General features: G+C 55.6%; 5 protein-coding genes and 1 long non-coding RNA gene across 12 annotated transcripts in view; 3 read left to right on the top strand and 3 right to left on the bottom strand.

The window, feature by feature from the left end:
* The window catches only part of NEURL2 (neuralized E3 ubiquitin protein ligase 2), a 3,816-nt gene extending 3,730 nt beyond the window's left edge, over positions 1-86 (bottom strand). For both annotated transcript variants that reach the window (XR_012374674.1, XM_025875450.2), the window contains exon 1: positions 1-86. This exon is cut by the window's left edge and continues 778 nt beyond it. The gene's annotated coding sequence lies outside the window, so the exon portion shown is untranslated.
* Positions 87-229: 143 nt separating this feature from the next.
* On the top strand, positions 230-6,473 carry CTSA (cathepsin A). Its single transcript, XM_025875374.2, has 15 exons — positions 230-388; positions 586-776; positions 920-1,031; positions 1,308-1,358; positions 1,449-1,535; positions 2,000-2,155; positions 2,468-2,559; positions 2,870-2,954; positions 3,545-3,636; positions 3,724-3,802; positions 3,877-4,016; positions 4,661-4,736; positions 5,409-5,498; positions 5,673-5,777; positions 6,049-6,473. Exons 1-15 carry the CDS (start codon positions 335-337, stop codon positions 6,130-6,132), a joined length of 1,494 nt encoding a protein of 497 aa, XP_025731159.1. The 5' UTR covers positions 230-334; the 3' UTR covers positions 6,133-6,473.
* PLTP (phospholipid transfer protein) lies at positions 6,314-15,492 on the bottom strand. Of its 3 annotated transcripts, none has more exons than XM_073880342.1 (16): positions 15,327-15,490; positions 14,606-14,830; positions 14,419-14,518; positions 13,486-13,614; positions 13,071-13,226; positions 11,800-11,863; positions 11,666-11,729; positions 10,892-10,983; positions 9,977-10,153; positions 9,828-9,887; positions 8,446-8,610; positions 8,284-8,351; positions 7,486-7,528; positions 7,317-7,380; positions 7,155-7,231; positions 6,314-6,715 (listed from the first exon to the last, which is right to left on the bottom strand). In XM_073880342.1, the coding sequence occupies exons 2-16, from the start codon at positions 14,703-14,705 to the stop codon at positions 6,584-6,586; spliced, it is 1,491 nt and encodes a 496-aa protein (XP_073736443.1). In that variant the 5' UTR covers positions 14,706-14,830; positions 15,327-15,490; the 3' UTR covers positions 6,314-6,583. The 3 variants fall into 3 exon arrangements, with proteins under 3 accessions (XP_073736443.1, XP_025731160.1, XP_073736444.1); XM_025875375.2 differs by having other exon boundaries at positions 14,606-14,716; positions 15,327-15,489; XM_073880343.1 differs by lacking the exon at positions 8,446-8,610 and having other exon boundaries at positions 14,606-14,716; positions 15,327-15,492.
* Positions 15,493-16,022: 530 nt separating this feature from the next.
* LOC112827059 (uncharacterized) lies at positions 16,023-21,217 on the top strand. Its single transcript, XR_003209141.2, has 3 exons — positions 16,023-16,181; positions 19,401-19,442; positions 20,520-21,217. It is a non-coding gene; the product is annotated as an uncharacterized lncRNA (long non-coding RNA).
* A 7,020-nt stretch (positions 21,218-28,237) lies between these two features.
* Positions 28,238-39,876, top strand: PCIF1 (phosphorylated CTD interacting factor 1). Its single transcript, XM_025875371.2, has 17 exons — positions 28,238-28,654; positions 30,686-30,857; positions 32,202-32,344; positions 32,435-32,559; positions 33,693-33,830; positions 34,025-34,155; positions 34,283-34,437; positions 35,024-35,171; positions 35,272-35,355; positions 35,600-35,699; positions 36,763-36,925; positions 37,600-37,772; positions 37,883-37,969; positions 38,066-38,250; positions 38,888-38,981; positions 39,081-39,256; positions 39,339-39,876. Exons 3-17 carry the CDS (start codon positions 32,221-32,223, stop codon positions 39,565-39,567), a joined length of 2,112 nt encoding a protein of 703 aa, XP_025731156.1. The 5' UTR covers positions 28,238-28,654; positions 30,686-30,857; positions 32,202-32,220; the 3' UTR covers positions 39,568-39,876.
* Positions 39,877-40,573: 697 nt separating this feature from the next.
* Positions 40,574-61,002, bottom strand: ZNF335 (zinc finger protein 335). 4 transcript variants are annotated; one of them, XM_073880339.1, is made up of 28 exons: positions 60,784-61,001; positions 59,856-60,106; positions 58,306-58,546; positions 57,394-57,471; positions 56,855-57,154; positions 56,630-56,761; positions 55,688-55,834; positions 53,747-53,999; positions 53,491-53,668; positions 52,359-52,471; positions 51,445-51,463; positions 51,208-51,324; positions 51,050-51,126; positions 50,808-50,968; positions 49,915-50,147; positions 48,910-49,003; positions 48,693-48,787; positions 44,723-44,982; positions 43,651-43,762; positions 43,192-43,566; positions 42,302-42,444; positions 42,055-42,209; positions 41,859-41,962; positions 41,700-41,777; positions 41,408-41,491; positions 41,259-41,324; positions 41,100-41,181; positions 40,574-41,013 (listed from the first exon to the last, which is right to left on the bottom strand). In XM_073880339.1, the coding sequence occupies exons 2-28, from the start codon at positions 60,054-60,056 to the stop codon at positions 40,886-40,888; spliced, it is 4,026 nt and encodes a 1,341-aa protein (XP_073736440.1). In that variant the 5' UTR covers positions 60,057-60,106; positions 60,784-61,001; the 3' UTR covers positions 40,574-40,885. The 4 variants fall into 4 exon arrangements, with proteins under 4 accessions (XP_073736440.1, XP_073736441.1, XP_073736438.1 ...); XM_073880340.1 differs by having other exon boundaries at positions 56,630-56,758; XM_073880337.1 differs by having other exon boundaries at positions 56,630-57,154; positions 60,784-61,002.
* Between the last annotated feature and the right edge of the window lie 4,440 nt (positions 61,003-65,442).

Raw genomic sequence — 65,442 nt, 5'->3', positions numbered from 1 at the left:
CTATTTTGGGAGGCGTGCTCAGAGGGTGACCGCGGGGGCACCAAGTAAGGTAACCCTCCCATCCCCCCGACTGCCTTCCTCGAGGCTCTGCCCTGGGGTCCTAGCGCCGCTTGCTCAGCCATTCCGCCTGGACCCGGGCCCCCGGGAGGCCGAGGCATCCTGGCCGCCCACGTCTAGGTCATCTGATGGCTGGCGCGCGCGAGACGACCTGGGAGGACCGCGGACTCTGACCCCGCGCAGGCCGCCGCCTGCGAGCCACCGGTCCAGGGGACCCGGCGAGGCGCCGGAGGATGGTGGTCACGTGACGCCGGCACCCACGTGACTCCGACTCCACATGACCTCCCGCGGCCGGGCCCCTCCTGGAGAGCGAGGACGCGGGGGAGCAGAGGTGAGGGCGCCCGGGGAGGCTGGAGGGGACCCGCAGCCCAGGGCCGGGCGGCGGGGCGGGGGTGAGGGGCGCTGGGGCCCGGCCGGGGACTCCTCTGGCAGCCACGCCGCCGCCGCCAGCTCCTCGGCGGGGCGGCCACACGGAAGCGCCGAGGAGCGAGGGAGCGCGGAAACAGGCTGCCCCGCTTGCTTCCGCAGATGGTCGGGGCCGCGCTGTCGCCGCCTTGGCTGCTGCTGCTGCTGCTGCTGTTGCTGCCCTGGGCGCCCCCGGGCCAGGCAGCGCCGGACCTGGATGAGATCCAGTGCCTGCCCGGGTTGGCCAAGCAGCCAGCTTTCCGCCAGTACTCCGGCTACCTCCGTGGCTCCGGCTCCAAGCACCTGCACTACTGGTCTGCGGCCCTCCCTCCGGGGCGGGGAGGGGACGGCGCGCGAGCTGGGGGAGGGTCTGAAGACCCCCGGGGGAGCCTGGGAGCAGGGAGCGCTGGAAGGGGTCCCTCCGCCTGCACCCACCCTGCTCTGCCTCCCCTCCCAGGTTTGTGGAGTCCCAGAAGGATCCCAAGAGCAGCCCTCTGGTGCTTTGGCTCAACGGAGGGCCCGGCTGCAGCTCCCTAGATGGCTTCCTCACGGAGCACGGCCCCTTCCTGGTGAGTGGGAAGCCACTGTCTCCCCCCTACCCCCAGCCAGGAAGGGGAGAGGAAGGGTACTGTCCCTAAAGGAAAAGACTGGGGAGGAGGGAGAATGGGACTTGGGGGTGTTCCCAAGTGTGCCCTTTCCCTGAGCTTGGGTTCCGTCGTCTGTACCATTGGCTTGACTCTCTGTACCTCTCAGGGGTTTTGCCCGAAGGGGGAGTGCCCAGCAAGGTGGCCCTTTTCCTTCCACCCAGCTGGCGCTTGGCACTTAGCCATCTCTCTCCTCCTCAGGTGCAGCCAGATGGTGCCACCCTGGAGTACAACCCCTATTCTTGGAACCTGGTATAGCTGGAGCTGTGGGTCCTGTGGGGGTGTCTGGGCACTTGGATGGGGTGGGGAGCCTTCTTCAGTTGCTTTCCTCCTGCCATGTAGATTGCCAACGTGTTGTACCTTGAGTCCCCAGCTGGGGTGGGCTTCTCCTACTCTGATGACAAGACTTACGCAACCAACGACACCGAGGTGAGTCCAGTGCCCGCCCCGTGCCCCGTGCCCCAGCCTCCCTGGTTCTCTAAGGGTGGCACGACCCGGGGGGAGAAGAACATGGCCTTGGAGCCTGTTTTTGGCTCTGTCACATACTGTGTGTGGTCTTGGCAAAGCCACTTCCTCTTGCTCAGAGTGGGTGGGTGTCATTATCTCTGAGGTTCTTTTTTTTTTTTTTTTTTAAGATTTTACTTATTTATTTGAGAGAGTGAGAAAGAGAGAGAGAGAGAGAGAGCACATGAGAGGGGGGAGGGTCAGAGGGAGAAGCAGACTCCCCGCTGAGCAGGGAGCCCGATGTGGGACTCGATCCCGGGACTCCAGGACCATGACCTGAGCCGAAGGCAGTCGCTTAACCAACTGAGCCACCCAGGCGCCCTATCTCTGAGGTTCTTTCCAGCTCAAATAGCAGAACCCTTTGATTCCCTCCATCCTGCTTTCCCTAGGTCGCCCAGAGCAATTTTGAGGCCCTGAAGGATTTCTTCCGCCTCTTCCCTGAGTACAAGGACAATGAGCTTTTCCTAACAGGAGAGAGCTATGCCGGCATCTACATCCCCACCCTGGCGGTGTTGGTCATGCAGGATCCCAGCATGAACCTTCAGGTACAGGGCCGCTGGCAGGAGGGAAGTGAGGCAGCTTATGGTCATGGCCTTTCGGTGAGCGAGGTCAAACAGGCCATCTTCCCCGTCCAACCTGGTCTCCTTTGTAACGTGCTTGCCACTGCCTGGCCTGCCTCTGCTCGTGTGCCTCCCACGACAGGAAGCTCACCTGTCAGCCAGCCAGCTCTGTTCTTTGAGTGGCCTCGCCACAAACCACCTTGGATTTCAGCTTCCAGATTGCTGGAGGTCTGGGTGTAGTCAGGGGAGGCTCCTCCTCTCCCTCCAGATGACCTGAATGCCCTGGGTGTTTCACAGGGGCTGGCCGTGGGCAACGGACTCTCCTCCTATGAGCAGAATGACAACTCCCTGGTCTATTTTGCCTACTACCACGGCCTTCTGGGGAACAGGTATGGGAGGGGGCGGTTGGGCAATCTCCAGGGTGGGGCAGGTCATGAGATCTCAGGTCTGCTCTCCAGGCACAGGCGTGACACCCCACGGGGCCCTACCATGGTTTATGAACAGGAGGTGGGGGCTGAGGTTGCTGGAAGGGACTGAGGAGGGCTGGCAGGGTGGCCCCAGAGTAGCTAGGTTTGGAACCTACATACCATTCCCTGTGATCCGTTTCCTCGTCCCCTGGGGGCAGGTGGTGGTGGGAGGTTGGAGGGAGAGGGTGGGAGGCCCGCTTGGGGCCTGAACACTTTCATGCATCTCCTACAGGCTCTGGTCTTCTCTCCAGACCCACTGCTGCTCTCAAAACAAGTGTAATTTCTACGACAACACTGACCCAGAATGCGTGACCAATGTGAGGTTCTGCCCCCAACCTCTTGTCACCCCGACACCCCCAGCCCAGAGAACGGGACCACATCCCCTCCTTGGGGACTCCCTAACCCCGTGTCCCCTATGGCTTTGCTGTCCTGCCTCCTTCAGCAAGTTGGTGTTTTCTGGGACACGTCGAGGGATGTGTTCCTATCCCCACTTCCTGTGACCTCCTGGGCAAATCCTGTAACCCCTGGGAGGGAAAGGATCTCTCACTTATCGAGCACCTACGGTGTGCCAGGCACCGGGCTGACGTAGGTCAGTGCAGATTATTTAATCTTCAAGATTCTCCTTTAGGGAAAATTGTATTGTCCACATTTTCCGTTAGAGGAAACTGAGGCCAAGAATGTTAAAGTCACTCGCCTGAAGTCGCAGTGCTAGGGAGTAGAGGCACCAGGGTTTGGACCCTGGGCTGGCAGATTCCTTCCACTGAGCCTCAGTTTCCCTACCTGTAAAATAAAGCGGGGGAAGGGTAATGACAAGAGGTGAAGTAGGAGAGCGATCTTGGGACGCATTGGTGGGATCCTGGGGAGGCCGGGGTTCTGTGACACGGGGTGGCTCGGCGTGTCATTGCAGCTGCAGGAAGTGTCCCGCATCGTCGGCAACTCCGGCCTCAACATTTACAACCTCTATGCCCCCTGTGCTGGGGGTGTGCCTGGCCATTTAAGGTAGGCCCTGCGGTGTGTCCGGGGGGGGGGGGGTTGGGTCCAGCCTCACCTGAAGGCCGAGGCACCCATCCCTCACTGCACTTGCAGGTACGAGAAGGACACTGTCGTGCTCCATGACTTGGGCAACATCTTCACTCGCCTGCCGCTGAAGCGGATATGGCATCAGGTGTGCAAGCGCCCGGCTTCTGGTGGGGGTGGGGCAGGGAGGCGAAGACCCTGACCTTCAGGCGGTGCCGCCAGGCGCTGCTGCGTTCCGGGAATAGGTTGCGCATGGACCCGCCCTGCACCAACACCACGGCCGCCTCCACGTACCTCAACAACCCTTACGTGCGGAAGGCCCTTCACGTCCCCGAGCAGCTGCCCCGCTGGGACATGTGCAAGTGAGGCTCTGGGGGTGGCAGGCTCAGGGCTCATGGGTATCAGGTTCCCAGGGATCCCTTGGCCAGGGTCTCTCTGGGGTGGCACTCAGGGTGCCGCGGTGAGTTGTGCAGGATGTTTGACCCTTCAATCGATTGCTGTTTTGCCAATTCATTCTTAAACGGCCGCATCGGTTGGTAAAATGGCGGTTTGCATCCCTGGTATTTAGTATACCAGACCGTCTCCCCCACCCCCCCACTCTACTGCAGTCCCCAGTTGCACGGACCTCCTATGACCCGTGTGAGTAACAGGGTGACGCCTGGCCCCGTGGGGCCACTCAGGTCCTCTCACTGGCCGGTGCCCCTGCCCTCCTGTTGTTCCCTGCTGCGGTTCTCAGACCTGTGGGCCCCTCGGCACGAAATGCCGGCTGTGGACCCATGACTAAACGTTCCTATATACGTTTCTAAATGGGGGCGAGTTGAGGACCTCTGAATTCCAGTCCCTCATCCAAGTAAGTCCTAGAGAAGTGACACGAGGAGGGGACTGAATCCCAGCTCTGCCTCCTGGGCTGGAGCTTAGAGCTAGGAGGGGCTAGGAGAGATCTGCTCTGTGACTTTTTGTCTGTCTTTACCCCGTCTTCCTGGGGCCTGCCCACGTCCTCCCGCAGCTTCCTGGTGAACATACAGTACCGCCGTCTCTACCAAAGCATGCAGTCCCAGTACCTGAAGCTGCTCACCGCGCAGGTGAGTGGGGGCAGCACCGCTGGGTCCACCAGCAGCCTCGGGACCCTGGAGCAGCATGATAAGGTGGGGCCCCCTTTAAGTGCCACTCCGGACACAGGAAGCTGAAACTCCAAGAAATGAAGCCCAGTGACTGGCAGGGTCATGATTTGAACATGGCTTTGTCCCCATCCCATGCTGTTCTCTTCGTAGGAGGCTAGGGGGTCTGCGTCAGCCAAGGAGACGTTAGGTTGAGAAGAGCTAGGAGAACGTGCGATAGACAAGCAAATGGAGGTTCAGGGTGGGAGAGGGTCTTGTCCAAGATCATCTAGGAGACCCTGACAGCCAGACAGGACCAGGTTCTGTACAGCACAGTGGTTAGAGCGTGAGCTCTAGGGCCAGATCGCCTGTGTGCAAGTTTCTTTACTAGCTGTGTGACCCTGGGCAGGTTTCTTATATCTTGAGACTTGCTTTCCCCACTTGTCAGATGGGGTTAATAATAGTATTTGCCTGCGTAGGTGAAGCATTTCGTAGAGCACTGGACATGTAGAGAACAATCAGAAAACGCAGCGTTTCCTGCTTTGTGCTATTTCACTGGGCCCCTTGAATTCCCGGCAGGGGTAGGGCTTGAACCAGGGAAGGGCTGGGACCTGGGCTCATTCCAGACCCCCCATTCCCTCCCCTGCCCTGCTGCAGAAATACCGAATCCTGCTCTACAACGGAGATGTGGATATGGCCTGCAATTTCATGGGGGATGAGTGGTTTGTGGATTCCCTCAACCAGAAGGTACGGCGCAAGGATCCTGGCTCTGGGGAGGGATAGGGCAGCTGTGCCCGGCAGCTAGGCTGTGGGCAGACAGGGCAAACCTGGGGGAGTTCCGGGCCCCTGAGGTCTCCTGGCAGCCATGAGCAGCGATGATGGTGCGGCAGCAGGCTGCTAAGTCTTTTCCTGGTGGGGCAGATGGAGGTCCAGCGCCGGCCCTGGTTAGTGGACTATGGGGACAGTGGGGAGCAGATTGCTGGCTTCGTGAAGGAGTTCTCCCACATTGCCTTTCTCACCATCAAGGTAGGGCCTGGGCCTGGCAGGGGCTGGCTTGGCTGGAGGGGATGGGGCAACACCTACCTGCCCTCCTTCCAGCTCCCTTTACACTGGGTTACCGGGATCCCATCTTGGCCCCCTAGGAGCAGGTTTTCGGGCGGGGGCGGGAAAAATGCAGTGCTTGGGGCAGGGCTGGGAGAAGAGGAAGGTCACCGGTTGGAGGGATCCAGTAGGTTGGAGGACACACCCACGGGCAGGGGTTACACAAGAAGGGGATCTCACAGAGCTTTGCTCCTAGGGCGCTGGGCACATGGTCCCCACCGACAAGCCCCAGGCTGCCCTCACCATGTTCTCCCGCTTCCTGAATAAGCAGCCATACTGATGGAGACAGTCCCCCTTCTGCCTGATCCAGCCCCTCTTTCCTGCCCCTCCTGCTAGAAGGGAGGTCCCCCTTTATGCAAAATGCCCCTGTGGGGCGGATCCCTGCCTCCAGAACAGCTTCCCCTTTGCCCCCTCCACAGCCCTCTGCCTCCCAGACCAGGCCCCAGTGCCTCACATAGACAGCCTGGGGGAGTTAGCACTTTATTCCTGACTGGGGTGGGGCCTGGCCCCCTCCCTTCATGCACTAGAACACAGCAGAGCTCAGGACAGCCCACGGGGAGGGTGGACGGACTGTAATTGATGGATTGACTGATGATGGAATTAAATTGGGTACAGCTTCAAGCCCTGTCTTCTCTGTGGCACTATGGGCTGGGGAGGGGGGGGCGGGGGCTGGGGGAGGGGACGAGGGGTGTCAGAGTCCTGAATGCCCCTGCCAGGGTGGGCTTGAGGGCTCAGGCAGCTGTCGTGGAGGGCGGTGGGGCACTGGGCGCCCAGGAGTCCCTGGTGTCGGCAGGCCGGTTCTTCTCAATCACCTCTCGTAGCCCTTTGGCAAAGTGGAGGTCGGCCCCAATAGTGAGGAAGCCCTGTGCGGTGGGGGCAGAGAGGGGAGTCTGTTCATTCCATCACAGGCCAAAAATTTCAAGATAGAGCCACAGTCCTTAGCCTCGAGGGGTTTTCAATTTAGTGGGACAGGAGGAACAGCAAAGAAGTTCTAGCTCCCTGTGAAGGGTGGAAAAGAGAGGCTGCAGGAGCACAGTCTGTGGAGGTCAAGGAGGACTTCCTAGAGGAGGTGACCTCTTAGCTCAGACGTTCAAGAGGAGTAGATATTGGGGGTGGAATCCGGGAAGAGGTTTACAAGGTGACAGCCCAGCTGTGCAGAGGGCTGGAGAAGTCTGATGATGGAAGATTAAAATGGGAGGGGCCGTTGATAAGGGAGGGGCTGGGGTCGGGTAGCAGAGTTAGGTCGGTGGTGAAGCAGGGGCAGGGAGCCTCTGCCCTCCTCCCTCACCGCCCCCTACTCACCGCATGGTTCGTCACCACCTCGCGCACAAAGTTGATACCCTCGGGCAGCGGGATCTGCACCCCCCGCCACATCCGCTCTGTGGGTGGGAGCAGGTGGCTCAGCTTGGGCCCACCCAGCTCCCCTCGCCTTTCTCTCTCCTGCCTCCCGACCCCCAGCCCTACCATTGAGCATGGGCATCACCCCAATCTGCAGCATGGTCTTCAGAGGGGCCTGCAGCGGGATCAGCTGGGAGGGAGGAGGCAGGACATTAGGGCAGCCAGCAGGAAGCGGCCTGGCCTTCGCTGCCCAGCCCCGACCCGGCCTCGGCACCCCCGCCACCCCCCAACTCACGGCCAGTGACTCCAGGGCGGACTGGTTCGAGTAGATTCGGAACCTACAGGAGAGAAAGAAGTGTCCAGTGGGCACAAGGCCCGAACGCTCCCCCTCCTCGGGCCACCAGAAGCCCCCGAGTCTCAGCCGCAGATGCCCCCACCTCCACATCTGTCCGGGGGTTCTGCCACTCGCCAGGTGTGCATCCCTGGGGGAGTCCTTTCTCCCTCTTGGGATTCCTTTTGTCCAGGTTTGCTACTTTTACTTTGTCGACCACTTCCTGTATACCAGCCTTGTGCTGGTAGCTTTGCACGTATGGTTTGTGTTTATTTAACCAACCTTACAGAGCTCGCTCCCTCCCAGATAATAAGCATGTTACAAAAGTTAAATATTAAGATATTTTAAAATGCCAACTTGACTTCATCCTGATAACCCTAAGGAGGCGGCACTATGAAATTGATTTGCACTTTTTAGAGGAAGCAGATCAAGCCTAGAGAGAGGAAGTAATTTGCCTGCGGTCTCACAGGTGGTAAAGGGCAGAAACTGCCTCTAGAATCTAGGCTCTTAACCATGACCCTGCAGTATCTCATTTAACCCCTGGGACAGTGCTGTCCAGTAGAACTTTTGCAAAATGTCGCATGTTTGCATTTGCCATGTAAGAGCCACTAGCTACCTGTGGCTAGCATAGTAGATGCTATTTTTCCCTAGCTCCCCCAGTGGCTATAGGTCTGAGTGGATTTTTGCTCCCCAGCTCTTGGGCGGGTGCACGGAGGCTCAGCGAGGTTAAGCGCTCGCCCGAGATCTTGGCCAGCTGCTTACCGGCGCAGGTCCAGCTGGGTGCGCAGCGCCTTCCCCCGGAGTGCCATCTTGGCGCTGAGACGGGCGTCCTGCAGGCAAGGGGGTTGGGGAAGGGTTACTGGCCCACAGGGTCCGCAGCACACTGTCCCTGACCCTCCGTAGCCCCCACTCTGGTGCCCGCACCATGGTCATGCTGGACAGCTGGACCTCGGGCTGGTCTGGGGGGACCAGGGCGATGGTGACACTGGCAGTGACAGAGACCGTGGTACCCGAGGGCTTGATGGTGCAGCGAGGTGGAGCCAGGACGCGCAGCTCCAGCTTCAGCGGGGAGTCGATCACTGCTGGGCTCTGGGGACAGAGTAGGGAGGGCGGGGGAAGTCCCAGATCTGTTCCCTGATGAGCCCCGGGAGGGGAGATGGGGTGGCTCAGGCTCTGCCTGCTGGGAGCCCAAACACACAAATACGAGGACTGGTGTGGCTTCCCAGACCCTTCAGGACTGTGTCCAGCCTCTGTGTCTTTGCTGACACGAGGGATGGAATGTCTCCTTTTCCTGCTGTCCTGAGTTCTCGGTGGTGGGGGATCCATCTGCAACCAGACTCCTCGGGGACAGTGTTTGCATCACATCTCCCCCCCTCCCCCCCCGCCGTATTGCCCTTCTCTGAACTGCTCTGCTCTTTCTCCTGGAGGCGCTGACCAATACTTTGCCTGTGTTAGCTCATTTAAACCTCATCATAACCACGTGAGGCAGGAATTACCGTACTCATCTTTGAGATGGGGACACCGAGGCACAGAGAAGTTAAGTAACTTGTCCAAGGTTCTGTGGTCACCCAGGTGCGGAACCTGGGATTCAGAGCCGGGCACTTTGGCCAGAGAGTCCATGCCCCCACCAGTGCTTGGCCATCAGGTTGATGGTGACGATGGGGATGACAGCAGTGGGGAGAGCAGCTAGCGTTTCCTGAGCACTTACCTGCGCCAGGGGCTGCTCTAATTTCTTTACATGAATTGACTCAGCTAATCCTCACGACAGCTCTGGCAGGTTGTATAGTGTAGAGGAGATTAAGGGCAAGTTCTCTAATGATCACGGAGATACTTCTTAAATTTTGACCTTTCACCCCTCTCCCCATGAAACAAGGGAAAATAATAAGCAAAAAGAATACATCAGGGTCGCCTGGCTGGCTCAGTCGGTAGAGCGTGCGACTCTTCATCTTGAGGGTCGAGTTCGAGCCCCACGATGGGCGTAGAGATTATTAAAAAAATAAACTTTAACTTAAAAAAAAGAATACATCTGTCATTGTTAAAGTCCCTACACTTAGAGAGCTTGGGTTCTCAGCCTGCTGTCCTCCTAGCTTCATGAAGAAGAGCAGGAAGTAGCAAGGGCCCTTCACAGACTTGGAATCGACCTTGACAAATAAGAGGACTTAGCCACAGGCAGGAGGTCAGGCCTTCTGTTCACTCCATGGTGGCCGTGGAGGCCTCTGCCTGCACACCTCACGCGTCCCCTCGCTGGTGTGCAGGCGGTAGGGCCACCCACCCTGGCCACGTCCCTACCTCCCGCCAACACTCACCAGCAGGACGATGCTCCCAAAGTAGGTGGCCCTCAGCAGCATGTCCAGATCGTGGGGCACCTGGAGAGGGGAAGAGGGGATGAGGCAGGGTCATCAGGAGTTCCGGACAGGGCCCCTCTTGCCCATCCCACAGACAGGCCCCAGCATACCTTGTCCCCCACCAGTGACAGCTGCAGGGCCCCCGCCCGGAAGTAGCTCTCCATGGCAGAGTCAAAGAAGAACTCCGAGAAGGCCACGTACACCATCCGCTCCTCGTCCTGCAGTTGGGGCTCTACTGCCCGGTTGGGCAGGCTCCAGTTCCCCTCAGCCAGGGGAAAGAAGGCCCCCTGCAGTTGGGGAATCAGGGTCAGCTTGTGGCCCAGCACCCAGATGTTCCCACGCCCAGTGTCAGGCACCATGAGGGATGGTGGGGGTCGGACCCAGCTGCTATCTTGAGGGGACCCATTAGCACAACTTCTTTAAGTTGTATTTATTTAAGTAATCTCTCCACCCAACATGGGGCTTGAACTCATGACCCCAAGATTCAGAGTCGCATGCTCCACCGACACCCAGCCAGGTGCCCTCGTTAGCACAACTCTTTAAAAAGGCATTCACAGCAGGGCAGCTGGAGTTCTGCAAGGGAGCACTTCCATCAGACCAGAGAAGGGACGCCCAGGAAAGGGCTGGGGAGGAGGAGGCATGGTGGGCCTTGAAAGATACAGAGCAGGAATGATAAAAGCTGCAGTTTACATTGACATCGATTATGCGCATAAAGCTGTATATCCCGCTGCTCCGGGGGAGATGGGGAAGGGCAGTGCATGAGCAAAGGTCCTGAGGTAGGAAGCGAGGGCATATTTGGGCAAGAATGAGTGCCGAGAAACAGGGTGAGGTTAGAAAGGTGGGGCCAGACAAGGTTAACCAGGCTCAGAAGCCAGACCCGGGAGTTGAACCGAATCCTGCAAGCAGGCACGCTCAGCAGTGGAGTGGCCTCATCGGAGCTGTGCCTTCAGAGGACCAAACGAGCAACACGGGACAAGGGGGAGGTCTGGTGAGGTCAGAGACGCCCTCCCAGCCAGGCAGCTCACCCGGAAGACCATGTCCAGATTGCTGTCGGACGCTACAGGATCCTTCAGGAGGGAGTAGTCGATGCCAACCAGCTCATCCACAGAGCTGCGAACTGCGGGAAGGAGCTCAGTCACTCCAGCTGTGTGATGCTGGGTGAGGTGCTCACCCTTCTGGGCCTGTTTCTCACCCACAAAGCGGTGATTATAAATCTTCCCTCAGAGGGTTGTTGTAGGGATCAGATTAGTTTTATGTGGGAAGCATTTAGTGCTCAGCAGTATTGATGCCGACTGCCTCTGCCACCATCATCACCGCAATACAAGAGTTTCATCAGATCACTAAACAAGATGCCAAGGGAGTCCCTTCCTTTGTTGTTCTCTCTGGCCCCTCCCTCCCTCCCCATGCTCTGTTGCGGGGCCTGATGATCTCTACCCCCCAGCAAACAGAGGTCACAGTTCAGGAAAAGGGAATTCATGTTAGTTGAGCACCTTTGAAGTGCAGAGGATTAATACAAACAGGGTCCCAGTGATCAGCAAGCCCCTATCGAGGACCTTGACAGGCATCACTGAGTTAATCCTCACAACAACCCCCACGAGGAGGCATGGCCAGCCAAGCGAAGATACCAAGGCCCAGAGAGGAGTACTTACCTAGGGTCACATGGCCAGTCAGTAGCAGGGGCCATATTTGAAGCCAGGGCATGGCAGGGGCCCACCCTGAAGTATACCCAGCCTCCACCTCAGCCCCATTCCAGTCCCAGGCATGGCCCGGAGCTCCCCTCCCAGCCAGCGCCAACTCACCAGGCACGGTGTCCAGGAGGGAATTGAGGAGCACCATCCCTGCGTGGTAAAGCACGGGGCAGATCTGCGAGGTGGGGTCTAGAGTCAGGGCCTTCCAAAGAGAGGGGACCCCCCCACACACACTGCTGCTGTACCTGCTGGTTGAGGAGGAAGCGCATCCCCGAGGTGATGAATGTGGAGAGGAACTCATAAATCTTCCTGCAAGGAGGGGAGAGACCACGTGAGCCCAGACTCTGCCCCACCCCTCTGGAGTGGGGACTCCAGATCCAGGAGAAATCAGTGGCCAGAGAGACAGGGGGGAGGTGGCTCAACTTTGACTTGTATTACCAGCTCTTTAATGGAGGTTTTCCGAATCCCCTCGCTAGCCTGATTCTCAAGACCTCTCCCTAACCCCCACCCCCCACCAGCCTAATGAATTTGCCCCCAGTTCTTCAAACCTGCTGTACGCATCCCCACCTCCAGATGCTTACTCACGCCCTCCCTTCCACCCTCGGAGTTCCTGTCCTGTATTTCCCTCTGTAAGGGTTCAGATGCTTCCTCTTCCAGGCAGCCTTCCCAGATTGCCCTCTTCTGAACCCCTGGAGTACTCAGTTCCTCTCTCAAAGCCCCGATGACAAATGTTTTGTCCCTTCAGCGAGGCTCTGAGTTCCTTCATGAATCCTCAGGGAGTGACATATACTTTATTTGTTCAGTAAATAAAAACTTGACAGTATACCAACACCAGATGATAAATCCACCATCTTTTCTCTCCCACTCTCTTTGAGAGCTATCACAAAGTTCCCTTCTCAGCCCAAAACCTGAAATTATGCTATTGTTTTTAGTAGTAGTAGTAAGAGCTGCCAGTTATTGAGAACTCAGTTCATGCCCAGCTGTGCATACTGATCCTCACAATTACTCTTATCCAGGAAGCTAGCCACTAATATGCCAGGTACTGTTCTAAATATTTTTACATATATTTTTTTTTCTTTTTTCTTTTTTCAAGATTTTTTTTTTATTTATTTACTTGAGAGAGAGAATGAGACAGAGAGAGAGACCATGAGAGGGGGGAGGGTCAGAGGGAGAAGCAGACTCCCCGCTGAGCAGGGAGCCCGATGCGGGACTCGATCCCGGGACTCCAGGATCATGACCTGAGCTGAAGGCAGTTGCTTAACCGACTGAGCCACCCAGGTGCCCCTATTTTTACATATATTAACAACTAGTCTTTGCAACATCTTATAATATAGTTGCTATTGTCATCCTCATCTTACCAAGGAGGAAATTGAGGCACAGAGCTTCAGTGACTTGCCCAAGGTCACAAAGCAGGGAAATGAGTGTGCTGAGCGTTGGACCCAGTTGGCCCGGCTCCCAAGCGTGTGCACTTTGCATTGCACCAGGCAAATGGCAGTGAGGCTCAAAGGGGGCTTACTTGAAGGTTCCCCCGAAGGCCGCGTGCATTCTGGAGACTGAGGCCTGGCAGGAGACGTTGGACACTTTGATACGGCCAGTGGCATCCCGGGAGAGCTGCAGAGCAGTGCGGATGGACACACCCTCGGCAGAGGCATTGATATAGCCTCCATCATAGCTGCAAGGGGGTGTGGGGCAGTCAATGTCCGACTTGGAGCTTAACCACGTCTTCGCCACCCACCCCATAAATCGTAATACCTCTTAATAAGACTTCACTTCTACCAAACCCTATCAACCCTTATGAAGTGGGTATGCTTGTCCCTACCGTACAGACGAAGAAATTGAGACCTAGGAAGGCTAAAGGACTGCCCACAGCCCCACGGCATCCCAGCCCTCCTGATCCACCCTCCACTCCCCTGAGGGTGCCAGGTCCTCACAAGAACCAGTAGAGAAGCTGCCTCCGGAAGCGCAGCCCCAAGGACGCGTTGCTGATTTGTAGCACCAGCTCCTGCTCCGGCTGGAAATGGAGCTCAGAGGACGTCAGCTGCAGCTCTGTGACCTTCACCCTGCAGGAAGCCTCCGGGTCAGCTTCAGGGCCACGAAGAGGGAGTCCACCCAGCCACAGGAAACTAATTCCCTCCTCTTCCAGTCCAGACCTGGGGAAGCTGAGCTGGGTGGAATGAATTCTTCCACTTTCCCTCAAGTGCCCAGCCTGGACTTGGACAGCTCAGAGATGAGCTTCACCCCTTCTTTTTTTATTTTTTTTAAAGATTTTATTTATTTATTTATTTGCGAGAGAGAGAATGAGAGACAGAGAGCACGAGAGGGAAGAGGGTCAGAGGGAGAAGCAGACTCCCTGCCGAGCAGGGAGCCCGATGCGGGACTCGATCCCGGGACTCCAGGATCATGACCTGAGCCCAAGGCAGTCGCTTAACCGAGCCCCCAGGCGCCCTCACCCCTTCTTTAGATGCCTTATTGCTTGCACTCCCTTCCCTCCCACACCCTGTGGTTGCTTGACCTAGACCTGGTCTTTTAGCCGAATCCTTTGATTTTGTGTCCATCAGCTGAGCTACATACCCCATTTCTCCTGTCCCCACGGGACCTCTCCCAGTAGCTCCACCCCGGGCGCTCTACCCCACTCTCACCCATCGGCAAGTTTCGTGACTCCCCGGCTCCGGTGCTCTTTGGCCACGCCTTAGCCCCCAAGGCCTCTGCTTTGCCGTTCTTGGCCCCGCCTATGTTGGCTGGCTTGGCCTTTATCTTCTCCGCCCCATCCTGTTTCTTGAGAGCCGCCTCCTCGGTGTGGCCACGCCCCTACCCCTACTCCGTTTTCCCGGCCCGAGACCCCGCCCCCCGGATCCCCTACTTACTCCGAGATGTTGTAGTAGAAGTGGCCCTCCCTGCCCCGCAGGTCCGGAATGGTGATGGTCTCCAGCTCTTGTTCCAGAAAGCGCAAGCCCTCCTGCTTCACTGAGGTAGCAGCGAGACCCTTAGGTCCTGCACCCACAGCTGGAGCGACCCCTCCCTCATCGGCCCTCACCCGGCCCCGCGCCTTACCCAGCTCCAGCGCCTGGGAGGTGACGCGGGTCTTGCAGCCGGGGAGCTCCGCATGAGCGCCTGCCAGAAGCGCTAGGAGGAGGGCCCCAAAGAGGGCCATGGCGAGCGGGCCTGGGGTGGGGTGGGGTCGCTGGAGTCATCAGGGCCGCTAAAACCCACTCCCCGGTTGTCCAACCAGAAGAGGGACAGGCCGGATCGTTACCCTCGAAACAGCTCTTCGGAGAACTTGGAACCAATTATATTGCCTCTATTTGGCAGATGCGGAAACTGAGGCTCAGAGAGGCGACGCGACTCGCCTTCTAGCTCCCAGAGGATTTGGGGCACGGGGGAAGGGGAGGGGACATTCTCGGTCCCCCCGTGCACCCGCCGCGTGAAGAGTTTTGACCCCTCGGGGACCAGCGCCCCCCGCCTCCACCACCTCCCCTTTCCTTTAGCAGAGGACAGGCGCGGCTTGCCTGTTACCATGGAAACGGCTGCACGCGCATTCCTGGGGGGTGGCTTGCGGTCTCCCAGGCCCCGCGCCGGGGGAGTAGAGGGAGCTGCCGGCCAGACCTCGGGCTGCCGGGTCCTAAATCCCTGCCATCGGGATTCGGCCTGGTATCCAACCCCCCCCCCCCAAAATCAGCGCCCTCCTTCATGGGATCTCTTCCCCACCCCGGGTTCAGTAGACCACGCGGCTCAGCGAGGGCCTGAGGGTGGATGGGGGCGCCCTCCAACTCACTGCGGCGGAACTGGGGGTCGGTGCGGTCACGTGGGGCGGCGGGCTGCGCGGGGGATCCGGGCGGCGGGGTCTGGCGGGCTGTGCTGGTCCAGCCGCCTTTATAACGCCGGGCCTCTCCGACCCCCCTCCTCGCTCCCGCTCTCCCCTCCTCCCTCGGGGGTTGGGAGGGGACGGGGCGGAACGCTGGCAGCCGGGAGGGTGGAGAGGGCTGTACGGAGCCCCGTGACAGGCCCGGCGGCTGTCAAGACAAGTGGGGGACCCAAGCCGGGAAGGAGGGAGGGAAGTGCAGGAGTCGGCCTGCCCAATCCCAACAGTCCTTGCTTCTCTGGGACCTTGGTTCAAATTCCAAGTGCCCATGTCTTCCTCTATGACCCTGAGCAAGTCACTTCACTTGGGGCACCGCGCCTCGGTGTCCTCATCCAAGGAAATGTGCGGGATACTTGGGACAACCCGCAAAATCAATGCCCAAGACACATTATCTTCCTTCCTTTCCACCCACAATCATCAAGACCTCTCCTTGCCAGGCTTCACCAGGGGAACCTCCCCGCCAAATGTCTCTATGTCACTACCTAGGGACCTAACAGGCCCAGAGACTTCTCCCACTGGGGTCCAAGCAAGTGCTGCCTGCCCAGGTGGACAGGGCACAGGCTGCTGGAATCACCCCAGAGGGAAGATGGGTGTTTCCCAGGGACTGTGGATTTTGTGTGTGTGCGCACCTTTGGAGCTAGGTTCTCGGCACAGTATCTCCATCTACTGCCTGCAGGGTGTTCCCAGCTCCTGGCACCTGCACAGAGTAGTGCTTGCTACCTTTTCTTGTTGTCCGATGGAGGAAAGAGGAAAGGAAAAGCGATAAAGGTGAGTGTCCACTGAACATGTATGTAGCACCAAGCACTCATCCCGGTAGGAATATCAACACGTCCTGATTTGCCCAGGACCTTCCTAGCTTTGAAACTGAACGTCTCCCTTCCAGGGAACCCCCTCCATCCCAGGCAAACCAGGATGGTTAGTCATCCTAGATCGAGACTAACTTATTTAATCCTCTTAACCTATGAGGTTGGCACTAATATAGACCCACCCTAGCAGGAAACCAGAGGGAAAGACCACCATGCAGCTACTACTGGAAAACCCATGAACTGTGCAAGGGTGGGAGGTGGTGTTTATAGCCCAGTAATTAGTGCTTAGACTCCAGTCTGACAGACCAGGATTCACATTCTAGGAATTTGTCCAATTCTTGGACCCCTTACTGAAGCACCTCTGAGACTTAGTTCCCTCTTTCTGAAACAGAAACAATAAGGTTGTTGTTGCGAGAATAAATTAAAAGTGCCTATTGCATGTGCTGAGTACAGTACGTGGCACACCATCAGTGCCAAATAAATGCTGGCTATTAAGGTTAGGGGCACACACCACAAGCACATGAGACAGAAAGGGTGTAGGAGAGGAAGGAAGAAAGGGCTAAGGATATCCAGAGGAGGAAGTGCCTTCGAGCTTTGAACTCTAGTAGCCCTCGCTCTTCCTGGAGCCTGGCTCAAGCAGAAAACCTGGCAGATGTTAGTTTTCTTTCTTCTCACTTTCCCTTTTTTTTTTTTTTTTAAGATTTTATTTATTTATCTGACAGAGAGAGCACAAGCAGAGGGAGCGGCAGGCAGAGGGAGCTGCCCAGCTGAGCAGGGGGTCCAATGTGGGGCTCGCGGGGCTCCGGGGCTCCATCCCAGGACGCTGGGATCATGACCTGAGCCGAAGGCAGACGCTTAACGACTGAGCTCCCCAGCCGCCCCCTCTTCTCACTTTCTTACTGAAATACAAGCTCAATCTTTGTATCACTGGGATCTCCTGTGGGAGATTCTTGTCTCCTGTGCGTCACTGTCCCCACAGCAGCCCCAGTGAGCTTTAAATGTAGCTATGTGATCTTGGGCCAGTGGTCTAACCTCTCTGGGCCTGTTTCCACATCTGGATTACTCGTGAGGATTAGAAGAGTTAATGCATTTAAAGGACTTGATGAGCACCTGGCATGTAGTAAGGCCTCAAAACACATCAGCTACAGTCATCCAGCATCCTTCGCCAGCATCTAGTGGCTTTCAATGACACTCAGAATAAACTCCTGCCTCCGTGCCCGGACTTCCAGGCACGTGACACGTGCACCCCTGTCTTGTCACCCACCCTCTGTCACCCTCCTTTGCTCTGGCTACACTGGCATTTGCCCTTGCTCTTCCCTCTGCTTGGAATGCTTTTCCACCTGATCTTCCCACAGCTAGCTCCTTGTCATGCTGGTCTCGGCTTCAATGACACTTCCTCAGAGAAGACTTCCCTGCCTACCTAGCAGTTACTCTCAGTCCCATCAGCCTGTTTTATTTGCTTTATAGACCTTGTGACTATTTAATATTGGTTTGCCAAACTATTGGTTAATGGAGACATGGTCGGTCTCCGTGAGAGCTGGGATCTGGTTCCCCACTTATTCCCAGTACCTAGAACAATGCCTGCACTGAGGAGGTCCTGCCTATTTGCTGAGTGACTAAACTGGTTTGGAGCCCTCAGATGTGTCTGGGGGGCAAGTGATACCTATGCACCCTGGATTCTTTAGCAACTCCTGCGCCTCGTTTGTCTCAGCCCGACTGACTCTAAACACAGCCCTGGGCCGGGGGACAAGATGTACTCACTGGCCTTGAATCCAGGGACTTGCCCTGTCAGCCTGAGCCCCTCTGTCACACGAGTTTCCCCTTTCTCCCAAAGCCTGTGCCCCCAACGCTTACACTTCAGTGATATTGGCAGACAGGCAGCCCAGGAAGGTCTTTGGCAACCTCCCCGGTTCCTCAACACTTGACTTGAGGGATGAAGAGATCAGAAGGCCCAAATCCCTTTCCACTTTCACTCCTGTCTTTGAAGAGGGAAGGAGGGACTTCCCAGCACTCAAAGGGACAGGAAAGAAATGCTTTTCTAGCCTCTACTGTGCACCCAGCACAGCGATATTGTTAAACCACGAGGAGAGCAAAGCATTAATTAAGCGCTTTGGAATCAGACAGACCTGGTTCAAATCCTGCCTCTGTCATTTTTTAGAGCAGAGGTCAGAGAACTGTTCCTGTAAAAGGTCAGATAAGATAGTACATATTTTAGGCTTTGCTGGCTCTGTGTTCTCTGTCACAGCTGTTCAAACTCTGTCATTGCAGCTATAAACAAGACTTACATGAACAGACCCCTCGCTGGACTTGGCCCATGGGCTGTAGTTTGCAAACCCCTGTTCTAGAGTAAATTAAAAAGTAAGTCTCTTTAAGAGCCCCAGTTTCCACATCTGTAAGTTGGGGATGATCTAGTACCCGACAACCTCTCCGGGTGGTGGTGAGATTTTAAATAAAGTATATAAAGTGCTGGGGCACCTGGGTGGCTCAGTCGGTTAAGCGGCTGACTCTTGATTTCAGCTTGGGTCATGATCTCAGGGTCCTGGGATCAAGCCCCACATCTGGCTCCTCGCTCAGTGGGAAGGGTTCTCTCTTTCTCCCTCTGCCTCTCCCCCAACTCACTCTCTCTGTAAAATAAATAAATAAATCTTTTTAAAAAAATTTAAATGGGGTACCTGGGTGGCTCAGTTGGTTAAGCGTCTGACTTCGGCTCAGGTCATGATCTCAGGGTCCTGGGATCAAGCTCCTCGTCAGGCTCCCCACTGGGCCGAGAGGTTTGCTTGTCCCTCTGCCCCTCCCTGGCTCTGCTCTCTCTCTCTCTCTCAAATTAAAAAAAAAAATCTTTAAAAAAAAGTATATAAAATGCTGAACCTAGTACTTGGTACACTAAAGGGCTCAATAAATGTCTCTGGTCATTGGTATTAACTAGTTGTTTAACAAACAAAAAGTGCTTTCCAGATATTAACTCGCTTAAAACTCATAACGTCCTGTAAGACAGGTATCATTGTCCTATTTTACAGATGAGGAAATAGAGACCCGGAGAGGTTAAGGAACTAGCTCAAGTCAGCCTGGCTCCAGAGCCCTTGCTCGTAACCACTCCACTCACTTGTGTCTCTTTTTAAATGACCCCGTTTAATCCTCACAGCAATTCCTTGAGATAGCTATCATTGCCCCTGTTTTGCAGACTGGCACACTGAGGTACAGCGGCAGGAAGGAACTGGTCCAAGTAAGTAAACACAGGCTCCACTCACCACAGGACACCAAGTTGGATTTCTGCCCAAGATGTCAACATGTGTAGCCTGGCTTCCCCCATCCCCCTTCCCCTTTCACCAGCTGTGTTTTCTTTGGATCCTTGCATGGCTTGGGGAAGCTGCGTCAGCCCATCTCCCCTCCTGACCATTCTCCCGCCCCCGCCCCCCCCCACGTGCATCCAAGCTACCCCTCAGGAGATGAACCCCCTCCCTCTCCCCGCAGCGTACCTACGGACAGGCCTGTGTTGGTCTGTGGGTGTGCCTGGGAATGTGCGACAGGGGGCGGAGTTGGAATGAGGGAAGAGGTATGTGTAGGGGGCAGATGTTCTACCAGGAGACTCTGATTACATCTCCCCAAATAGGCAGAATGACGGCGCATGGTGGGGGCCAGACATTTACCAAATGGAGATAAGAGAAACACAGGACTGGGGCTTTCTGAGTTCAGCCAGGACAGAGCTGCTGACTGCCTTTCTGTGGCTTCTAAAGCTTGGACACTTGGCCTTTTGGTTTCTCCTTTTCTTTCCCATTTTCTCCTTGAAGACCGGTTCCTTTTTCTGTGGATGGAGCCGGCCACCTGGACCCAAAGGATCGTCCAGGTTTCAAAGTCAAACACTCCAACGTTTCTCATAGGGTGTTGCTCCCCAGCTCCCAGGTCCTGTGCACCCCTGTCCCTGGTACCTCTCCAGCAACTGGGCCTCAAGCAGCTTACTCATCCTCTGACTTGTCTACTCTTCTTCATGTTCACCCTCCCTCCCAGCTTCCATGCCTCTTGCAGCCTCTAGCTGACTCTGACTCATGGGGCCTCTTTCTTAATAGTTCTCTAACCCTCCTGTCCCTGCTTTCATTAGCACTCAGCATGGGTTTCCCAGCCACCCACTGAGTTGAGGAAGGGGTGGGAGATCTGAACAGTGCTGCCTAGTTGTTTGGAGTTCTTAAGCCAGAAATAGAAATTTCCAAGTAACTGAAGGGAGGGGGGCGGCAAGCAGTAGTGACTTTTCCTTCTGATGATGAGGACTGGTCACCGTCTTCAGCCTATGCTTGTCTCTTTGCAGGCCTTTCGAAAGGTTGCAAGAAACACCGGACACATTCCAGCGTCCTGACTTTTTCCAAGATGCTCTGCTACCACAGTCTCTAGAGCCCAACATACACACAGCCAGGAGTCATGAGGACATCACAGCCCTCCGGCCTCCCTCCCCGTTGCCACCCAGCTAGTGCCGTCTTTAGCACTGTCCCCACTCTGGTACCAAATTCTGGGGCTCTCCCAGGCTTCTCATCTCAGATCACGGGCCCATGTTCACCCAGATGCTCCAAGCTCACCCAGAAGCAGGGGAGTAATCCTTTGAGTCTCTTACTTCCTGAAAGCTCATGTCAGCAGATCCTGGTGTTCCGAACTCCAAAAGGTGCTCCCCCCGCTCTATGCACACCTCTCCATTTGCACCAACACTACTAGCCTGGGCCATTTTCTTCTTTTACCTGGACAACTAGTCTCGTCTGCCTGCGTCACTATTCCCCTAAAGATCTAGTCTTCCTGCACCAACCACAGGGATGTTGAAAAGGTAGAAATGGTAGTATTTTACTACCCTATTCAAAACCCTCATTCACTCCCCATCACACACAAAATAAGACCTGGACTCTGGCCACAAGCCCGGAAGGACTCCCGGCCTCCTAGCTCCTGCCTACCTTCCTATCTTCCACCACTGCCTGGACGCCAACTCACTCCATCTCAAGCTTGCCATTGACCCTTCCCTCCACTGGATGCACCTTTGCAGACAGACTTTGAGTGGTTAGCTTCCTTCATTCACTCGAATCTCTCCTCAAGTGTCACCTGCCCTGGGAGGACCCCTCCCCAGCACCTCCTGTTGTTCTGTTTCATTCTTTTTTGGCCGTTTCTTCCAGCAGACTGTAAATCCCATGGTGGCAGGAGCCTGATACTCATGGCTGTGTCCGCAGGGCCCAGCACAGGGTCCAGTACATAGAGAGTGGGTCGTTATTACCAGCTACAGACCCTTCAAAAAGAGGAGATTTTATCATGGATGGAGCAGCGCCGACCTAACCCCCCCTTGAGCCTCTAAGCTCCTTATACTTCCTGCTGGCACCACCCCTCTCCCTACATCTTTCTGGGGTTATCTGGAGCTGGTCTGCAGCCAGGAATGCCATACTTTGCTAATCTTTTCAGGGGCCTGAACAATCCCTAAAGTCACGGGGTGGGAGGTGCTCCCTCAGGATCTCAGCTGGCTGTGCAGAAATCAGGACTCCCTGACCCAAGCCACTCCCAGGCCCTTTTACCTCACCTTCCAACTGGCTGGGCTGCCCTGGGACTTCATGTACCTTCTTGGGAGGCACCTTGCCTCCCACCCCCAAGCGCCTATGTTTCCTGGTATGGGAGAGCCTGCTGGCCAGCCTGAGGTCCCTCTCAGTGCCTAGGCCGGAACTCCAGGCCTAAAGTTAGATCGCTGTTTTTCAGCCCTCCTGCACATTAGTAGCTTTTAAAGTAGGGAGGGTTTTGCTTTGTTTCGTTATGATTTGAATACCTATGGCCCCAAACCCGAAACTCTGATTTTTTTTTTTTAAGTAGGCTCCACACCCAGTGTGTTGCCCAACACGGGGCTTGAACCCACGACCCTGAGATCAAGACCTGAGCTGAGATCAAGAGTCAGACGTTTAACTGACTGAGCCACCCAGGTGCCCCCCTGGTGTGGTTTTTTTTTTTTAAGTAGGCTCCATGCCCTATGTGGGGCTCAAGTCATGACCCGGAGATCCAGAGTCACACATTCTACAGACTGAGCTGCTCAGGCACCCCGCAAAACTCCGATTTAATTGGCTTGGGCTGAAGGCCAGGCATCAGTGGGTGTTTTTTTAAAAAGTTCCTCAACAGGATATAATGAAAAAGGCTGATAGTAACAAGCATTGGCAAGGATGTGGAGAAATGAGAACCTTCACAGGCTGCTGCTGGGGATGTAACAGAGCGCAGTGCTTTGTCAGTTTCTTATAAAGCTAAACACACACTTACTGCACACACAGCGATTCCACTTCTGGGTGTCCCCGCCACAACTGGGAAAACCAATGTTCACACAAACACTTGCACACTGATGTTCGTGGCCGTACCATTCCCAACAGCCAAAAAGTGGAAACAACCCAAATGCCCAGCAGCTGGCAAACAGATAAACAGAACGTGGTGTATGTGTGTGGGGGGGAGGACTGTTCAGCAGGAGAAAAGAATGAATTACTGATCAGTGCTGGGACATGGCTGAATCTCAAAAACACGATGCAAAGTGAAGGGACTGAGGCAAAGACTGCATTCTGTATGATTCCATTTATGTGAAAGGTCCAGAAAAGGCAATTCTTTACAGATAGAAAGCAGAGTCGTGGTGACCTGGGTCTGGGGCGTGGGAAGAGGGGGTGACGGCAAACAGGGGCAAGAGCTCTTTTTTGGGGTGATGGAAATGTTCTAACACTGAGTTGTGACGGCTACACAGCTGTGCACATTTACTCACAGTCATCGAATTGTACATTTGAAACAGGTGAATCTCGCAGCATATATAAATTATACCCCAGGTTTTTCCTGCCAGGGTTGAGATCTCTGGGTTAGAAGTCGCACGTCCTAGGAACCCCTCAGCTGGGACCCAGGCTCAGTTGGTGTCCTCCCTCTTCCCCCTCTTTAGGTCAAGGTTTCCTCTGATCTCAGATGTTTGTGAAGCTGCCAGCTGTCACCCTGGCTTCTTTTTTGGGGAAGTCTGGGTTTTCATTCTGCAGACTCAGCTCATAGGAGTGTAAACATCCTGGTTCGTGGCCACTCTGCCCAAAGTAGTAAGAACAGGCATCAGAAGGAATGGGTGGGGAGGGTGAAGGTGCCCCCTGACCCCATCCTGAGATGACCCAGACACCACCTGGAGATGCTGGGTGCTCACCCAGAACAGGGACTGAATTTGGGGTCCAGGACCCTGGCTCGACCTGCACCTTCCCTGTCGCCTGACGAGTTCCTCCAACACACCACCCCTTTCCACCCCTCCAGGACTTGGTACAGGCTGTATCCTCGCCCACCTGGAAAGTCCTACCCTTCCAGCAAGAGTCAGCTCATTGCCATCTCTTCTGAAGCCTTCTCTTTCACAGCCTTCCCCCACCCCCGCCCCGCCCCTTGGTCAGCCCAGCAGAATCCTTAGCTCCCTGGAGCAGAGGGTTTATTGATGCGTCTGCCTCCCCACCTCCTCTGTGAGCAGCCCGAAGACAAAGAGTCTGTCTTATTTCTCTCTGGTTCTCAAGGTTCTGGGGCAGGCCCCACCACATACCATGCCCAGCCCAAGGAAGAAATGGAGGGGAGCGTGACACCACATCAGACACCTACAGGACTGGGAAGATCAGAGGAAACGCCCCACTCCCCTCGTCTATTCTTGGCCTAAATGACTTCTCTCATCTGACCCCAGAATGGTCAGAGAGCCACTCCCAGTGGAAACCACAGTTTGGGGTGGAAGACTTTCTGCCGCAGCTTCCCTGGGGCCAGGCCCACTGGCCTCGGAAACTGCCTTAGTCTTATTTAAACTGCAGAACAGCGTCTGTGGGCAGCTCTGGGTAGACCTGGGTGGGGGCACCTGGATCAGGATCACGCTGGAGCCTCCCTTCCCTGACTGCCAGGACCTCAGGGGTTGAGATGTGTGGCTCCCTCTCAGCAGCTTCCTGCTGTAAGGGCGAAGACCAAGTGGGTGAGGGTATGTGGCAGCCTGAGCCTGTATGTTTATGTTTTGTTTTGTTTTTTAAGATTTTATTTATTTATTTGACAGAGAGAGAGAGAGCGAGCGAGCAGGAGCAGGAACACGAGCAGGGGGAGCGGGAGAGGGAGAAGCAGACTCCCCCGCGGAGCAGGGAGCCCGACGCAGGGCTCGATCCCAGGATCCTGGGACCACGACCCGAGCCGAAGGCAGACGCTTAAGGACTGAGCCACCCAGGCGCCCCTGTATGTTTATGTTTCTGCTTTAATATGGAGACTGGGCTTTGTCCTGAGTTGAGGCTGAGGTCCTCAGAGGCTCAGCCAGCAGGCTCCCAACCAAGACTGGCCAAAGCTGGAGGAGCCCTGCTTATCTCAACCATCTCTCCCAACTCACGAAGCTTCTTCAGAAAAGTTGATGGAGTGCTTGAAAGCCCCGGGATCTCTGCTTGACCTGCTCATCCCTACCTTGGGAGAGAGGACCCCAGGCTGCTGGCAGGGACTCTGCCACGGCAGGCAGATCATGCTTTTCTTGGCATCTCAAAGGGCGCTGCCTTGGTGTGCCCGCCACAGAAACCAGAGCCTGGAATAGAAACAGGAATACCTGGAAAAAGTCACCCAGGCTTCAACCCAGTGTGGTCTGTCCATGGTCAACAAATATTTACAGAGGGTTAGGCACAGCACTGGGTATGGGCGCTACAGATGTGAACAAGCCCCAGCCCCACCCTTGAGCAGTCCACTGAGCACAGGCTGCTACAGGAATACAGAAGAGGGGTCCCTGACCTAGCCTGGGTGAAGGTGAGTTCAGGGAAGGCTGCCTGGTGGAGGTGACATATAAAGTAAGACTTGAAGAAGGCGCCGGGGTGGCTCCGTCGGTTAAGCATCTGACTCTTGGTTTCGGCTCAGGTCATGGTCTCAGGGTTGTGAGACCGAGCCCCACATCGGGCTCTGCGCTCAGCAGGGAGTCTGCTTGAGAATCTCTCTCCTTCTCTTTCTGCCCCTCCCCCAACCCCCCAATAAAAAATACATGAAATTTTCAAGTAAGACTTGAGGGCTGAATGAGTCCAGTTGGGGAGGAAGAGTGAGAGCAAACATCATATGCAAAGGCCGGAGGTCAAAGAGAACCTGTCACCTCTGGGGAAATTACCCCTAGTTCAAGATGGCTGGGGTCTGATGAAGGAGAGGTGGTTTGAAGGTCCGGATCATGAATAACATGAATGTATGGAAAGTGCTCGGCACAACCATAGTAAATGCTCTGCCGAGGTAGCTCTCATTATAATTATGACCTTGTAAACCAGGTTAAGCGTTTGGGACTTCATCCTGCAGTCAGTGGGGAGATAGTCAAGGGTTTTAAGCCCAGGGTGACTGAATCAGATTTGCCATATGACCCAGATTTAAAGAGATCTCTGTGACTGCAGGGGAGATTACGGACTAGGAGAGAAGCAAGGCTGGAGGACAGGAAGAGCAGTTTGGAGACTGGTCTTATTATTCACTCATTCATTCATTCAAATATTCACATAAGTAAGCAATGGATTAACTCTATTTATTTAAATACAATTATTGTGTTATTAATTACTATTATCTATAATAATTCAGGGGGACGTATGGGGTTGGGGGGCTTCAAATATCTCCCAACAGTAGAATAGATAAATATGCCTTGGAAGACAGAAGACAGCAATGAAAATGAACTCTAGCTACATGCAACAACATAAATGGGTTTTGCAAATGCAATGTTGAGCAAAAGAAGGCCAACACAGCATAGGACTGTATAATTCCATTTGTATACAGTTCAAGGAACAGGCAAAATGCAACTATTGTGTTTAGGGATACACGCTTAGGTGGTAAAACTATACAAGGAAAGAAGTGATTATCACGAAATTAGTGGTGATTACGCTGTGCTTGATGATACCTCAAGCTGAATGATGTTCACCTGGGTATTCGCTCTGTGACAGATCATGAAGGTTTACATTTCCCTTTTGTGCACTTTTCTGTATGTGTGCTATTCTTTTTTTTTTTCTTTTCAAGATTTTGTTTATCTGACAGAGAGAGACACAGCAAGAGAAGGAACACAAGCAGGGGGAGTGGGAGAGGGAGAAGCAGGCTTCCCGCTGAGCAGGGAGCCTGATGTGGGACTCGATCCCAGGATCATGACTTGAGCCAAAGGTAGCTGCTTAACGACTGAGCCACCCAGGCGCCCCTGTATGTGTGCTATTCTTAACAAGAAAGTTTCTCAAAAATAATGGGTCTTGCTCTAGGGTAGTTGGAAAGGGGATGGAAAGAAGAGGCTGATTTTGACTGTACGTGGAAAGCAAGAAGGGAGATGTGAGGAGTGCATTGGAAGGAACCAGTCTGGGGAGGCAGATGAAGGCAAAGAGCAGTGTTCACTTGACACTGTGAGTCTGAAGTGGAGCTGTCCGGGACCGCGGTGTGAGTTCAGGCAAGTCACTTCCCTAAAGTCCAGATTCCCTTCCCCACAAGAGAGGGAAGCAGTGTGGTTTCATGGAATTGGCTTTGGGTTTTGATGCTGGGAACCCTGGCCTCAAGACCCCAGTTCTAATACTTCATATTACCTCGTACAATTACTTGACCACTGACCCTTCCCCGCAGCCTCAGTCTGCCCACGGGTAGACTTGACAATCATTTCTACTCTGAGTTCTTAGAGAGGATTGCATGGTAAAATAGGAATAGGCACTTGGGATGTGAGACTCTGAGCAGCAAATGAAAAGATACTTTGAAAGCATAAAAGCAAGAATAGACAGCAATGACTATATGGTTTTTACACTCCAGTTTTAAGAAGAACTAGCTGCGGAGCTTGCAAAACTGGGCAATCTGTAAGTCTAGAGTGACCATATAACTTATCGTCCAAACCAGGGCTTCTGAGAAAGGAGGCAATATTAATAATTATGCCAGGACAGCAGCCATAAATCAAGACTGTCCCAGGGAGAGCAGAACATGTGGTCCCCCAGGTAGGTCTGAGGTGGGGACCAGGCATCTGATTTCCTATGAAGCTTCCCGAGTGAACTGGATGCTCCGTGAGGGCAGGATTGGCTTCACCCTATATGGGGCAGGTTTATTTTTGGAGGGCTCAAATCTACTTGGAGCAATCCTCATAACCCCGTGAGGCGGTAATAGCTAACGTTTATTAAATGCCAGGTACCACATATGCTGAGTACTTTACAGGAGTCATCCCAGTTAATTCTCACCAAACCTCTACGAGGCAGGCGGACTTATCTTTCATTAGAGGAAACTAAGGCTTAAAGAGGTCCAACAACTCCCTCAAGGCCACACATCTAGGATGGAGGAGCAGGGCTCTAAACCTAGCCGGACTGATGAATACCCTAGTTCATACTATTGCCTCCGGTTTTGTTGACACTCCAACCCCAGCCGGCCGCACGTTGCGCAGGCACCGCGGACGGCAGAGGCTGCGGCCCAGCTGGGGTACCTGCAGCCTCTGGCTCCGCTTCGGACGCGCCAGGCCAACAGCAGGTGGCAACCTCGTATTCCTCTGAAGCTACTACGGTTGAGAGGTCAGTTTACGAAGGCGGCCCGAGAGAGGTGGAGCCAGCGAGTCGGCCCGCCCCTACCCAAGAATCCTGCAGGGAGCCGGGGTACCTAGCAACTGCATCTCCTGCCGGCCTTTGGTGGCCGGTCTAAGCTCTCAGTGCGGCTTAGCACCGCAACTAGTAGCCATAGGTATGTTAGTGTCGGGAGAGCCTTTCTGATGCGTTTAGTTAATAATTTCCTAAATTTGCCAAAGCCCTTTATTATGTCTCCCACGGCTGTTTTGAGTTTCTTCTACACAAGAGCACTTGTAACTTTTATGTAGCCTCATCACAGTGGGAGTTCGATTTGCTTGCATCCTGGACATGGAAAATGGCTGGAAAACATTCTTGCCAGGGGCCCAGAGAGGGCAAGCGACTGGACATTTAAGCGGCAGAGCCCCGCCGGAGCTAGGACCCAGGTCCCTGCTAGGCCCAAGAGCAGCGTCACAACTCCGCCCCCGGGTCGGCGTCTTTGCCGGGCGCCCGCAGGTTCCCAGCCCGCCCCGCGCCCCCCGGTGCGCACTCTCAGTCCGGCCCAGGCGGTGCACCTCCCACCCAGGTCTTCCAGCCCGGGCGGTGTGCTCGCGGAGGGAAACTGAGGCAGGAAACGTGCCTGTGAGCTCGTTCCTTCCTCAGTCCACACCCCACAAACCGCAAAGCTCCCGTGCCCTCCTGAGACCCGCATGAAACAACAGGGAAGAAGGAGGAAGGGGAGGGGGCCCGAAAGCAAGCCGGGTCCGTGGAGTCGGCCGGTCCTGCCACACTCAAGATGGCGGCTCGGCAGCGGCGAGGTCCCTCAGAGGCGGTACCAGCGCATGCGCAGCGCGGAGTCCCGGCCCGGGACACAAGATGGCGGCAGCGGCGCTGGGGAGGGCGAGGCGGAGGCGGCAAAACGGGAGGTCGAGCAGAACGTGTAGCCGCGTCCCCTCGAGTCCGCTCCGGGCAGGTAAGAGCCCCAGGAAGCCATGGTCCCGCCGCGAGTCGCTCCGGGGTCTGAGGATCCGAAGCCGGGCAGCGGTGGCCCCTCTGGCGCTTTCCGCTCGGGGCCACCGCTTGCCCTGTCTCTGCCGCCGCCGCCATCTTAGGCCTGCGGGTGGGCGGCCGGGCCGGTAGCTTGGGTGAGGGAGCTGGGCCCGGAGAGCGCGGGCGGAGCGGCCTCTAGGGCCCCTCCGCTGCTGCCGCCGCCACCGCTTTTGTGTCGGGCTCCGACTCTGAGTCGCCTCAGCCCGGGGGCGGGAGCGCGCGGTGGGGCGGGGGGCGGAGCCCGAGAGATGGGCCGGCGCGCGCGCGCCAAACAGCCCGCCCCCGCTGGGGTTGGGGGGAGGGGAAGGTGTGCGCGCGCTCGGGTGTGTCGGGGGGAGCCCCCTCCTTGAGAGGCCCCCGCGCCTGCGCATTTTGCCAGTCCTTTGACTCCGCCCTCCTGAGTCAGAGGGTTCTGATTGGTGAATTACTGAGATGGTCCCGCCCCATCTTTCTCCAATCCTGTAACCGGGTTCTTTTCCTTGCGGGTTCCTCGGGTCGGGCAGATACAGTTGTTAAGCTGGTCGGCGCTGTCAGACTGCGGTATGCGCGGGGGCCGGGAAGCCTTTGGATAAATAAAAACATTACCTTAATAATAGAGTTATTTCTTACTTAACGTGTACAATACGCTAGACTCTACGTATAGAGACCACAGAGGTCGAATGATTCCTGTTTGTGAGTCGGAAAGCGGCAGAAGGACCTGGACCCTCTGCCCAAACCCAGAGCCGGTTCTTCGGCCGCCGACCTGCTGCTTCCAAATCACCTGGGAAATTAAGAAAATTTTTTTAATCGTAAAAAATTGGTGAAGGTTTGAAGCGGTGTAAAATTTGTCATCCGTTTCCCAGGCCTACCTTTTGGGGTGTGTTTAAAAAATACAAATTCTTGTGAGATGAATCTTCCTTCCCCATTCCTGAGTCCTAGGACGTGAAGTGAGGGACAGGAATCTGAATTGTTTTACAAGCCCTCGAGATGCACAGTTGGCTTTGAAAACACTGCAGTGTCCCCGTTTGGCCTCTCAGCTGTGTTGTTCTTGCTGTCTCTGCGTAGTTCAGTTACTGCATCAGTGTCACACGATATTTGTTGGGGAAACTGTCTGCCAATAAAGATGAACATGCTGTGTTATGTAATGCATTTGCATGTATGATTATTATTGTGGTTTTAAAAGATCGATTCAAAGAAGTGTGTTTTTCACTCACTATGGGTGGCTTGGGAGCGTGCCCCTGGGATTTGATACGTACAGTTGGCCCATGAATAACAGGGGTTAGAGGCACCAATCCCGGCACGGTTGGAAATCCCAGTAGAACTTTTGACTCCCCACAACTTTACTAATAGCCTCCTGTCGACCAGAAGCCCTACTGGTAACATAGGTAGTGGATGAACACGTGTTTTGTATATTATGTGTATTATACATCGTATTCTTACAATAAAGTCAGCTAAGGAAGAGCAGCTGTTACTAAGGAAATCATAAGGAAGTGTAAATACGTTTATAGTAGCACATTGTATTGGGAAAACTGTGTAAGTGGACCCACATGGTTCAGACCTGTGTTGTTCAAGGGCCAAATGGTATGTTCACTTTTCTCTTGTCTTAGGGATATTTTGGTTGATAGGAGCAGCTACACAATTTGTGGGGTCCAGTGTGCAAAATGAAAACACGGGCCAGCTTATTAAAAATGTATTGAAAACTTTAAGACCACAGCCATAGAGCATGAAACCAGTTAGGGCCCTTCTCAACATGGGGCCTGTGTGACTGCAGGCTGCAAGTCTGTGAAGGTGAACCCTTTGGTTTGCAAAGTTTGAGAAGTATCATTTTCGTCCCTTAAATCCCCAGATCTCCCACAGTGTCCCCTGCCCTGTCCTGGGGGCTCCCAACTTGCTCTGTGTCGTTGCCCCTCTTGCTGTAGTGCGTGTGCTGCAGCATTTCACAGGTCTGTGACGCTCTCTTCTCTTTGCTCTGCAGTTGCTGATGCAAGGAATTCCCTGGGCCCCCATCCACTCCACTGCTGACCAGCCCACCCACCCGCGCTGAGCCTTCCTGCAGGCCTCCCCCCTGTCTCTGGGACCCTGTGACGTGGGGGTCCATCCGGTCGGAGAAGAAAACCCTCTCATGCTAGCATTGCAGACCCCAGAGGGTGAGAAAAAGAGGGACCTTTTGCAGGCTTAAGACATATGGGCTCAGCCCCAAGGCACCGGGAATCCCTCCTCCCCAGAGAATCAAGCCTTTTCTCCCCCTTGGTTCGTGCTTCCGAACCTTTCTGTTATGACTGCCCCCTTTGGTTGTATGTATGTTCTCTTGCTCTGTGCATTTTTACTGCCAAGCTGTACCAACGAAGTAACCGCTCACTTTTCCCTTTCCAAATTAACGAAGATATCTATGACTGTACAAATAAAATTAATGTCCCAGTGATTCCTATGATGTTGTCAACAGCCAATCAGAGCTTCTGATCATCATGAGATAATCAGTGTGACCACAACGAGTTGATAAAATTTCAGCAAGCAAAGATAACTGATGTTTCAACATGCCTTTGTGCTCTTTTTGTGGGTAAATGTTTGATTTCTTTGGGTGCTGTGACATCTTGAGAACAACTTTGGGATCACCAGTCCAATCTCCGTTGGGCCCCTAGGAGTCTTTAACAGCCAGGTCGGGAATCACTGGCCATTGAGGCTTGTGCTGGATGTGCTTTGGATGGGGGTCGTGGAGACTACAAATCTGAAGGAGCTGACCTGCTTCCTGGTATTTAAAGTACATTTCACCTGGGGATTAGGAAGGACTGAATTAGATATTTCTTCTCAGTCCCACTGGTTTCTTTAGCAACAGATTGTTTCCTGCCCTGAAGCACAGAATGAGGCAGCCACTTAAATGCCATGTTCCCTCTGGGCTGCACTCTGTTCCAGTTAGATTTTTTTGGGTAGGAACAGGAAAGAGGTCCTCCTGTTCTTTTTTGTGGGAATAGCTTCTCAAGGGCAGACCCTGTTCTGTGTTCTGTGCCACTCTGTGCTTTGTAAATATTTGCAGAATGAATAGAGTTCCTATTGGGTCCAGGTACCCTGCTGAGTACTGGAGAGATGAACTGGACCCAGTTCCTAGCCCTGGGAGTTCTGACCGTCTGATGGGTAGATAAACCCAGCTGATAGGACTGAGTGCCGCAGTGGAAGTGTTCATGGCCCCGCAGAGGGGGGTCGGGTGGAGAGTCCAGGAACGCTTCCTGGAGCACGTGAACATCGTGACAAGCCAGGTGGAGAATTGGGGAGAGTATGTCAGGCAGAAGGAGCAACATTTTGCAGTTGGGGGAACTGGGATTTAGATCCCAGGGCTCCTTTGGTACCACACTGGCCCTCCAGGGACAGGACTGGATTGATTTCTTCATGTCTGCAAGTAGTCAGTGGAGCCCTCAGTGGATTGTAATTGGTGGGTGAGAGTGGAGCTGACCTCCATGCCCTGCTGGCCTGACACCCTTCGGTCCTCTGTGTGGCAGGTCCGGTGTGGGTGCTGAGATGGCCAATGAGAATCACGGCAGCCCCCGGGAGGAAGCGTCCCTGCTGAGTCACTCCCCAGGCACCTCCAATCAGAGCCAGCCCTGTTCTCCAAAGCCCATCCGCCTGGTGCAGGACCTCCCAGGTACTGGCGAGGGGCAGGGTAGGGTGGCGGGGTAGGAAGGATGCCTCAGGAGCAGCCCTGAACCTGGCTGGGCTCCATGCTTGTTTGCAGAGGAACTGGTGCATGCGGGTTGGGAGAAGTGCTGGAGCCGGAGGGAGAACCGTCCCTACTACTTCAACCGATTCACCAACCAGTCCCTGTGGGAGATGCCTGTGCTGGGCCAGCATGACGTGATCGTGAGTGCCAGCCCAGGGCAGGGCTCCTGAGCAGCTTCTAGCATCTGGGCCTTCCCCAAATCTATCTTGAGCAGCTCTTATTTGCCTAGCCCCATCTTGGGACCTAGGGATACAATGACACACAGACACACTCCCTGCCCTCATGGAACCTACACTCATGTAGGGGAGATTGACACGTAAAGAGATGATTGTAATGTGTGTGAGGCTGAACTTGAACTCCATGTTGGGCACTGTCCTGTGATGCAGTTATAAGCGAGATGGACCTGGTCCTGCCCTTGCACTCTTGGGGGCCCACAGTCTACTGAGGAGCCAGAAGGATCGAAGTGTGGCATGCTGGGCATGAAGTCACGGGGAGGGGAGGGCACAGGGAATGCTTCTCCTTGAATTAGCACTTAAGGTGACAAAGTTAGTGAAGTGAAAGTTGTCAGAGGGGAGAAGCACGTTCTAGGAATAGTGTCCATGTGAGGGGGCTGTCTGGCAGGAACGTGTGCTTTTGGATCCCTATCAGGTGGGGCAGACTTTCCTTACTGGGCATAATCAAGCCAGTTGGCAGCCCCATTTTGCAGATGAAAACACTGAGAGTCAGAGATGAGAAATGACTGGCCCAAGACCTTGAGCCAGTAAGAGGCAGAGCTGGACTCGAACCTGATGTGATTTCAGGGCTACCCTGCCATCACTCATACTCGGGGTCACCAAAGGAATTTCATCCATGGGGTCTTGCTCTTTAAAAAAAAAAAAAAAAAAAAGCATTTCTTGAGTTTTTCCCTTTATTCCTCTCATTCTGGTGTTTAAGGAGGAGAAATTAACATGTACAGAGGGTTCTTCTCCTGCCAGATGTCTTATTAACTGGTAATATTCCTGCACTCATTGAATCATCTTCCCAACAGGAGGTTGGGCCTGTTTAGCACGGCCATTTTGAAGGTGAGGGAATTAGGAAGGGACGTAACTCTCCCAAGGTCACACAGTTGTAAGAGGCAGGCAGGGGTGGAGCCCAGTGTTCTTTCTGCATCCCAGCCCCCTTTGCTCTTCTTGGAGCAGTAGGAGCTGGGGGCAGGAGGGCATCAGGATTCTGTAATACTGGGACTCTTAAGGCACTGGCTCCCGTTGCAACTCTGCTGGTCTCCCTCCACCAGTCGGACCCTTTGGGGCTGAATGCGACCCCACTGCCCCAAGACTCAAGCTTGGTGGAAACCCCCCCGGCTGAGAACAGGCCCCGAAAGCGGCAGCTCTCGGAAGAGCAGCCAAGTGGCAATGGTGTGAAGAAGCCCAAGGTGAGCGTCTGCGGGCTGTGAGGACGTGGGTGGTGAGCAGCTGCCCCAAGCGGGCAGCCAGCAGGTTCCCTGCGAGGGCTGGGCAGTGGCAGGTCGGTCAGGAGGGGGCCTGGGGCACAGCTCACCAGCTGCGCCGGTGCGGTAGCCATAGGCCGTCTCTCTTGACCCTGGTGCCTTCTACTTTTTTGCTCTAGATTGAAATCCCCGTGACACCCACAGGCCCATCGGTGCCTAGCTCCCCCAGTATCCCAGGAACCCCAACACTGAAGATGTGGGGGACATCCCCCGAAGATAAACAGCAGGCAGCTTTCCTCCGACCCACCGAGTGAGTCCCTGCTGATTGGTTTGGGGGCATCCATCGTCCATGTGTGCCTGGGACCGTGGGGTGTGGTGGCAGGGCACCCCAACTCCCTTGCCTCTACCTTCCTCTGTGCTCCTTTCTGTGCCCCAAGGGTGTACTGGGATCTGGACATCCAGACCAACGCTGTCATCAAGCACCGGGGGCCTTCAGAGGTGCTGCCCCCACACCCCGAGGTGGAGCTGCTTCGCTCCCAGCTCATCCTCAAGCTTCGGCAGCACTATCGGGAGCTGTGCCAGCAGCGAGAGGGTAACTGCCTCCTGGGCCTCAGGACCCTTGTTTCCGCCCACCCTTAGCCAAGAGCTGGGCTTGGGAATGGCGCAGTGGAGCCTAGCACTTGAGAGTGCAGGCTGTGGAGGGGACAGGCCTGCTGGAGCCCCAGCTCCGCTAACTGCTTACAGAAAGACTGGCATCAGTAACTGCAGACGCCATCATAAACACTTCCAGAATGCTTACTGTCCGTCAGGTATGTGCGAAGCCCTCTCGTGGCTCTGTAAGAGGGCACAGAACCAAAAGTACCTGCACCTCACGGCATTGCTGCTGGGAGGAGAGGTGGAATGGGAAGTCCTCAGTGAGCTGCAGCTTTCATTCTTTAGTAAAGAAGCCTGCTTAACTTCGCTGAAATGTAGCGTTTCTCTTTTCCCCTTTTCCCGAGTAACGTTTCCTAACACTCTGCAGAAAACTCACGATTCTGAGTCTACCTGGGGAGATGTTGCCTGCAGGCGGAGTGCCGTTTACTGCTGCCCCTCCGGTGCCCGCATCCCCCTGCCGTGTGCTGGGCCCGCGTGGAGGCTGCTGACCAAGCCAGACCTTCACCAGCTCGTCTGTTCCACAGGCATCGAGCCCCCTCGGGAATCTTTCAACCGCTGGATGCTGGAGCGCAAGGTCGTGGATAAAGGCTCTGACCCCCTGTTGCCCAGCAACTGTGAACCGGTCGTGTCACCTTCCATGTTTCGTGAAATCATGAATGACATTCCCATCAGGTACAGGCCCACAGCTGGGCCCGACTCGGTTGGGTGGGGGGGTTGGTGTGTGGCCAGTCCTGTATAGAAGGGCTCTCACTCTGCCTGCTCTCGGTCCCAGGTTATCCCGAATCAAGTTCCGGGAGGAAGCCAAGCGTCTGCTCTTTAAATACGCAGAGGCCGCGAGGCGGCTCATTGAATCCAGGTTTGCTCTCGGCATAACCCAGCAGGCTGGGTGTGTGATCAGAGTGGGAGGTCCTGGGCTTTCTGGCCCATCTCATGGAGCTCGGTCATCGCTCTTGGTGGCAGGAGGAGGGCCAGCTCCCAAAGGCAACACAAGGGCTGCGAGGGAAGCCTTGATGCCCGAATGTCAGTGCAGGTGGGGTGGGAGGAGTAAGCGTGGAACAGATGCCCAACCGCTGGCTCCATTATGTGCCCTCAACTGGCAGGAGTGCATCCCCCGACAGCAGGAAGGTGGTCAAATGGAACGTGGAGGACACCTTCAGCTGGCTGCGGAAGGACCACTCAGCCTCCAAGGAGGACTACATGGTGAGTGGCCCCGGGGAAGGAGGCCAGTGGCAAGGCTCTGTGGCTCCTTCCTCCAGCTGCCTGCCTAGGCTGGGCAGGACCCCACAGCAGCCTGTTGTGCGGTTCAGCAGACCTTTGATGCTCATCAGTCCCCAAACTCCCGCATGTAGAGATGTTTGTCCAGGCTCCTGGCTCTGTCCTAAAGATGGTCTCCATTAAGGTTCTTTAATGGAATCCTGTGCTTGGCCACACACCATAAGTAGCTGCCTTTTCAACTTAATGAATGTTGAACATCTCCCTTGAATAGATTTTTGGACACAGATGGACAAACTGCCTTTTCTTGGGTGTGTGCGTTCGCCACAGTGAAGAACTGGCACCAGATTCAATGCCCTGCTTTACTGTGTCCGCAGCGATTCTGTTTTCTGGCCCAGACCCGTCACTTCTTTAACTCTCCACCAGCACTAGCAATGGGCTTTCTTTTCAGGATCATTTTTCACAAGAGACAAGGTTTCGCACTTCACGATAGTAACTGTACTTGACACGTAGAGTGACAAAGGTAGGTGTACTCACTAGCCAGAGTGACTCATTTTCACTCATCACTTTCACACGTGTGATTCAGCAAAATTACAAATGCCTAGTTAAATCCTTGCCAGTTGCTAAAAGCTCAGATCTCAAATCTGCAATGACCAAGGACCCCGTTTTGTAATGGTCTCTCTCCCTGGTAGTTGGCAAATGCTTTATAAGCAGGGACTGTGCCTGCTTTGTCTGTTTCCCCAGCAATTGTCATGGGATCTGGCACAGTGTAACCCCCACTAGAGGTGCTGGCATTTATTGCACATTTGCTGTATGCCGGGGGCTTGGTTAAGCCCTTAATGGGAATGATCACATTTAATACTCAAACTGTCTTATCCGGTAAGTATTTTGTGTTCCCTTAACAGTTGAGGAATAAGATTCAGAGATGCCAAGGGACTTGTCTAAGTGACACAGCTAGTTAAGTAGCCGTGTTTGAAAACGAGGACTGCTGGAAGCCTCCAGCCCTCCCCCACCAGCTCCCTAGAGCCCTGATCAGGAGTGTCTCCTCCAGGACCGCCTGGAGCACCTGCGGAGGCAGTGTGGCCCCCACGTGTCAGCCGCGGCTAAGGACTCCGTGGAGGGCATCTGTAGTAAGATCTACCACATCTCCCTGGAGTACGTCAAGCGGATCCGTGAGAAGCACCTTGCCATCCTCAAAGAAAACAACATCCCAGGTAGGAAGCCAATGGCAGGGAGCCAGCCGTGAGGCCATCAACTCTGTTTCCTGGGCCCTGACGGAAGGGACAAGCGAGGCTGAGCCTCTAGGCTGCAGGCTGGTTTGGGGAAGTCTGTTTCTCCCAGCAGTGTCTGGGGCAGGACCTGCTGTCCTTGGGCTCGGGGGTTTCAGCCCTCTTCTAGGAACTGGAGAAGGGCTGGGAAAGGGAGAGACAGAAGGTGGTGCAGACAGGCCGGGGGGCAGCAGTCAGGCGGACTTGTGTTTGCACCTGCTTTCTGTAAGCCCCCATCTCCCCACACGGCGCTCTAGTGCCTGGCCACAGGCTCCTATGTGAACTCAGGGGTAACTCTGAGTGCTGGGCCCAGAAAGCTCCCTAAATGAGGCATCGTAATCCCTAGGAGAGCAATGCAGTTCTCATACTCCTGTCTGGCCAACTGGGGGCCTGTGCCAGTACAGAGCATGTTGACCCAGGCCACCACCTCTTGCCCCTGCTGACTTCCTGGCTGTTAATGTCGTTACGGAAGTGTCTGAGCTGCATTCTGCTCCTCTGTGCGACAAGACTCACCTCCCCCGGTCACTGGGACACGTGTGTGAGGCCCCCGGCATGCAGTAGGCACTGCGAATGAGCAGAGCCGAGGCAGGGTGGCCCCTCACTGCTCTCCCTGCCCACAGAGGAGGTGGAGGCCCCAGAAGTGGAGCCCCGCCTGGTGTACTGCTACCCGGTACGGCTGGCCGTGTCTGCGCCCCCTATGCCCAGCGTGGAGATGCATATGGAGAATAACGTGGTCTGCATCCGGTATAAGGGAGAGATGGTCAAGGTCAGCCGCAACTACTTCAGCAAGCTGGTAAGAGCTGGGGTGAAGGGGAGGCAGGTCCCCAGGAGGAGGCCGGCGGGTGGGGGGCGGTGGGAAGGGAGGGAGGGAGCACTGTTGAAGGACCGCTCTCTGCCTCGCAGTGGCTGCTTTACCGCTACAGCTGCATTGACGACGCTGCCTTTGAGAGGTTCCTGCCCCGCGTCTGGTGTCTTCTCCGACGGTACCAGGTACAGGCCCTGGGCAGCGGGGGGCGGGGGGCTCTGCTGGAGGGCGGGGCGGGGGGGCGTGCTGAGCCCTGGAGGCTGACGGCGGCCACTGTGCAGATGATGTTTGGCGTGGGCCTCTACGAGGGGACGGGCCTGCAGGGATCGCTGCCCGTGCACGTCTTTGAGGCCCTCCACCGGCTCTTCGGCGTCAGCTTTGAGTGCTTCGCCTCGCCGCTCAACTGCTACTTCCGCCAGTACTGCTCTGCCTTCCCGGACACAGATGGCTACTTCGGCTCCCGCGGGTGAGAGCCAGGGGCTGCCGGGGCCCTTCTGTCCGGGCCCGGGAAGGGCTCCTCTAGAGCAGAGATGCCACCTGGGCCGGCTACTTCCTAATGCTTTAGGGTTTTGGAATTGGGCAGTCCTGGGTGTAGTCCCTGCTTTCACCCATTGCTAGCTGTGTGACTTTGGACTGGTCGCTGTACTTCCGGGAGCCTGTGCTAGCTCCTACCCCAGCCTGTGGGTTTCTCGGTGAGTTGGTCCAGGCACTGAGAGGCATGGGAAGTGACAATTCAGACCTCTGCGACCTTACAGACTAACACGGGAGGGTGGAGGGGAGTGAGCACAGGTGAGAGGAGACAGGTCTGAGACAACAAGAGCTCCTGGCTGGGGCCTGTGCCGTGGTGACCACGGAGTCCGAACTGGGTTTGAGCCCCAGCCCTTCCACTAAGTGGCTTGGTGGACTTGGCCCCCAAGCCTGAGCCTCTCCATCCTCAGCCTTTCAATGGGGTCGGCCACACCTTGTCCCAGGATGAAATTAAGGATGCATGTTGGCCTAGGGCCCGACAAGGGTCCATCCCTTCGACAGCGTGGGGGCAGCACCCATTTCTGGTGGAGGGCCTGGGTCCTGGTAGGACTTAGGATGCTCACCTCTGTCCCCAGGCCCTGTCTGGATTTCTCCCCGCTGAGTGGTTCCTTTGAGGCCAACCCTCCATTCTGCGAGGAGCTTATGGATGCCATGGTCTCTCACTTCGAGGTGGGTGTGCTGCTGCAGGTGGGGTGTGGGGGTGGCAAGCAGGATTGCCAGCCACCTGGAGGGCAGCCTTTGATGTCCACCCCACGGCCCCTCCCGTAGAAACTGCTCGAGAGCTCACCAGAGCCCCTGTCCTTCATCGTGTTCATCCCCGAGTGGCGAGAACCCCCCACGCCGGCGCTCACCCGCATGGAGCAGAGCCGCTTCAAACGCCACCAGCTGGTCCTGCCTGCCTTCGAGCACGAGTACCGCAGTGGCTCTCAGCACGTCTGCAAGAAGTGGGTGCCCGGGGAGGGCGTGGTGGGGGGCGCCGATCACGCCAGGCCGAGCCCCCCCCCTGAGCTGCTCCTTTGTCCACAGGGAAGAAATGCACTACAAGGCCGTCCACAACACGGCCGTGCTCTTCCTACAGAATGACCCTGGCTTTGCCAAGTGGGGGCCGACACCAGAGCGGCTGCAGGAGCTGAGTACCGCCTACCGGCAGTCAGGTCGCAGCCACAGCTCCGGCTCCGCCGCTTCCTGCTCAGAGAACAAGGACCGGGACTCAGGTCGCGAACAGGGCCCTAGCCGCGAGCCGCACCCCACTTAACACATCCTGCGGGGAGGAGGAGCCCCAGGGTGCTGGTGTGGACTGCTGAGACTCGGGCCTCTTGGGGCTGAGCAGACCCCAGGACCCTCCCCCTGAGGTGGCAGCAGGACTCAGGCTGCCAGTGTCATAGGAAGATGATGGCTCTGCCAGGGCTCCCCCTCCCTGCCCGATCCCCCAACCCCTCACCTCGAACTCACTCCATCTCCCGTGTAAATAGGTCCCATCCCTTCCCCGTCCTCCCCTGATCCTTACCATCTTATCACCATCTTGTTTCATTTGTAAAAGGAAATACAGAAACCCCCCTAAGAATGTGTGAGGGTCTTGAGGGCCGAGAAGGCAGAGAACCTGGAGCTAGTCCTGGAACCACACCCTCTACATCCAGGCTCACCTTCTTACGACCCCTGGGCCTTCACACCCCAACCCAGGGCTCCAGTGTCTAACTTCACGCCCTGCTGGCCCCACAGCTGGGTCTCTGGTGGCCTCTGCCTGTGTGTACCTAAGTCTGGAGTCCAGAGCCCTGCATCGTCTATCTGCAGGCCCCAGACTCCCACAGCCAGGCCTGCACTCCTGCCTCCAGGGAGCAGAGGACTGGGGACTGTGCCCAGGCAGAGAGCAAGACTCCTGCTCGACCTGGAGCCGCCAGTGAGGGGGCAGCCAGCTAGGGCTCACAACCGGGGGTCAGGAGGAAGAGCAGCTCTGGGCCACCATGGGCTTCAGGGTTTAGTCTTCGGGCTGCTGGCTGTGCTGCCCTCTGAGGACCTCTAGGCCGGGAGCAGATGTTCTGGGGTCCAGGGGAAGGGAAGAAGGTCTGAAGGTGCTCAGGGGGGGTTCTTACCAGCTCAGCAATCTCTCCCAGTATCAGGCCTCTGCCCACGGGCCTGCCCTGCCGTTGGGCCACCACACTGTTTACAGAGGCGAGGTGGGCTGCACTGTGGGGCCAGGCAGCTCTCGTGAGCTGCACGCTCCTCCTTCCTTCCACTTCCCAAGTCCTTGCGGACAAAAGTAAGATGGTCGGGACTGGACTCTGGTCCCTTTATTGAGACTGAGGGGCCAGTGGGTCCATCCAAACAAAAATAAATTTCTCTCCCCAAAGCCTGCCTGCAGGCTAGGGCACCCAGCATGTCCTGGCTGGGGCCCATGGTTGTCCCCTAGACCCAGCAGCACAGGTCTGGCTCTCTTAAGAGTGACAGGATACCGGCTGCTCAGTGCCTGGAGACCCTAGGTGGAACAGGGAGGTGAGTCCCAGCGGGTCCCCCCCACCCCCACCCCTAAGCACGGCTGGCCCCAGTATCCACGGTCTGCGCTGGGCCCTCAGGGCTCAGTCATCGGTCAGGGTGATGACGTCGTACTCGATGCCCTGGTGCTGCAGCTGTTGGATGTGTTCAGGCACCGCCTCTTCTGCGCCAAACAGGCCCTGGGCTTGGGCCATGGCAGCATCGGCCACCGCTGCCAGGGGAGGGGAGAGGACAGTGAGCCCGAGGCCCCAGAAGCTCGGCCTGGGTCCCCATGGTCATCAGGCTCCCATCCCATACCTGTGACAGCTGAGTGTGCAGCGGCCTCCAGTTGGGCCTGTGTGACCAGCTGCTGGCCTGGGGACACAGGCACATACTGGATCTAGAGTGGAGAAGCCAATGAGATCTGGCCTTGGAGGAGCTCTGCCCCGGCTCCCTCTGATCCCCCCAAACGCCTACCTGGGACTCCTGAAGGAAAGGGGCCCCTTGTTCGTACTGGATGTGTGTGATCTGGCCCTCCTGTACCTGGAGGGAGGAAGGCAACGTGACGACCAAGGAGGCTGTACTCGCCTGGCCTCGCTCCCCACTCCTGCTCAGGCCTGGCCTACCTGGATGTGATGGCCCTCTGGAACCACCACATATTCCTGGGGGAGCAGCTGTTGGACTCCATCCTGGGAGATGATGTACTGTACCTGGAGAAGGGTGGAGGAGAGGCAGGTGCTGAGGCCTTGAACCGGGAGCTTAGCAAGGAAAACCGAGCAGGGGCCCAGGGACACCCAGCATGAATGATGGCAGCTGCAAGCACGGACCCGGGGAGGGGTGGTTTGGAAAGTACGGTTCCTCCCCAAAGCAGGCCCTGGGGGCAGGCGGAGGGAGGGCAGTGCTGGCCGCAGTGCTCACCTGGTTGTCGGAGGTCACCAGATGCTGCACTGTCTGGCCGTCCGCGGTGGTGATCTCTTGGATGTAGGTGGCTTCTTCCTGCCAGGACCAAGCCAGCTCCAGCCTCGGCTCTGTGTGTCCCCCCACCCCGGCCTGTGACCTCCCAGCCCAGGCGCTCACCTGATTGGTCACTGTCTGCTCTTGGGCCACGATAATGTGTTCCTGGCCCAGTGCCTGCTGTAGCCGCTCTGGGCCCAGGACCCCGTGGCTGGACTGTAGTGCAGCTGGGCAGAGAGGGGAGGATGCTCACGCAGGGACTCGGGTGAAACCTGACAAGGCCCTGGCCCCCCACCCTGGCCCCCCAGGGGCAGCTCACTGTGCAGCGTGGCCAGCGTCTCCTCGTCACTATTCAGGATGATGGTCTGGGCGGGGGTCCGGGCTGGGGTCCGGGCAGTCGGGGTCCCCGTCTTTCTCCCATCAGGACTGTGTAGCCGCTGGATGTGGAACTTGAGGTGCCCGTTCCGGTTGAAACTGGGGGGGGGGGGAGAGGCTCAGGGGCCGCCCCATCACACATGCCCAGCAGCCCCTGCCCGCCTGTTCCCACCCCACGCCCCACGCCTCACCGCTGCCCGCAGAGGTGGCACGCGAAGGGCTTCTCGTTGGTGTGCGTCAGCATGTGCCGCCGCAGGTCCTTCTTGTTCTTGGAGGCAAAGCTACACTGGCTGCACTGGTGGGGCCGCAGGCTCGAGTGCTGCGCCATGTGGGCCTGGGGAAGGGGCAGAGTTGGGGGCGCTGGCTGGGGGAGCACAGAGCACCTCACGGACAGGGCCGTCAGGGAATCTGTCCGCAGGGGGACAGGAGCTGCGTAAGAAGTACGAACCAGACCGAGATGTGGTGCTGCTGTGTGGGGCGAGAGGGACAAGTCCCAGGCCCCCGCCGTTGGGTCACTTAGAAAATCCTGTCCCTGCTCCCAGACTCCCGTTGGCCCCGCGTGAACGCAAGATACAGGTTCAGATGAGGGAACCTCTGAAGGGCTCTCCCAGCCCTGACGTTCTAGGGCCTGGGCCCTGTCCCGTCACCGAGCTGCTGTGGGGATTCTGGGTCTGGAAACGGTAATCCTCGGGGGAAGGACTCCTGCCCAGGACCTGCCCTCCTCACCTTTTCCACACTGTTTCCACCACCTTCCTCGTACCCTGCGCTCTCCCGATTCCAGACAACTTGCCTTTCCCTAAGCACGCCCTCTGCCCCTCCAGGCCCAGGTCGGCCGACACCAGCACCCCAAGCCCACACGACCCATGCCGTCTGCCCTCTGTTCACACCAGGGACACTGCTGGGCATCAGTCACCGTGTCTGGATGGTTCCCCACCAGACTGAGCGCCAGACTGAATGCTGAGACCTCACGGAATCCTTTCTGACCCTAGAAGGGGGAGGGCCTGGCTCGGGGTGTTCAGTTAAGGTCTGTTAAACAAGTGGCCGAATGAGTGCCAGGGGAGGCACGGGGGGCAGCACTTACCCGGACCTCGGGCCACTGGCGGGCACTGAAGGGGCAGTCGGGGCACTTGAAGGCACTAGGCCCGGCATGGGCCCGTTTGTGACTCTCCATCTCTGCTCGGCCAGGGAAGGCCTCAGCACAGATCTTGCAGGAAAACTTCTTGGAGGAGGCTGTGGCTGCGGACGGTGGCGACGGCGGCACTCCCAGGCTCAGGGCTTTGCTGGCCGTGGGGGGTGGGGAGGCAGAGCCCTGGGGGTCTCCCACCCGGTGGGTCCTGGCTGGAGATGGGGGCTCAGGGCCATCTCTGGGCAGTCCCCCACACTGTAGTAGGGGCCACTTGGCTCCAGAGGCCAGGGAATCCGGGCTTGGGAAGGAGATGGAGCCATCTGCAGTCAGCTGTAGAGAGACAGAGAAGCGTGAGGTACTGGGGAGGACTGGGGAAGGATAGCAGTGGGGGAAGGCTTGTACCCCAAGCCTCACCTCAATGTGGTGCAGCTGGGTCCCGTCGGCTGCCATGATGTAGTGGGTACCAGCTTCTTTCAGGGTGTCGCTCACAACCACAGCCTGGGCTGCCTCCCCTGGGGGCTCCTCGCTGTGAGCACCGAAGAGGGGAGGAGTGAATTCTAGGAGGGGACAGAAGGCCACAGGCGTCCCCTTCCCCAAGAAAGTCATCAGCTGAGGGGCTGACTGCCACCACAGGTGGACTCCCTGGTCTGAATTCCAGCTGAACTTCAACTGTCTCTTCTGTAAATAGTGACCACAGGTCCCACATATCGTCCTGCTCAACAGCAGTCATCCGGCTCCTTTGAAGGGCAGGGCGGCAGTGAGGCGGAGAGCCCCAGGGGTCTAGCCCAGGTCTGGCCAAGTGTGGCAGCAGGAGGGCCAGTGGGGCGGCGGGGGGGGGGGGGGGGGCAGGCCTGGCAAGTACCCAGAGACCAGGAGCAGATGGCAGATGGCTGCCCGCCGGCTGCCCAGGGATCTGGATTCCTATCCCAGCCACACACTGTGGCGCTTCAGTGCCTGGATTAAGGGCTTTCTCAGACCGCCCCGGAGTTCAGGGAGCATACAAATATTTCTGCTCCGAACTTGCTCAGTGCAGAGGAAGCCGAGTGCGGCTGCCAGGCCTCCAGTGCCGGCGACGAGCCTGAGCTTGCCACGAAGCTCAGAATGGACAACCCCTCAGGATCACCCAGAACAAAGAGCACGTGACTTTAGAACCAAGGGGTCGACTCCTCGCTTACTGCCTGTCTGACCTCAGGCAAGTCACTCAATGTCCCTGGCCTATTTCCTCACTTGTAAAATGAGAGAAACGTGGATCTCACAAGAATGGTTTAGGTGAGTTCTGAACGTCCAGTGCCTGGAACATCTAAGTGGCCAAAAATTAGTAGCTTCCAACCTCCTGAGAAAGATACGACTCCTATGGCTAATTATGTTACACGTATTAGGAGTTTTGCCTCCTGCCCACTAGGCTCTGGTGGGCAGGGCCCTTATCTGAGGCCTCCCGGCACTCCTATCAATGACTAAAGGGGGCCTTGCAGGCAGCAGGTCTCACCTGTAAGGCGTGCCAGGAGCTGATGTCCCCTCCTCCATAGGGGGTGCAGTGATGACGCTGTAGCCAGTCCCACCAAATGGCCCAGGTGCCAGGGTGATCTGCTGCAGGTCAGGGGCACCTAGCTGGCTCTCTGCTGCCACGCTGCCCCCCGGCTCGGCCACGTGGAGGGTTACCACTTGCGGAGTGGCACCTGCTGGGGAGGGCTGCCCACCAGGGGATGCTAACTCTGCTTCCACGTCCTCGGACTTCACCACGGCCACCTGTAATGGACCCAGTGGGCATTAGGAGCAGGGTCTGTGGCAGAGAGGCTGGTGTTCAGGGCCCTTCTCTACCTCAAAGCTTGCCCACACTCGGGCAGCCCAGTGCTGCCACCACTCATTTGCACAGCCCCAACTGTGTGTCCTTTCTAAAGCACACTCTGACTCTCCAAGCCCCACCCAGCAACTGGAAATAAGTAAACTTAACAAGACCAGGGTAGCACAATACTGCCCTCCAGGGGCAGCTGGGCAATGTCTGCAGACATTCATTGGTCACACTTTGGAAGGGGAGTGGTCCTGGCACCTCGGGGTTATCTGTCAGGGATGCTGCTAACCACCCCGCAATGAATAGCAAGGCTCCCACAACAAAGAACTATCTGCCACTAAAGGCCAAGACTGAGAAATCCTAGGGTAAAGGGAAAAGTGGCAAACCATTTAAGAAAAAAGAACTTGACCTCATATCTTACTCCAAAGTCCACTTCAAATGGATTAAACACTGAAATGTAATAAATCTTTTTTTATTTTAATTTTTTATTTATTGGACAGAGACACAGCGAGAGAGGGAACACAAGCAGGGGGAGTGGCAGAGGGAGAAGCAGGCTTCCCGCCGAGCAGGGAGCCCAACGCCGGGCTCGATCCCAGGACCCTGGGATCATGACCTGAGCCGAAGGCAGACGCTTAAGGAGCCACCCAGGTGCCCCATGAAATGTAATAAAAAATTCCACAAATATAAAGAGAAAATGTGGATAAGTATTTTGATGCTCTGGGGTGGGAAGATTTTTTCTAATCAGCAAAACAAACCATAAACTGAAATCAGAAAACAAAATGTGGTATTTAACAATTCATACGAGAGAAAAGGGGAGTCTCCTTCATATACAAGGAGCCTCTGCAGAGTGATAATAAAAAGACCAATAGGGACACCTGGGCGGCGCAGCTGGTTAAGCGTCTCACTCTTGGTTTTGGCTTGGATTGTGATCTTGGGGTCATGGGATCGGACCCTGCATTGGGCTCCGCGCTCAGTGGGGAGTCTGCTAAGGTTTCTCTTTCCCTCTCCCTCTGCACCACCCACCCTCCCACTCCATGTGTGTGCGCGCTCTCTCAAATAAATCTTAAAAAAAAAAAAAAAGACTAATAGGAAAACTGATACAGGACACAAACAGGTAAGTCAGAGAAGAAATAAATGGTCTATGAACATACAGAAAGTAGTTCAATCTCATTTATGGTCATAACATTATAAATTAAGACCATGAGGGGCACCTGGCTGGCTCAGTCAGAGGAGCATGCGACTCTTGATCTTGGGGTTGGGAGTTCGAGCCCTACGCTGATTGGGAGTAGAGATTACTCAAATAAATAAAAACTTAAAAAAAAAAGACTATGAAATATACTTCTACTACGTGGATGAGATTTATAAAGATTGGGGACACCCAGCACCCAGTGTTGGCAAAGGTGTAGGGAAACACGCTCTAGCGGTGGTCACATAAACTAGCATCTCTCTCTCTCTGAGGCTTCGTACCTTCAGACCCACCAATTCTACTTCTAGGAGGGTTTTTTTAACTAAAAAGTGTTTAGGAGCACCTGAAATATATGTGCACCGAAGTACTGCCTTTGACTGATTAGAAACTGGAAACAACCAACCAGTAAAGGATTGCATGACCTACAACATTGGGATGGAAGGATGTGGAGACCTACGTGGGAACAACAGGGAGAGGTCTGGGTGCACAGGCCAGACCATACCGCACATGCTGCCCAGGGAAGAAAAGTGGGCTATGGAGGAGCATGAATCATGTGATCCCGTTTTGTTTTGTTTTGTTTTGTTTTGTTTGAGGGAGAGAGAGGGCATGCACACGCAAAGCAGGAGGGGCAGAGGCAGAAGGAGAGAGAATCTCAAGCAGACTCCGCATTGAGCACGGAGCCCGATGCAAGGCTCTATCTCATGACCCTGAGACCATGACCTGAGCTGAAACCATGAGTCAGATGCTTAACCGACTGCACCACCCAGGCGGCCCTGTGATCCCATTTTTTAAGGAACACAATGTCTGTGTTAGCGTGTACGTAGAACTGGAGAAATGCTTATTAGCCCATTAACAGTTGGGATGGGAGGGATGTTAAGGACTTTCACTTTCTATATAGAACAGTTCTTAATGTTCTATATGATTTTTTTACAAACATATGTGTTTGTAATCAGAAAAAAAATGCATGACGTACTGGCACGAGAACAGCAGACAGAGCAATAGAACAGACCTTGTCTGTATATGGCGGAATCTAGAACTTGATAAAGTGGGCATTTCCAACCACTGGGGAAGATTATTTCATATACTGCACTGGATAACTTTTGGAAAAAAAAAAGTAAAGTTAGTCCCCTACCTTTCTACATACACCCAAAATAAATTCCAGGCGGAGTAAAGATTTAAGTGTAAAAAATGAAACTCTAAGGGGCACCTGAGTGGCTCAGTCGGTTAAGTGACTGCCTTCGGCTCAGGTCATGATCCTGGAGTCCCGGGATCGAGTCCCGCATCGGGCTCCCTGCTCAGCGGGGACTCTGCTTCTCCCTCGGACCCTCCCCCCTCTCATGCTCTCTATCTCATTCTCTCTCTCAAATAAATAAATAAAATCTTAAAATTTTTTTTAAAAAATAAAAAAAAATAAAAATATCTTTCCTTATAAAAAAATGAAACTCTTAAGAAAAAAATACAAATGAATGTTCATACAATCTTAGGGCAAAGGAAGCCTTTCTAGGGAGGATATCAAAGGCAAAAACCATAAAAGACTGATTTAACTATCTAAAAATGTACAACTTCTGGGGCGCCTGGGTGGCTCAGTCCTTAAGCAACTACCTTCGGCTCAGGTCACGGTCCCAGGGTCCTGGGATCGAGCCCCACATCAGGCTCCCTGCTCAGCGGGAAGCCTGCTTCTCCCTCTCCCACTCCCCCTGCTTGTGTTCCCTCTCTCACTGTGTTTCTCTCTGTCAAATAAATAAATAAAATCTTAAAAAAAAAAAATGTACAACTTCTATACACCATCAAAGGCACTACCGGAATCCTAGGAAGCTCTCCAGGTCCGACACCAGGCTCCCACCTCCAGAGTTGTGTCTGTCCTCTACACCCCAGTGGCACGCTATTGCTACAAGTTCTTGGAATTTATCATCTCAAACACAGATTCGACATGTTTTCACGAGGCTCGGAGACAGGAGGGGCTAACAAAGCTCTCTGGCCTCAGAGGAACGGGGGGTGGGTGGCTGGGAGGAGGGAGAAGTCCTGAGGAGCTCGGGGAGGATCTGCTGGCCAAGAGAGGCCAGAGCGGAGAGAGCCCTGGGGGCCTCCCGGCTGTGGGACGCATCGCCGGGTGAGGGCGCTAGGCTAGATGGGAAGCTGGCGTGGACCCACAGCTCCGGGTGGCTGCAGAGCTGGGAGGCCTGCGCCGGAACAGGGCCTCAGAAGCCACAGGGGTGGCACTAACCGCTCGGACTGGCAGAGGTCGCCGGGGACTCGAGCTGAGCGGGAGCTCCTCTGACCTCCCTGGCACAGGAGGGCCCCTCTCCTCCGCGTCTGCTCCCGGGGTTTTGCCGGACAGTCTCCTGGTTAAGTGGGGGTGCCCCGAGGGCAGGGCGCATCTGCCTCTTCACCCTCCTCCCCTCCCAGTGTCCAGTGCAGAGCGGGCACCGAAGATGGCTGCACAGGGGAGGCGAGGCGAGGCGGCGGCCCCGGGCGGCTCACCTGCAGGGCTGTGCCCCCCAGCTCCCGCTGGGCGCTCATGTTCAGCAGCAGATCCAAGGCCGTCTGCGTGGCCATTGCCGTGGACTCCTCAGCGCCTGGGTTGGGTGAGACCTGAGCCTGAGAACGGCCCACCGCCCCCTCTCCCTCCACGGGGCCCCAGCAGGAGCCCTGCCCCTGCCCCCAGTTGCCCAGGCTCCCACCTGCCCTCAGAGCTCACCTTGCTGGTAGATGATGGTGGCGCCACCAAGCGTGTCAGAACAGAGCAGTGGGGGGGTCTCGGGTGCCTGGAAAGGTGCTGCCTCGGGGGGAATCTGTGGGGTGGGGATGTGGCCAAGTCTGAGAGGGGGCAGCTCGGATGCAAGCACTGATTGCCAAGCACCTCCTACGGGTCAGGCGCTTTACATCCGTTGGCTTGTTTCATCTTCACACAACTACGTCTCAAGGTATTTCTCAGCTCAGTACTACCGAAGAACCATCTGAGGCTCAGACAAGTAAAGCAAATGGCTACGACTCCACAGCTAGTAAGTACCAGAACTGGGATCTGAACACAAGACTGACAAGGGAGCCTGTGTTCTACCAGCACATAGTGGAGGTCCATCTTTTGTGGCACGGGAGGGGGAGGCAATGTCCTCAGCTATGAGACTATACTTCTTGGCCTGCCTTGCAGCTAGGTGAAGTGTGGCCTTGTGGCTAAGCAGGAGCTTCTGGTTAAGTTCACGGGGAAGACAGATGGAGAAATGGCAGGCTTCCTTTCTGCCTTTGCCCATCCCTTCCTCTTGCTTCTTGCCCGGGATGTGGCTAGAAGGCTGGAGCTCCTGCAGCTATACTGGACCATGAGGCAACCACAAAAATGGAAGTCGTATGCCTAGGATGGCTGGGAAAAAATATTGAGAGAGCTTGGTCCCTGATGACTGACCATGGAGCTGTCACACTAGCCCTGGGCTGCTGACCTCTGGACTCATTTTTGAGAGAATAATAAACTATGACCATAGTTAAGCTACTGAGATCTCATTCTCTGTTCCTACCACTGAAAAGCCACTCCCACTCCGAGCTTAGGGTGGACAGGTCTGTGACCTCATCTGCCCTTTACCACAGTCGGAGGCAGGGACCATTTTGTTGTCCCCAACATGCCAATGAGGATGCTGGGGACGGGAAAGGTGACAGGACACTGTCATCCTGGCCCATGCTCCCCAGCCCCTTCTGCCTGCTTGGCTGAGCTCACCTCAGGAGGTCCCGGGGAGCGGGGGGGTGGTCCGGGGGCCGCACTGTGCTGCTGCTTCAGCTCCTCAATCTGCTGCAGAGAGAAGAAGGGGCGACGGCGGGAAGGTGGCTCCTCGGGGTGGCGCCGCCCCCACTCCTCAAAGCTGCTTGCGTGTCGGCATCGCACGTGCAGGCGTAGGTTCTTCTTGTGCCGTGTGCTGAAGTGGCAGTACTCACAGGCAAAGGGCTTGGCCCCTGTAGGCAGAGGTGGACGGATGCTTGGGCTTCCCCAGCCCCCACCCCCCACCCCAGGAAGCCCTCTATGGGCCCCAGGACCTCTCCAACTGTCTCCCTGCCGGGAACTGGGCGAGCACGTGCTGCAGTTCGTTCTGGTGGGCCAGGCCGGACAGGAACCGGGCCCACCTCCTGCACTCACAGCCTTCCTCGAAGTGTCTCATTTTCACGTCACTGGACCACCCACTTCTCTTATCAATCATCTCCCCCAGGCAGACGGGAATCCGGCCCCATAGCGTGTCTAATCTCCCCCAGCATGCCCATCAGAGGCACGGGCACCAAGGAGGAGAAAGAATCAACTGTTTTGTGCACCTTTTGCACGCGCGAGGCGGGGCCTCCGCCAACATGTCTCCTGTCCAGCACCCAGCACAGACAGGGCTTGCGGAACAGAGCTCGCTTTTATAACCATCACACAGCAGGTACTCCTGACACCCCTTTCACAGCCAAGGAAGGCTCAGACAGGGCAAGGTGGCCCATGACCACGCAGAGCTGAGGAGAGAGGGTGACACCTCCAGGGCAGAGTCCCTTACAACTGAGCAGCCGGAGCTGGGGCTGCGGAGGGGGAGGAAGAAGAAAGCGCTGAGCTGTGGGCTCCCCACGGTGGGGCGGGGCGGGCCTGACCTGTGTGCTTGACAGCCACGTGAGAGAGCAGGAAGTCCTCCCGGAAGGTGCGGTAGGGGCAAAAGCTGCACTTGAATGGCTTGTCACTGACATGGGACAGCTGGTGGTTCAGTAGTGCCTTCTTGTCCTCACAAACAAATTCACAGAACTCGCACTTGAACCTGGAGATGGTGAGAGGGAGGGAAGCTCAGCAATAGGGTGGGGTGGGGTGCTCCAGCCCCGGGGCCTCCTTGGGGATATACCTGCGGTTGGCAACAGCCTGGATGTGCGTGAGCAGGTGCATCTTAAAGGTGTAGCGCTTCTTAAAGGACTTTCCACACTGTGAGGGGTAGGGTGAGTTAGATGGGGAACTGCCTAGGGAGACCCCTTCACCCTGCCCCCAGCCCTTGGCGCCAGCCACCTTGTCACACATGTGGGGCTTCTCCGTGCTGTGTGTCTTCATGTGCTGCGTGAGTCTCTTCTGCATCGGGTAGACACGGCCACACACAGGGCAAGGGAAGGAGCTCAGCTTTGGAGCCTGGGAAGGGACAAGAAGAAACCAGATGAGGAGAGAGGGTGAGACCTCACCTCCTGCCCCCCACCCTCACAAGCGGCCCTCAAGCAGGCTTCCCTTCCTGGGCCAGGGCCCCAGACTCACCGGATCTGGTCTCTTCTTCCTGGGGCGGGGCGGGGGGGGGCGCAGAAAGGCATAGGAGTCAGACCATTGCTTCCCCAAGCCCACCTCAAACCTCCTCACGCTGCCCAGACCCAGTCTCAGCTCTGAGTGTCCCTACTGCCCAGCCAAGCCCTTCTCTCAGAACACGCTTTCCCCAAGTGGAGTTCACTAGAAAATGCTAGGAGGCACGCTGTAAATAAATTCTAGATTGGTGCCTTCTTCCTTTCTTTGTCACAAAATAAAATGCGCATTTTAAAGGCCCTGAGAAGTCCTGAGCAGAAAAAGAGTTGGTGAACCAGGTGTCCGAACCGGTGTCCATAATCTTACCTCCCACCCCACCACCCCCATCTGCCCCGCCTTTTTTAAAGAAAACCCATAAGCACTGGAGAGAGCGGGCTTTCCCACAAGCACAGTTTGAAAGTCACTGCCCTCATGGATTCCTGTACCCAACCTCTGCTCACACTGCACCCCAAGAGGAGTAAACTCCTTCCTGAAGCTGCAGGTCTAATGACAACTCAGCGAGCAATCACAGGGCCCCTAAGGATTTGCTCCTCTGCCGATCTGTCCTGGGTGTGCTCCGGGAGTTGGGAGTCTAGAAGACCTTTAGATGATGTCCTGAGCTCCTTTAGGCAGACAATTCCCTTTAATCACCTCAACAATGACTGTCCCCATCTTACAAAGCTCACGGCAGGGAAGAGACAGAACAAGAGCCCTCCAGGCCCTGCTACTGCTCTGAACCAAGTGAGCTGGGATGAATGGCCTTATCTTTCCGCTGTCTGTGACATGCTGCCAACGGGGCGGCCCAGGGCAGGTGCTCAGTAAGGGGGCAACACGGCTATGGTGGGCCTCCACTTCCCACCCTGGCCCGTCCCCACCCCTCACCCGCACGCACTGACCGGTCTCGACTGTGCACGGCCGCGTGTCGGACCACGTCCTTCCGGTAGACGCTGGTATAGCTGCATTCGTCACACTTGTAGGGCTTACTGCCCACGTGATTGAACATGTGCTCCTGGGACAGAGGTGAATGGATAGTGGGCTGGGGCTGGCCTCCCCTGCACCCCTCAACCTGTGCCCACAGCCTTAGAGCTGCCGTGGGAGCGGGCTCCCAGAACGAGGGAGAGCTGCAAGGGCCGGAGCCTATTAGGGCTGGGGACTCTCCCCAACAAGGGCACCTACTACTCTGCACCAGGCCCTGTGCTGGCTCACCATCTGACAGATGCAGAAACTGAGGCTCAGAGGGAAGTGACCTCGGCCCTGAAGTGACTTTGTGAATGGCGGAGCTTGGAGCCAAACCCAAGCAGCATGGCTCCAGAGCCTCCACCATCCCCACCGCACTCGGAGACAACCCTCCCCCAGCAGAGTTCCCGAGAACACCTTCCAGGTCACAGGCCTGGCTGAGGGAGGAAGAACTGTGTGCAGAAAGCACAGGGGCTCTGGCCTGTGGTTCAGGTAGCCCCTTGCTGCTCACGACGGCCAGCTCTCTGCCTTACTTGGGCCAAGCCAAGCCACAGTTTCCTGGGTCAGTAAAATGGGCCTAATGATACCTACCACCTCTTCGGGCTGCATGAGCATGAAACTCGAGCATGCCTACCAGGCCCAGGTGCTGGATAAAAAACAGCTTAGGGTTGCAGCAAGCCCACTGGCACTTTTGGGTAAATGGTATAAAAAGGAACTCTCTCCTTGAGACACAGTACCGCCATCTACTGGAAAACTTTCTAACACACTGAACGAGACAGAACCGGTTTTACTGCCATCTGCCAAAGTGTGTGGTGATCAAGCAAATCTCTGCCGTCTGCACCGTGCACAGCACCTCTGAGGATGAGACACCACTACGCAGTGTGCAGCCTGCACAAGAGTCCATGGTGCCCACACCTGAACTCCTTCAGTACACAGCGGCACACCACTTAACGGGCCCCGCGAAGGAGCAGGAGAGTGCCGGCCAATGGCCCGTGAGCACCACTCCCTCTTGGCACTGCCCGCCAGCCCCCGCCTCTGTCCCAGTGCCCCCCCACCCCCCACACTGCGCACCTTGAGCGAGGACCAGCGGCGGGAGCGGTAGCTACACTGCAGGCACCTGAAGAGCTGGGGGTCCCCGGCCTCGTGGGAGTTGACGTGGAAGCGCAGGTCCTCGTGGGACAGGAAGCGGGAGCCGCAAATGCGGCACAGGAAGGGCCTCAGGAGCGGTTTGGGAGACTTGTAATAATACCTGCCAGGAGGGCATTGGAGAGGTCTGGCGGGGCCGCCCCGCCAGCTGTCTCCCCTACCCTGTCCCTGCTCTACATACTTGCGGTATTTCTTGCCTAGGAAGCGCCTGGAGGGTCTGCCCCGGCGGCGGGGCGGGGCAGCAGGCTCATCCTGGCAGGAGGGAGCCGCGTTCTCCGCATCTGACTGGGTCACGCTGGGGTCCACGGGGGCCCTGTCGGCCTTGCCCAGGGCAACCAGGCATCCTGGGCCCGAAGAGCTGGGTGCCTCGGGGTCCGGGGGCTCTGGAGGGCTCTGTCCGCTCTGGGAACTCACTAGAGGCTCTCCTTCCACACCTGCCACAGACATGATCCCAGATCAGCCACGGACACACCAGGACAGATGTGGACAGGTATGCCAGGGCCAGCCAAAACATCTCCCTCAAACACGGTCACAGACCGCCGATGGGCACGTCAGGTCACGGGACAGGCGCAGGCGGCGTGGACGCAGGCCCGTCCTGCAGCTGGCCCCCTGCCAGCACAACTCCCGCCCGGCGGTCGGCAGCAGCCTGTCGAGAGGCCCACACGCTAGCTGAGCCTGGACGTGGGACTTCCGTGCATCCTCGGGCAAAGCCATCGGCCCAAGTCTCATTTGCCCATCTGTCAAGTGGAGATGTTAACTGCTGCGCTAGTGACCTCACGGGAACATTCTAGAGTCTGGGAGTGACAGCAGGTACTTTAACATTGGTCTTCCCTAGGGAGGCTGGAAGGCTGGAGGGCAGACGGGAGGAAGGGAGGAGACATCACATCACCGTACACGCTCACAACCTCTAGAAGTCTGAACAACTGAATGTGTTACCTATTCAAAAACATCAACAGTATTCCAATGTAATGTTTTATTTTTTTTTAATGATTTTTTATTTATTTATTTGAGAGAGAGAGAATGAGAGATAGAGAGCACGAGAGGGAAGAGGGTCAGAGGGAGAAGCAGACTCCCCGCCGAGCAGGGAGCCCGATGTGGGACTCGATCCCGGGACTCCAGGATCATGACCTGAGCCGAAGGCAGTCGCTTAACCAACTGAGCCACCCAGGCGCCCTTCCAATGTAATGTTTTAAAAATGAAACATGGGGCGCCTGGGTGGCTCAGTCGGTTAAGCATCTGCCTTCGGCTCAGGTCATGATCCCGGGGTCCTGGGATGGAGCCCCACATCGGGCTCCCTGCTCCGCAGGGAGTCTGCTTCTCCCTCTGCCTCTCTGCCCCACCCCTCCCCTGGCTTGTGCTCACTCACTCACTTTCTCTCAAATAAGTAAATAAAATCTTAAAAAAAAACTGATCCAGACAACGCCGGTAACATCCTGCTTCTTGACGGGGGTGCCGCCTGTACAGGTGCATTCCCTTGTCAAAATTCCCTCAGCTGGGCACTTAGGATACGTGTGCTTTCCCATATAGATCTTAATAAGAAGCTATTTTTAAAAAGGATGCTAAAAAAGTGTAATGATCTCCCCCAGACCATGTATACAAAAACAGCTACCATGTATTTTTGTATTTACACCTTAAAGCGATCCTGAGAAGGCAGGTGCTATCACCTCCATTCATAAAAAGGGGACAGGGGATTCAAGAGGCAAAGTCACATAGCTAGTAGGTGGCAGAGCCATCATGCCCATGGGGCTTTCTAAGTCCCCAGCCAGTAATGCTCCAAGCCAGCGCTCCCTGGACACAGTTTCAGGTCTCAGACTTGTTCTCATTTAAGTAATCATACTTAAAACTTATCTTCTTGGTTTAGTTATAAAGGTTCACACTTCTCCTGTTCTGTAAGACACCTTGCCACCGAGGATACAAAGCTGACGTATCGCTTCTTAACTCAGGTCTTCTCAAGCTCGGTCTCAGAGGGCTGGCCGTTTATGAGGAGGCCTGCGGGTCTCCCATGTTTGATATGTGCTGCCCTGCATGGCACACTCACTCCCCAAGGCTCTACAGAAGGAAGCAGGGAATGAGGCCACCCCTCAGCCCTACTCACATGGCCCCACCTACGACCAACTCTCACCATCTGGGAGGTCTGAGGTCTCTAGGCGAGGCAACTTCCGAGGCCGGCCAGGTCTCCTTCGGGGTCTTGGCATACTGGGAGCAGGGCGCTGGGGACGTAGCTGCCGGCCCCGGGGCTCATCCTCGGCCGGATTGTAGTCACTGTCCTCTGTGGGGACCGCAAGAGAAGGTGGGCATCAGTCCTGGACCCGCCCTTTCAGCCCTGATCCCTGGCCTGGTTTCCCTGGCAAGAGGCCCTCTTCCCATCCCTGCCTACTTCTCCTCCAAGCCCACCTACCAGTGATGCCTCCTCCAGAAGCCCTCCTGACCTCCTCCTGGCTGACTCTGAGCGCCTTTCTCCAAGCCCTTGCAAACCTTTCTCTACACCTCTCCTGACTCCAAACACTAACTCAGACAGCACCACTATGTGAATTAGAAAAAAATGCCCCTTCCTTTAGACACTTTACAGCCACTGTTAGAAAACTGTTGGAAGAAACATTCAAATCTACAAACTCTGATGACGGTGCTCTCCAGTGCGGGAGCCACTAGCCGTATGTAACTACTGAGCACTTACGCCTGGTCTACACCGAGCTACTGGATTTCAAAACACTAGAATAAAAAGAGAAAATAAAATAACCCACCGATAATTATGATTAAATTTCATTTTATCTTTTAACCTTTTTAAATATGGCTACAACAAAAAGTGCGTGTGGCTCGTCTTCTTTCTGTTGGACAAACGTGAACGTGGCCCTCTCAGATGTGGTGCTCTTTTTTAGCACACAACCCGCACAACTGCACACACAGGTCCTGACCCCAGAGCCCCGACTCCTGTCTTACACTGGAGGCACCTGCGTGGCTGAATCTGTGCCAAGTCCTCCTTCCCAGCCCTCCATGTGGGCCAGAGGCAGCTCAGTATTTGGAGATGGGTATGGTGGTGGCATGCCCGGGAGCGACACTGGCCTACCCTCCAGGTCATCGATGGCGCCAGCGTCGACGATGTCATCGTCATCTTCCTCCTCTGGCCCCTCTTCCTCCTGGGTCTTGGCTGAGGTGCCCCACTTCCGCAGACGCTCCTTCTTCCCTGCTGCTGCTGCTGCTGCTGCGGAGATCAGAGAAGCTTGCCACGTCTGGCTCTCGGCCCTCCACCCCCATCCGCACAGCCCAGCTGGCCAGGCTGCTGTTGGCACACCTGGTCGGAAGTGCCGCTCCCGCATGTGGCGCAACAGCGTGGCCTTGGTGCTGCTCCGGTACTGGCACATCTTGCACTTGAACTGCTGGACTACCACCACCTCCATCATGGCCTCCAGGCTCTGCAGGTCTGGCTCCTCGGCGCCAGAGCCCGGGGGCGGCTGCGTGGGGGAGCTGGGCCTACCCCGTGCCTCCTCCGGTGGCTCTAGGCACGTGGATGTGGGGCCATCAGCCAGGGCCTCGATGGCTGCCAAGCTGTGGGCCAATGTGGAACTGGACATCGGCGAGGCCATGGGGGCACCTGGGGGTGGGCGAGGGAATCAGAGTGGAGGGGAAGATGGGCCACGAGTGATGGCTGCCCCTCCCAGGCAAGCCCAGAGATCCTAGAACCCAATTCCCCACCAGTGACGGCAGGGAAAGTGGGGCCCAGAGCAGCGGACAACCTGCCAAGACCACCTACTGAGTCTGTGGCACAGCCTCCCTCTCCGACTCCCTCACGCCCACTGCAGGGCTTCCTGGGTCTGCTGCCCGGGGTCTTACCATCGTCCGGGCCCTGCAGGATCAGGTACCGTGCCGTCTCGGCCCCGCCATCCTCAGCACTGGTTACGGTGATACAGCCTGGGCAGAGATGTAGGGATGGGATTCCCAGCTGACGATGACAACTGTCACTGTCCACATTCAGTCTGGCTCACCTGCACCAACTATGATCCAGCTGCATTGCCCTCCCCCTGCCCCCAGCCTCACCTGCACCCTGTACCTGCCCGTGCACCTCCGCCCAGAGCTGGGCTGTTGGGAGGTCTGGCGTGACAGGCTGGCCCAGTAGCTGGCCTACAGTCGCAGAGATGCCATGGCTACCCAGCTGTCCCACCTCTGACCACTAAAACCTGGAGAGTCCCCCTCCCCGTCTCCAAACTCCCCCAAGGTCAAGGCCTAGCCCCTGTACCACTTTCTCAGGGTTGGCTTCCCACACCACCTGAGGGCTTTTCAAAGTCTATGGCCTTTACACACACCATTGATAATAGAGAGTACAGTGTGGTAACTCATGAGTCCGGACACTGGAGTCAGACCATCTGAGCCTATGGCCCAACATTGCTGGTCTCGGTGGGTCCTCTGTACCTCAGATTTCTCATCTAGACTGTGAGGATGGTAGCACCTATCTTTTGGGGTTGCTGGATTAATGAGATACTATATGTAAAGTGCTTAGAGCAAACCCCAGTACAAAGTTAGGTATTATTGTTCCTATGTTTATTCAGTGTTTATCACATGCCAAGCACTATACTACACTGTTTCATTAAATCTTCACCTCATTTACCACTACAAAACAGGGGCTACTGTTCCCACGTGACACATTTAGAGTGGTAGGGTTATTTGCCTAAGTTGGTGCAGCTGCTTCTGCTGGACCCCACAGGAAATCCCTGTGGGCTGACTCCTGCTGCCCTCTGCCAGACTCACTCGGGATTAGGTCCGGCCCGATGGTGGACTCAATGATCTTATCGATGGCCGAGCCCAGGTCCGAGGAAGAAGCCGTGCAGTCAGACACCAGCATGTTGGGGTCTGGCAGTGCGCTGGAGTGCACCAGGGCTGGGGGGCCACCTGTCACCCCTGCCACTGGCCCATGGGACAGAGAAGATGAATCAGGCAGGTAGCCGTGGGGCAAGGGGTCTGTGCTCGAGCTACTCTCAGATACTTCCTCCTGGGTGACAGAAAACAAGGAGAGAGGAATTTTAGGAGCCGTGATGGGGCAGGGCAGGTTGCCTGCCACCCACCAGATCTAGCTCCCTGGCCCAAAAACATGGTGAGTGGAACCATCTACACCATCAGGCCCACTGATGACGAGTAGATGCCTTCTAGCCACAGAGCCAACTAAAGAACAAGTTCCAGGGTCTCCGGCTCTGGTCAGGTTAAGAGGCTGCATAATCCCCACACCCAGATGTAATCCCCACACTCATACACAGCCTCGAAGAGCTGTTTTCACTGGGCCTTTTTGAATTAGCTCTTCCCTCTGCCTGAAATGCTGCCCAGCTAATTCCTACCCAGCCTTCTCACCACCTTTAGCAGGTACTCTTCTAGAGAGCCAACCCTGACCCCCCAGGCCAAACCAGCACCTCTCTGTCCTTGGTGCTACAGTCACCTGTGTCCCCTCATCACGGTTCACTCTGTAGTATAACGTCTCCTAGGTCAGACTGTACTTCCCATAAGGGTCAGGCCCACACCTGTCTTGTCCCCGGCTGTATCCCCAGAGTTCAGCACAAGCTGGGCAGGCCCATCTCTGCTAAATTAACGAAACCCTTGGACCCCAAAAGGGGGGTCCATCGTTGGGCAGCTCTGTACCTCGGAAGTCATCTTGCAGGTAATGACAGCAGTAATAATGGCTAATACTTACTGAATGTGTACTACGTGCTGAGCATGGTTTTAATTGCTTCGCAGGTATTAATTCATTTAATCCTCACAAAAACCCTATTGAGGCAGATATACTTATCATTCCCTCTTTACAGATGAGAAAACTGAGAGCTAGAAGTAGGGTAGCTTGTCCAAGATTAGAGAGCCAGGAGGAAATGGTAGTTTTACACAACGTGTCCAAGAGTATTTCCTCTGAGGCAGGTATTCCTGCTCCATTTTACAGACAGAAGAATGAGGCTCAAGGAGGCCTCCCGGTGAATCAGAGGTAGAGCCAAGCCTTGAACCAGGGCACCTGCATCTCAGAGAGTGAGGACAGTGGGTAGTGGAGTGGGTAAGACCACAGCGTAGGTCTGACTCCTGGCTCTGTCGGCTCTCTGTGCCTCGGTTTCCTTCCCTGTAGTGCAAAAGAGTGATAGATGCCTTGCAAGGAATGAGGCTTAAATGAGAAAATCCATGTTAGGGGCTTGGCGCGGTGCCTGACACACAGTAAACCAAAGACAAGTTTTAGCTACAAGCCAGCCTTTCTGGCTGCTTTCCCTGGGCTGCCAGGCAAGCTGCCTTTGGTCCCTGCCTCCACCCACGCCGGCCAGCCCGGTCCATACCAGAGAGCTGCTGCCGCGGTCGGAGCTTTGCCCCACGCCAGAGTCGTCGGCCTCCGCCGACCCCGGAGCCGCCGCGGCGTCGCTGCTGTCGGCCGACACCGCTTCAGAGGTGCCCACGCCCAGGCCGCTCTCAGAGGGCTCCTCGGGCCGGCCAGGCCCCGGAGCCGCGTCGCTACTGCTCTCCACCTCGTTCTCCTCCATCGGCTCGGGGAGCCGCCTGACAGGGAGGCGCAGGGTCGAGATTCTTCACTCTGCGAGAGGAGGTGACGCGGGCTGGAACAGGTGGGCCTCCTCCCCGGCCCGGGCAACCACGGCCCACCCAGCTGCACCCGTGTGCCCATTTCGCAGGTGCAAAGACTGAGTCTCCGACGGGGAGAGGCTTTCTCGTGTACAGAGACAGAAGCCTCGGGAAAAGAGGACCAAGAAGCCTGGCCGCCCAGTCTAGACCCCTTCCCCATCCCCGGGAGGGTGGTCAATGGCCGGTAATCTTGACCCTTCTCGTCTCTCCTCCATGACTCCCGCAGCGTGGTTCGCCCGAAGAGCCTGCTCGGGGCTCAGTGGTTCAGCCCTTAGGCCCCCCGAGTCCCCCCGGGTGCAGGGTCGGTGGTACAGCCCTCAGGCCCCCGTGGGTCAGTGGCTCGCTCCCCCCTCCCCTGGTTCCCATGCGGAGGGGGCTGACAGCGACGATCCCGGGGCCTGGCGACTCGGGGCTGTCCCCGGCGCTGCCTGCGCTCCAGGCCCGACGCCATCTTGTGGCGGCGCCGGGTTTCCGCTCAGGCAAGTGCGAGAGCGACTAAAGGGCCTGGGACCCCGGGGCCCTGTTCGGACAGCCCCGCCGGCCCGGGAGCTCGCCGCTGGCTATCCCCGCAGTCTGGCCTCACTTCGCGGCAGGGTGCAATGGGGCGACCTGACTCTACCCGATGCTCACCTGACGCTTTCGTAGCCGCGCTCCTCTCCGACTCCGGCATCGACGAGGTCGCCATCCTCTTTCCCCCGCTGCGGAGGGATCCGTCGGCCCACCGTAAGCCGGGACTACTTCCTACGCCGACCCAGAGAAAGACAGCTTTCCGCTGTGTCAGAAGGTTGCCCTGAGACCTCAGAACCACGGTCCAGTCCGGAGAGGGTCTAGTATTTTATACGTCGCCAAGTATGGGTGGCACAGTCCGCTGTGGGTTGGGGACTACTTTCTCTCTTGGCGGAGGGCTACACTGGGCGTGGTTATGTGACGTCACTGCTGGGCCCCTTCCCTGGGCCGCAGGGTTGGGCGCGGTGAAGGCTGCCCCACGGTCTGGGGGCGTGGCCCTCAGTGGCCCCTCCCGGAACAGCTCCTATGGGTGTGCGGCGCCCGGGAAGTTTTGACTTGGCGGGAGAGGAATAAACATTAGTCATTTCGCTTGGCTTCTGACCGATGACTTAACGCTCTTATCGAGGCTAATCGAATCCTTCCTAATTAGGTTTGATGTGTCCTGGGAGGAGGGAAACATATAATCCTTGTACAGGTGGGGAAAATGAGGCCCGGAAATGGGAAGTGGCTGGTCCTAAAGTCCCATAAGGGCACTCCAGAGGCAGGTGGGATGGCTGGATTCGGGGAAATGGAGAGGAGTCAATGCCCGGCCCTTAGTGAACTTTATTCATACGTATTTGTTGCATTAGTAGAGCTAGAGGTCGAGACATCCTCCACAGCCCTCCTTTGCTCCGTGTAGACCAGTGTAGATGTATTTAAAGGTCAGCAGCTCTTCATGTATGCCCTTCTTCCTGATGCTGCAAATACCATCTTCGGCACTACTTTCTGTTTAAGCCTATTTATCATTTTGTGAGGGAGCCTGCTGCCGTGGTCTGTCCCTAAGTCTGTGTTGCACGAGTTATTTTCCTCAATTGAAAAATACAAATGGGTTGAGGGAAGGAAGACTCTTCAAAAAACTCCTGTTAAAAAAAAACCCTATTTAAAAAGGCAAAGCGTGCTTCCAGCTGTTACAATTTGTGTGTACTTGAGTATGAGGGGGTTTCCCTGGTCCTTTACTAGGAGCAGGTTTTGGTAGGGGGGGATAGAGCGTGAGGCCTCTGGATGGGCTAGGTTCCTTCATCACCCCTTACCTCCCATCCAGCAGGACCAGGCCCCCAGAGCAGGCTTGGAAAGCTGGGTCAACAATGGCATGATGGCAGGTTGATTTTGCACTCCCTGCACAGGTTTCCAATGAGGACCTGATTTCTCAGCTATCCAGAGCCACCCCCAACCGTCACCACTTGCCAGTAGGATATATCCTGGTGACCATGTCACCTCTCCCAAGGATGTTGGGGTACTCAGCAGTAGTCCTGCAGCACCCATTCCCTTCCCCAGCCCAACTAAGGCTCAATCCAGACCTTGGCCTTTGCCACCAAATCACAAGATTGCAGAATGTCACGATGTAAAAGGTAACAACCTCATCATGGAACAGAAGAGGAGCCCAAGACCCAGAGAGGGAACGCTCTTTTTTTAAAATTTTTTTATTGTTGTTAATCACTATACATTACATCATTAGTTCTTGATGTAGTGTTCCATGATGCATTGTTTGCATAACACCCAGTGCTCCACGCAGAATGTGCCCTCTTTAATACCCATCACCAGACTAACCCACCCCCCCACCCTCCTCCCCTCTAGAACCCTCAGTTTGTTTTTCAGAGTCCATCGTCTCTCATGGTTCGTCTCCCCCTCCGACTTACTCCCCTTCATTCTTCCCTTCCTGCTATCTTCTTCTTTTTCTTTTTTCTTAACATATGTTGCATTTTTTGTTTCAGAAGTACAGATCTGTGATTCAACAGTCTTGCACAATTCACAAGGCTCACCATAGCACATACCCTCCCCAATGTCTATCACCCAGCCACCCCATCCCTCCCACCCCCCACCACTCCAGCAACACTCAGTTTGTTTCCTGAGATTAAGAATTCCTCATATTGGGCGCCTGGGTGGCTCAGTTGGTTAAGCGACTGCCTTCTGCTCAGGTCATGATCCTGGAGTCCCGGGATCGAGTCCCACATGGGGCTCCCCGCTCAGCGGGGAGTCTGCTTCTCCCTCTGACCCTCCCCCCTCTCATGCTCTCTCTCTCTCTCTCTCCCTCATTCTCTCTCTCAAATAAATAAATAAATAAGAACTCCTCATATCAGTGAGGTCATATGATACATGTCTTTCTCTGATTGACTTATTTCACTCAGCATAACACCCTCCAGTTCCATCCACGTCGTTGCAAATGGCAAGATCTCATTCCTTTTGATGGCTGCATAATATTCCATTGTGTATATATGCCACATCTTCTTTATCCATTCATCTGTCGATGGACATCTTGGCTCTTTCCACAGTTTGGCTATTGTGGACATTGCTGCTATAAACATTGGGGTGCACATACCCCTTCGGATCCCTACATTTGTATCTTTGGGGTAAATACCCAGTAGTGCAATTGCTGGATCGTATGGTAGCTCTATTTTCAACTGTTTGAGGAACCTCCATACTATTTTCCAGAGTGGTTGCACCAGCTTGCATTCCCACCAACAGTGTAGGAGGGTTCGAGAGGGAACGCTCTTGGCCCAAGGTCATGGCTCCTTGGAAACAGCATATCAGAATCCTTCCATTACAAAGACAAGCAAGCCAACCCTGGTTTTCTGACTGCGGATCTAGGGTTCTTCCCACCAAAACATGCCGTTTGTCATTATTGCCTCAGCTCGAGGGGGAGACTTCTTAGAAGCAGCGAAGAGGCTCCGGGTCGGAAGGACAAAGTGGACCATTGAGAAAAATGCTGAGGAGAGGAGCCAAGAGGGGAAGAGGAGGGAAGCACTTTCAATGAGCACCTGCCACATGCCAGGCACTGCACACACGCTTTGCTGCATCATGGTGCCTTAAGGAAGCGGGTTATTCGCATCTTCCATTGTAGAGAAGAGGAAGCTGAGGTTCAGGGAGGGGAAGTGACTTGTCCAAGGTCACACCACCAGGAGGGTGTACGGACGCAAGTCTGTCAGATTCGAAAGCCCCAAGCAGTTTGGGTGCCATGTGTTATATGCTTAGTAATCACAAACTTAAAATGCTCTGTGCTAGTCGTTGTTCTAAGCACTTAACCTACGTTAGTTTTTGTAATCCTCATGACCACCCTGTGAGGTACTTGCTGTCATTAATTCCACTTTATGTATGAGGAAATAGGCACAGAGCAGGAAAGGAATCTAAGTAGGGGGTAGAGCTGGGATTGAAAACCAGGCAATGTGGCTCCAGATGTCACACTTTTAGACTGCTGTACCATTGCTCATGCAGTAATAATAGTAACAGGTGACACTTTAACTGTTCTTTCCTGAGCCAGGTAGGGCTAGTTTCCCATTCTACACATGAGGAAGCTAAAGCCCGGAGAAAGAAAGTGACTTGCTCAAGATCATGCAGCAAGTTTCTTGGTCTAGTGGAGAGGGTTGTGACTCCAGGCCAGAGCTCCTGCAGCAGATAACAATTGCACTAGTGAGTGTTTACTGGGCGCTTACCAAGTACTCTACGTGAGGTGCTTTACATGCATTTTTAAATGGGGATCATCCCAACAACCAGAGATCCTAGGTACTCTCAATATTCCCATGTGACTGATGAGGAAATAGGCTCAGGAGCTGTGAAGTGACTTGTCCAAGGTCATGTACTTGGTCAGCAGAGCTGGCATTCAAACCCTGGTTTCCTGACTCCCAGTCCACTGCCCCTTCCACTGTACCAGATGCCTCAGGAGGGCAACAGAGCTAAGAGTAGGCAGTCAGCAGGTGAGTGCTCCGGGCTCATCTCTACCTTCTGTCTCCATGCCCACGGCCATCTATGGGTTTAGCTAAACCTGTTCTTAAAAACCTATTTATAGCTTAAAACTGTACCACCACTTGAGATAATGAATCCCTTAAGTTGACTTCCCATGGTGTAAATTAAGGCTTCCTTTCATTTGTCCTAAATTTTTCTCTTTGAGGATTGCGGGGAGGAAAGGTGGGGGCAAGGCCTTAGGACCAGGACACTTGGATTCAGAGAACAGGCTGTGGTCCGAACAGTGTTTACCTGTGATGGCAATTCCTGAAACCCAGGGAGCGGGGAACGTTTATGCAAGCATCTCTTTGGATCATCACGGAGACATGAAGGATGGGCAGTGTGTGGATTTTCATGTCTTTTGATGGATCTTGTTTCCTGTGCTTGCTTCCCAACATGTAGCACAGTTTTGCAGTCATGAGGATGCCACTAGATTGCCAATGTTAATGAATCAATGAGCCCTCATTTTATAGGCTAGGAAACAGAGCCACAGAGTGTCAGGGGGTCAACTCAGGAAAATAAGACCCATGCCAAATGATTCTAAAGAGGGAATCTAATATGATGGAGAGTTTGTTATAAAGTTTTGCACTGAGCAGGAAGAGCAACCAGGGGAAGCTGAGGCAAACCAGAGGTTAGCAACAACTCAGGAAGACATGACCCCCCCCCCGCCCCCCAGGGCTGGAGCTCTACAGGGAGGAGATGGCATTACCAAGACTGGTACCCCGGGGCCACCCAGAGAGGAGTGGGGACCACAATGGGCCTCTCTAGCTGAACCTGCAACTATGGAGGAGACCTCCTAGCTGCTGC

The sequence above is a fragment of the Callorhinus ursinus genome, unplaced genomic scaffold, assembly GCF_003265705.2.
Source record: "Callorhinus ursinus isolate GAN/ISIS: 27379988/994484 unplaced genomic scaffold, GSC_fseal_2.0 scaffold38, whole genome shotgun sequence".
NCBI classification, from domain to species: domain Eukaryota; kingdom Metazoa; phylum Chordata; class Mammalia; order Carnivora; family Otariidae; genus Callorhinus; species Callorhinus ursinus.
The sequence above is the reverse complement of the archived record's forward strand: the minus strand, read 5'-3'. Positions and strand labels throughout refer to the sequence as shown.

Bases quoted from the DNA above. Each gene is read 5' to 3' on its own strand.
- CTSA (XM_025875374.2), top strand. From the start codon at position 335: ATGACCTCCCGCGGCCGGGCCCCTCCTGGAGAGCGAGGACGCGGGGGA. The intron at 4,737-5,408 runs GTGAGTGGGGGC...GCCCTGCTGCAG, and splicing joins TGAAGCTGCTCACCGCGCAG to AAATACCGAATCCTGCTCTA. The intron at 5,778-6,048 runs GTAGGGCCTGGG...CTTTGCTCCTAG, and splicing joins TTGCCTTTCTCACCATCAAG to GGCGCTGGGCACATGGTCCC.
- PLTP (XM_073880342.1), bottom strand. From the start codon at position 14,705: ATGGCCCTCTTTGGGGCCCTCCTCCTAGCGCTTCTGGCAGGCGCTCAT. The intron at 14,519-14,605 runs GTAAGGCGCGGG...CTGCTACCTCAG, and splicing joins CTCCCAGGCGCTGGAGCTGG to TGAAGCAGGAGGGCTTGCGC. The intron at 7,232-7,316 runs GTAGGGCTGGGG...TCCCACCCACAG, and splicing joins GGTGATGCCCATGCTCAATG to AGCGGATGTGGCGGGGGGTG.
- PCIF1 (XM_025875371.2), top strand. From the start codon at position 32,221: ATGGCCAATGAGAATCACGGCAGCCCCCGGGAGGAAGCGTCCCTGCTG. The intron at 33,831-34,024 runs GTGAGCGTCTGC...TTTTTGCTCTAG, and splicing joins ATGGTGTGAAGAAGCCCAAG to ATTGAAATCCCCGTGACACC. The intron at 39,257-39,338 runs GTGGGTGCCCGG...CTTTGTCCACAG, and splicing joins TCTCAGCACGTCTGCAAGAA to GGAAGAAATGCACTACAAGG.
- ZNF335 (XM_073880337.1), bottom strand. From the start codon at position 60,056: ATGGAGGAGAACGAGGTGGAGAGCAGTAGCGACGCGGCTCCGGGGCCT. The intron at 51,127-51,207 runs GTGGCTGGCGCC...TACCCCTCACAG, and splicing joins AGCCCCACATGTGTGACAAG to TGTGGAAAGTCCTTTAAGAA. The intron at 41,963-42,054 runs GTGAGCTGCCCC...CTCTCTGCCCAG, and splicing joins GACGCTGGCCACGCTGCACA to CTGCACTACAGTCCAGCCAC.